Genomic DNA, 72,089 nt, shown 5'->3' with positions numbered 1-72,089 from the left:
ACGCTAAGATATCACGTTTAACGACACCGGAACACGTCTCTAGCTTAGACCTTTATGTGTTTTCGTTATGTTTCAAAGCGTTGTTATGTAAATTCAATTCATTTTAGGTTGATCTTGCTTAGCAGTTTGCCTTTATGGATCACCACGTGATGTATGGTACAACTCCTAAATGCAGTCTAAGAATGATAAGCAAGCTTTTTCAATTCTTTCAACTTATGAAAATCTTAACTACTGAGGGAAAAGAAAGACATCATCTTTTCACACAGATCATAGAGCACACACTGATGCACTTTTTCCTAAATCAACATGCAAGCTGTCAAAATGCACATGCACAATGCAGGTATTTCTTTTCCTCTTTCTTAATGTTGATGTATTACAAAAAGAAAGCTGTTGTATAATTTCGAATCCAATTTCAAGTGAAAGCAAACAAGCTTTTGTCCAAAATCAAAAGAACACCTTAAGATTTACTTGTTTCAACACTAGAAATACTTAAATTCGAACCATATGACGAAAGCAAAAGCTCAATCAGCTATGAACAGCAAACAAACTAACTCTTAGGATCAAAACGACACTTTATCACAGGTCTAGATCTAAGAGGCCACAGCAAGACTAGTTCACTTTCGTTATGGGAAACTGTAAATGAAGTAAGAAATACAAAAAGAACAATCACAGTTTCTTTATACAACCGAGGCGGAATAGTGGCAAAGAAAGGTAGTTTCAGATAGGTACAATGGTTGATAACAGGCTGCAAAAACAATACTGAAAACTGGGCAACAGAAAGCAGAGAACCCCAGTTGCACAATGCAAAACTGGTTCAGCGCAGGCTCTGCACTGTCAGTTTGACATTCAGCGCAGGTAGCCCCTTCGGGACCTGCGTTGAAATGCAGACTGCCTTCACTGCAGTTGCGCTGAAGAGAAAACTTTCGTTTCTCTCAGGTTCCGGGTCACAGATTGCTCAAAAATCAACTGTTTTAGGCCAAATCAAAGGCTATCAATCAAGTACACACTAGAGGATGATTAAAGTAAGATGAAGACTATCACAAAGAGCTATTTAGAGTCCTTGTGGATCAGCTCTTCAAATCATAAACATGCCCAGAAACTGAGCTAGAGTAGCTGCCCTCTACTTTGCATTTGAAAGATTCAAATGCAGTTCGATTCGGTACTCCCTGTGTTTAGGAAATGAATAGCAAGAAACACAAGCTACCAACAAGATACGATCCCCAACGGAGTCGCCATTTTGTTGTTGGGAAAAGTATCCAATACGGAATGACCCTATCCCACTCTAAGGGTGATAGATCCTTAGCAACAATCAAAGTAAAGCTATCTAAGATTACTTCTTTATGAGATGCAAAAAGGGGGAAGAAAAAGATCCACTCACCGATGTCTTTCGCCAATGGTTGATCCAATCTTCTCTCCTTGCTACTTGCTCCCAGCTCCTTGTTCTCTCACGGACCCAGCTACACCAAGATCCTGCAAAAAGACAAGAGAGGGAAACTACAAGAAACATGCATTCATAATTGATTCAAGGATTAGAATAAATCAAATACGCAAGTACAACAATACATCATTGAAACACATGCGAATAGAAGAACCTCAAATGCTTTATTAATGGAAGAAAGTAAGGTTCAGGTGGTGATACAACCATAAGAGGCCCAATCCAGCATCACCTTCCCGACGGAAAGAAATCTCCTCTTCACCTCCTTCAAGCAATCACCCAATAGTTCCAACTGTAAACCAACAGCAATTATTTGCACCAAATTCCAGCCTTCAGATCTCATGGGATGAGATCCTTATATAGAGTTTTGAAGAGAAGATGAGTCAGCTTGATGTGTGACTAGTGTCCTCTTCAACTCCAGTTCTTCTTCAGTTCTTGAGTCCACTTGGAGATCCTTGCTTCCACTTGGAGTTTTAGAACCTCTTACTCATCACTAGGTGAATTCCTTGATCCAAGTGTCATTTTAGAAGCTTCCTGGGCACTGACACATTGAGGAATGAGACCTCCACATGTCAAAACTCGCTCAGCGCAGGTAGCCTTTGTTGAAGTTGACATTCAGCGCAGGTAGACCATGGAGCAGTTGACATTCAGCGCAGATGCTCAGTGGAGCAGTTGACATGATCCAGAATTGACTTTTTTTTGAGTGTTTTTCAGTGGAGAACTGATTTGAATTGCTGTGGTTTGCTGACCTTGTTCCTCTAGGGGTAGGAACAACATGTTTAGGGACTTTGGATCCCTTAGATTATGGACATTTCATGCTTCATGCTGTAAGGCACAAAAATGTCTATAACACAGATGAGGAAAAGATGAACTTATGAGGTTGGGCATTGGACTTATTAGTGATGTGGCTAGATGGACCCATGATACCCCTAAGTTGGCCTTGGCACTATTTGATGTACGTTGCCTATTTTAGAGCCTGGATGATGATTGGTTGTCCTTGAGATTACATGGAATGGCTTGCGCATCACTTTTGGACCCTAACGCTTGAGCATGACAGTGTCATGTAACTCCTTTTTCCCCTAGAAGGGTGATGTAGGGGACAATCATGATGACGTCATGGTTTTGGAAGCACTTATGAAGGCATGCCCAAGCACTTTGATCTTGAGAGATCTTTGTCAGACAATTTCATCACAACAATATAAAACCCCTTCAAAGTTGGTCTTGATCCCCTTCAGCAGCACTCCAAAGGTCGTTGTAGCCTAACCATAGATCAATTATGGCATTGATGATGCAACTTTACCACTCCAAAGATGAGCATTGTGCTATTAGATGATTCTATAGGGTACTTGGCCCCCATATGTACCCTACATGATGAAATTATGAGGTTGGGATTTGGACTTATTAATGATGTGGCTAGATGGACCCAAGATACCCCTAAGTTGGCCTTGGCACTGTTTGATGGACATTGTTTGTTTCAAAGCCTAGATGATGGTTGGTTATCCTTGACATGGAAGGTCTTGCACATCACTTTTGGACCCCAATGCTTGAGCATGATAGTGCCATATCACTCTTTTTTCCCCTAGAAGGGTGGTGTTTTCCCTTAGAAGAGTGACATAGGGCACAATTGTGATGACGTCATGGTTTTGGAGGCACTTTTGAAGGCATACCCATGCACTTTGAACTTTTCTTGGAGTGAGGAGCACTCATGATCTATTTTATAACTTTCTTGTGGCATATTGAGCATTTATGGAGGATGATGTCATTGTGGAGGACATTATATCCCACATATCTAGGCTATTTTTTGCATATATACTTTTGGTTTTTGAGCTATATTGAGGTTAGCATGTGACCTCACACTTATTGAATGCTTAAACAAACTTGTTTTAGGGATTTGATTGTAAATTATGGAAATAAGGTTCGTTAGAACTCATATAAATAGAAGAATCCTTATTTCATTTTTCATCGTCACTCATTCGTCAGTGTTCTCATATTAAAGAGTGTGAATTAGTCTTCTTGTCTCTATTTAGGCCAAAATTTGATCTTTTTATGGTGCAAGTTTCTCTTGGAGATGGTTTTTTCTATAGATAAATTCCTAGGATTGATTGAAGTTTTTCCCTTAGAAAATTTTGTAAGTTTATGACATATTTTCAATATTTTGCATGTTGTATTTATGTAGTACGATTTCTAATTGTTCCGTGATATAAATTGCAAAAATTATCTTGAAATTTTGTCCTCTATGATATGTAAAAGTGTTTTCTTAGAAACCTTTAAGAGAACTATGAGTATGTATCTCTTCAATTTAAATATCCCCTCACAAGGATATCATTAGGGTTTTTAAGTGGACGCCCTAGTCATCGCCCCTTACTTTAACAAGGTCATTTTCATTGATTTTTTTCCCTAAAAGAGTCCATCAAACCCGTTTACAATAAGGCAATAGTCATAGCTATGTTGTTCAACCCTCTTTATTAATAAATTTTTCATTTTTCTTTCCAGTTCCTATATATTTAGTGTTATGGTTAGGGCTTTATGTGAAATAATGTTAAAGAGTAATTTATGTGTGATGTTTTATTACTCTTAAATTAGGGAATGCTTTAATAAATATGCAAAAGTAAAATCTAACATTATTGCATGTTAAACCATATCTTTTAGGGTTGATGTCATCATTCTTTTGTTATCTATGCATATTTTCAACCATAAAAACTCCATTGAAAATCCCTAAATCCTTGGTATCTATCTCAAGGTCTTTGTCCCTTTGTTGATTAGTCATTGAAAGGCCTTTTCTTTTGGTTGTTATATGACATCACTTGCATTATCATTGAAAATATGGAAAACCCTAACTTATAGTAATCCTCTAATTGGTCTAGGAATAAAGTACCTTAACTTTAGTTAGGATTACATATGCCATCTAGGCTCCACTGGTACTATATCCAAATATTTAGACCTTCCTCAATCACCTTAATCCATACTCGTTGAATATCTTTTAGGTGATATTTAAGGAATCCTCCCTTATGGTTAAATGCCATTAAATATATGGAGAAAGGTTGTTGAGGTGACAATGTCAATCGATCTCTTGTTTCCCTGAGGTTTGAATCCACCTAGTGAGACTTTGCACTAGGCCTTGCTATATTTTGCAACAACAATGCCCTTTCATTAAAAATCATACATTTTCATAAAGATGTATCTCTTCACATGTACGTGTGTGTGTGTGTGTGAGACATATATTACATTGGCTTTCCATTTATAAATTCCTTATCCTTAAAGCATATTTATGAAATACCATAACTTCTTTTACTTTGGCTTGTAATATCTTCCAATCAATATTGTTTTTGGAGCTCTCATAGTTGATGATATGAGACAATATGTACCTCTGAGTAATAAGAAAAAAATTCAAATCGTAAAAGGATCTAACCATCCTAATTCAGTGCTTTGTGGAACATTGCGCTTAAATGATACTCAAAATGAATTGTTATATTGGGACATAATGGCACTAGTATAAATATTCTTCGGAAGATAAATCATTTATTTCCATCCTAAATAATGTTGATACACTAGCTAGTTAAGACACCTAATCTTGTGATTGGGATGTCAATAAAGTTCATTTTTAATATAACTTTCCCATATCATGCTTCTAGAATTTCTTGGCTCAATTTCCGTATCATTTTTTTTTCATGACCTAGTGTTACCTTGTTGATAATTGAATTTTTATTACTAAGTACACTTGAAACTCCCATCATTTGTACAACATCTTAGTATGTCTTTACTTCAACTAGTTTGGCATATTCTTGAGACATGATATTCACCAAATCTATATTCGTTCCCTTCTCAACTTGAATTTATTCACTTCAAAGCTTAAATGCTTTCAAATTGTCTTTCATCAACCTTTTCTCACCTTTTAACTTCTTAATTGTGTGATCAAGTTTTGATATGATTGTTGAGGTGACAAATTTCTTCATTTTTATATGTGATAACTTCGTCAAATTATTTTTACATTTTTGCACCATCTTTTAATTTCCTTGAAGAAACACTTTCGAGATATCATTAATGTCTTCTAATAATCTAACTTTATTATAACATCTTATAAAGTTATGTTTTTTTTTCTTGTAAGAAAATATCAAAAATTTCTTCATATTTAATATGAAGAAGAAGGTCCATGATGCTTCCACCTAAGGGTAAACCTAAAACTATGTCATTCTCATCACAAAATAAAGACATAATAATAAATTATGATAAAAAAAACAATATCCAATATTTAATTATAACTGGTTTATATCATATTTTTTCAGCCCACAAATATATATTTTTAATTATACTTAATTTTGTATGTTTTTAATTATATTTGATTCAAAAATTATTAATTAATCAGCACATTTAATAATAACATAATTATTATTCACAATAAAAATTATAAAAATACAAATGTTTTTTTTACCCTAAATAAAAAATAAAAAATAAAAAATAACCTATTTTTTTTTATTAAAAAAAAAACATATATTTTTTTTATAGTTTTAAGAAACGTTATGTTTTCTTCATTATGAAACTCGACTTACTTTGTCATAAAAACTATAGAAAATGATACTTTAATTATGGAGTTTATATATTTTCCCTAATAAGTGAATATATAAAGTTTGACTCTTTTGTTTATTTATTTTTTAATATATATAAATATTTTTTTTAATAACCTTATTATTATAATTAATCAACTAAGATTCATTTTCTTCATTACGAAATTCTATTTACTTTGTCAAAACACTATAGCAAATGATACTTTAATTATACTTAATTATAGCGTTTATATATTTTCCCTAATAAGTGAATATATGAAGTTTGACTCTTTGGTTTTGTTTTTAATAGTTTTAATATATAAAAATATGTTTTTTTTAATAACTTAATTATCATAATTAATTAATTTAGATTCATTTTAATTTTAGATTTATTAAGTGTGGAGAAATCAAATCTTTTGAGGTGTAAATTTTTTTTTAAGTATAAAATTTGAAGAAAAATTTGCACCTACAAAAATTTATAGAGGTGTAAACTTTTTTTAGTATAAAACTTGAGGAAAATTTTACACTTCCATAAATTTATAAATCTGAAATTATAATGGATCTAGTTTGGTTTAATTATTAATAATTAACAATTATAATTATTATTTTATTTTATTTTTACTTTTATTTTTATTTCTATATAATTTGTCAAAATGTTTTAATTAATAATTATAATTAATATTTTTTAATGTAATTTGATTGAGTAAAAATGTTTAGATAACATAACATGACATTACAATGTTTCTTCTATATTTCGCTAGAAAGTGTTTCTTGGCACAAAAATGTAATAAAATTAAATTTATAAAATATTTTGATTGTGAAATAAGAGATGGTTTTTGTATAAAATATTTTGATTGTGAAATAAGAGATGGTTTTTGGGCATGTGGTATTGACGAGTCGCCCAAAGTATTGTAACAAAACCTATTTGCAAGTTAATAATGTCCAAGATAAAGTTGACGCGAATATCCATGATTAAAAATCTTGTTATAATGTAAGTATTAAGTTTTTATGTGCTTATTAATGAAATTTAAATATGGTTACAAAATTATTATTTTAATTTATATGGTAAAATGAATCTTAATTTATAGCTACTATTTATATCTTATATATATCTTATATATTTTAATGTGATAAATAGTTTTATATCTAAAAAACAATTATAATCTTTTTGTTTTTAGATTTAATTAATAAAATGTTATAAAATTAAATTAAAATATAATGTTTATAAAATATTTTGATTGGGAAATGAAAGATAGTTTTTGGGCATGTGGTATTGATCAGCGCTGGTATTAGCACATGGTATTGTAACAAAGGGTATATGCAATTTAATAATATAATATCTTCCGTAAAGTGGGCATGAATAATGCCTTAAAAATATTGTTATATTGTAAATTTATTGTAAGTATTAAGTTTTTATGTGTTTATTAATTAAATTTAAATATGCTTACAAAATTATTATTATAATTTTTTAAGTAAAATGGATCTTAACTTATAGCTACTACTTATATGTTATATATTTTAATGCGATATGTATATTATGTTTTTATCTAAAAGGTTATTCATAATTTTATTAATTAAAAACAAATTACAACAAATTGAATTTTATTATTTTTAATGCTCTTAAATTTAAATCATCTCTATACATAGTTTTTTATATGTTTTTATATAAAAAGTTATTCATAATTTTATTAACAAAAACAAAATTACAACAAATTGAATTTTATTATTTTTATACTTTTAACTTTAAAAACTCCTATATACATACTTTTATATACTTTTAACCTTTTATTATTATTTAATCCAGTTAAATGTACATGTTTACAAGTTAATACAAATTCAAAAATATTGAACCCACATGTAAAAATGTTTAAATACTTACATTACACCTACACATCTCCTCTATATTGTTGTAGAGCACCTACACATCTCCTCTATATTGCGTTGTAAAGCACCTCTCAATACAATAATTTAATATTATTTTTATCCATTTCGTGAAAAAAAATAATTATTTAATACTCTTTAATTTCCTTTGGTTTTAAATCCCATAAGCTTTTGAAATTTAAAAAAATGATATTTAATTTTTCAATATATTTTCAATATGTAATTCAATTCTAATAGAATATTTTTTTAATAACTTTATTATTATAATTAATGATTTAATATTATTTTTATTCATTTTGGGGAAAAAATATTTAAGATTTTTGGTTTTAAATCTCATAAGCTTTTCAAATTTAAAAGATGATATTTAATTTTTCAATATATCTTCAATATGTAATTCAATTCTAATAGAATATTTTTTTAATAATTTTATCATTATAATTAATGATTTAATATTATTTTTATTTATTTTGAGAAAAAAAATATTTAAGCTTTTTTTTACATTTTAAATTTCACGAGTTCTTTTTTTTTTAAAGCTTTTGTGATTCATAATTTGTATATTGAAATTCTTTTGGTAGAAATCACATTATAATTTTCGAGTCTATGCGCTTCGAGCCATCTAGTATGGTTCAGCGTTACGATGAACCACATTGGATGGTTCGAAACACGTAGACTCCAAAATTATAATGTGATTTCTACCGTAAGAGTTTCAATATACAAAATATCTTTTTTGTTTGTTAAGTAATGTGTCCTGAGATGATTGGCATGCCTAACTTGTGGTTTGAGTAGTCACAACCATGGACATCTTAGTCAAAATCACTCGAGAATTGTACTTGGCATGGGCTACACTAGCCATTAGCATCGTTGGATTTTTGCTCGTCAAGTTTCGAACCAGTAACCTTTACCACATGAAGTACCTTCCCAAAACACCTTGTCACCATCTATTATATATGACCCGTCGGGGAAAACTTTAGAAATTTAAAAAACAAATCTTATATTTTTTTATTTTGGTCAAAAAGCTTTGATTTTCAATTAGTTTTGAAATTTTTAAATAGATTTTATGAAGTTTATTAAAGTGTCGAAAAACAAATTATTAAAATTTTAAAAATAATAATAATAATTTTTGAAATATAACTTATTTTTTTCTAATTAGTTGATGGCTATTTTTATGTGGTTTTAAATTGAATTGTCAAATATAAAAAATTATATTAAAAAATGAAAAAAAAAATTACAAAATATAGAACAAAATATAAATAAATACACTTACTAATTAACAACCATTATTTATGTTTTCTTCAACATTTTATTAAGTAAAAATGGATATGAACAACATGCCCACTATTATAGATAGGGAAAAAAATATAAACGTGCAAACTTATTTATATAATTTTGCTTAATATCAATAAAAAAATCACTTAAAAAATATTAATAATAAATTAAAATAGTTATCAATTCAAGTAACAAATAACTATGTAAATAAAGCAATTTCATTTTTAATATTTATATTTTTCATTTTGTTCTTCATTGTTTTTACTTTAATTTTGCTATCAATTACTTTTTGCATATTACACTTCTTTCATAATAAATTTAGACCATTTCTAGATTTATTCGTGTCATCCTTGTATACAGTGATGTTAATCTATCTTCTCTCTATTGTTCCAATTTTATCAAATATATCTGAAGAAAGCATTCAAAAAACCATTCTATTATAACATAAACACACTTAATCCACTTCCAAATTATTATTTCCATAGATAATGTCTATAATTTGAGAGGTAGCAAATGATGTGGTTGGTCACTAAAATGACAGTGATGAAAGGTGATTGACAAAATCAGGGGATTGATGTGTAGGTTGGCTGGTGCTATGGTAGCGTATCCGTATTGTACCGCTGTGGGCAACATAGTAATTAATGCAGTAGTCTAACGACATTGTTCTTTTGCCTTGAAAATCATGGAAATTCCAGCAGTATTTTGATAAAATCCGGCAAGGATTTTTGCAAATCCAAGCTACAACTGCCAAACTTCAAAATTTTGGGTTCCCTAAAGGTTTTTGATGGCGTTGAATCCATTTCCACCATCAAAAACATGATTCAAACCCTACTACTGCAAGATTTTTTGAAATTTTTTTGCCCAGATTTCGGCCACTTTTGGTCGTCCAGGCAAATCCTCCGCCTTGGTAGACAACGCTGTAATTAATAGGAACAATGCTAGGTTTGACCGTTGGTTGTTGTATGGACTCATTTATTTAAAAATTCTTAGTATGCTCATTTGCAGTTTTGGAAGATTTTTTGGTATATTTTTTTTAGTTGAATTTGTAGAAATTGATATGAATGGATTAAAATTACATGTTAATGTTAAAATTGGCAACTAGGGCCAAACTCCATGAGGGTCACCTTCTTTATGGCTGATGATATTTTTCCTAGATTCCTTTCATCGAGAGGTGTAGGATTGATCTAAAGATCATCCGATTCCGACAAGTATTTATGGAGATATGGATTTATTTATAATTACTTAACAAATTGTCAAGGTCAGCGAGCAAATAAGTGTGTGGCACACATGCCCAACGTTTCATATAAATAGAAGAGAGGTTGAGTCATTTGGAACTCATTCATTCACTCATCTTCTCTCTCTCCTACGCATCAAAGGAGCCTCTCTCTCTCACACGTGTGGCTGGAAAAGAAGACGTTCTAGGGCAAGGCAAATGCAGAAGGAGGACGCTAGGGCTACAGGTCATCTTTTTTACCAGCTTTGACCAAGCGTTGACCATCTAGGAGTGCGGATTTGGTGTGGTTGCCACTCCTACACAACTTGCAGATTTTGGCACAAAATCGAGGTGATCTAACCTCTAGTTTCACTGGCGTTGACTACCCTAGTTTGGGGCACCAAGTTGACTTCAGTCAACTACAGTTTGACTACATTTTCAGGGTTGTTCAAGGGTTGTTTCTTCAAGCTGTTCGAGGGTTAGTTGACCAGAAATTGACCAATCATATTGGAGGTCAATTTCCACTCATTTGACCAAGTTTGACTTTGCTAATCTAGGGTTTGTTGCTGCTGATATAAAATTACAAAATTCTGATTTTGTACTATTTCTCTCTGCTGAACTATTGAAGATAAAAGAAGATTTTATCAAAGGGTTTCCTCGCATTGCGGTTTGTCCCTGGCTAGTTACCACAGCTTGTGTCTCTTGTCTTGGCTTGTTTTCTATCGATCATTTAATGTTCTATCTGCACTTTACTTTATGTATATGTGATTGCTAATCTATGGGTAATAAGAAGAAAAATAAGTAAATTGCTCTAAGCATAGAACATACTATAATTTAACATGGTATCAAAGCTAAGGTGAAGACAAAGCCCAAGCAAGAGCAAGAGCAATCACCGAAGAGAAGGTTCGCAAGGCTATCTTAAAGAAATCATGGAGTCCTCAACACATTTCCCTGCTGAAGACAAACTCCGTGAGAAGTCTGACTATCACGGATGGAAGATGTCTCTCGATCTAACATTAGATGAACAGGAAGTGTTGGACCATGTGAGAGGCAAAATTGTTGAGCCTCCATCAAATGCATATGTTGCTGCTAGGAACAAATGGACCAAGGGAGAAGTCAAAGCAAGGAAGATCATCCAGGACTATATCGACAAGCACTTGGTGGCCTTTGTTTCCGAGCTGACCACCTCCAAGGAAATCTACGATAGACTGGTGAGTTTATTTAAAGTTAATGATGCAAATCAAGTTTTGTTCCTTGGAAATACGCTAAAGGAAATTAAGAAGGGCAAAGATGAGAGTATGCAAGCATATTTCTTAAGGATCACCGAGATTAAGAACGATCTCCTATCTATTGGGGAAGTAATTCCTGACAGGGAAATGACACTCACAACTCTTGGAGAACTTCCATCTAAATGGTATATATTCAGGACTACTCTTCTCAACAATAACGTAATTCCTGTATTTGAGGAATTGATGGCTAGATGCATTCAAGAAGAAATAAGGATGGAAGAACAAGAATGCCCGCACTTAAAGGCCATCCCTCTGCTTTTTCTTCTCATGCTAAAAGAAAAAACAATTCCGGGGCTAAATTCAAAGGAAAGGCTGGACCGAAGGGTGGAAGAAAATGATGATGTTACAATTGCAATAAAATGGGCCACTATGCGAGAGAGTGCCCTGATAAAAGGGACTCACACTGGGATGATGATCAAAATCACTCTCGAGGCAACCAAAGGAATGGCAGGTCAAATGGCAGAGGCAAAAGAAATGTCGGAAATCAAGGAAGAGGACAACCCTTCAAGAAGGCAAGAAACTCCAGGTATGAATCTAACGTTGCTAACAATAAGCAAGATGAATATTATCTACCAGCGGCTCTCTCTACTACTGCTCCCCCGAACTCGCTGGGAAATTGGCTTATTGAGAGTGGTGCCTCAAGGCACTTCACTGGCTACAAAGAAGCTCTCTCTAATCTAGTAGAAAAGGAAACCAACTTGGAAATTGTTCTTGGAGATAATTCAAAATATTCTTTGAAAGGCATAGGAAATGTCACTCTTCAATTGAATCAGGGAAATACAATCCATTTACAAGATGTATTATATGTACCTGATCTCAAAAAGAACCTGGTGTCCATTTCGGCAATGGAAGACAAAGGCTACAAGGTGGCCTTTAGCGATGGCAAGGTACGTGTATGGAAAAAGAACTTTAAAGATGCTTTTACTCTTGGGTTTCGAGTTGATCCATTATATCAGGTCGGAGGAAGTCTGTTGGGTGTCATGTCTTGTGACACTTCTCTTCAGTCCGAACTATGGCATCGGAGGTTTGCTCACCTTCATTATAAAGCTCTACCCGATGTGAGAAAAATGGTGACCAAGATGTCCAAGTTCATATTAGAGCAAGAAGGTGTATGTCCAGGATGTGCCAAAGGAAAGCTCAAAAGGGGACCATTCCCCTCAAGCCAAAGCAAGACCTCCGATATATTGCAATTGGTTCACTCAGACATATCCGGTATGATCCCTGTGAACTCCTTGGGAGGATATTTATATTACCTCACTTTTACAGATGATTATTCTCGCAAGACTTGGATATATTTCTTGAAAAAGAAGGATGAAGTGTTCTCCTGGTTTCGGCACTTCAAAGCCTTGATCGAAAATCAAACCGAAAAGAAGATCAAGACCTTAAGGACTAATAATGGGACTGAATATGAATCCAATGAGTTTCATGACTTTTCCAAAGAGGCTGGCATTAAGAGGGAGACTACTACACCATACACTCTTGAGCAGAATGGTGTGGCGGAAAGAAAGAATCGTACAATTGTGGAAGTTGTCCATGCTATGCTCCATGATCAAAGACTTCCAAAGTTTCTATGGACCGAAGCTGCAAATACCGTCGTATATGTACAAAACCGATGCCCTCATCAAGCAAAGTAGACAATCTTCCTACTTTAAGGGGATCTAAAGAAGTTGACACCGGGGAACCGAAGGAAAAGGAAGATGAGACAATGCCCGATGTGGAAGAACCTATGGATCCTATTGATCCTCCTCCGCAAGAGCCTTCCTCTTCTAGGAAGAGGCCTTCATGGCTTAGGGGGACACTTGATGATGCTAAAGGACACATTGCACCCAGAGGAACCTTCCGTGAAAGTAAGAAGCCGAACAGGTATCAGGGATTCCTGACCATCATGAGCACGATCATCCAAAATGAGCCTTCGTCATTCACAGATGCTGTCAAGTATCAAGTATGAAAGGATGCTATGACCGAGGAATATGAGTCCATCATGAAAAATGATGTTTGGGATGTGGTCCCCAGACCCCAGGACAAAGCAATTGTTACTTTACAAGATAAAGCATGTAGTTGATGGAAGTGCGGAAAAGTATAAGGCTCGTTTTGTCACTCGTGGCTTCTCCCAGAAGGAAGGTATAGACTATGACGAGATATTTTCACATGTTGCCCGATATACCACCATCCGCTCGATCATAGCCCTTGCTGCTTCGCAAGGATGGAACCTACATTAAATGGATGTCAAGACTGCGTTCTTACATGGTTCGATCAAGGAAGAGGTCTATGTAGAGCAACTCGAAGGATTTGAGATTTATGATCGAGAATCTCATGTGTGCAGGTTGAAGAAGGCCCTCTATGGGCTAAAGCAAACACCTCGAGCGTGGTATGAGAGGATCGATAGCTACTTGTTGAAGCTGGGATTCACTAGGAGTGAAGCCAACCCTAACCTTTACTTTAAGGTTATAGATGACAAGCCTCTCATACTGGTGTTATATGTTGACGACCTCTTTCTAATAGGTGTAGACCTTCTCATTCACAAATGTAAGAGGGAGCTGGCTTCTGAGTTTGAGATGAAAGACCTAGGACTTATGCACTACTTCCTAGGACTGGAAGTCTGGCAGAAACCAAGGGAGATTTTCCTATCTCATGGAAAATATGTGGTGAAGATATTGGAGAGATTCGGCATGGTGGACTGCAAGCCTGTAACTACCCCGATGGAGCTTAACTTCAAAAAGTTAAGCGGTAGTGCTGCCAAACCTGTTTTACGAAATGCTACCGAGTATCGTCAACTCGTCGGAGCATTGATGTTCTTGATGAACTTTCGTCCGAATATATGCTTTGCAGTCAACACATTGAGTCAACATATGGTTGAGCCTCACCACTCACATTGGATTGGTGCCAAGAATCTGTTGAGATATCTTCATGGCACGATCACTCATGGATTGAGATACACTGTCGGAGATGTGAGACTACTTGGATATATCAATGTTGACTAGGCAACTAGGGCCAAACTCCATGAGGGTCACCTTATTTATGGTTGCTGATATTTTTCCTAAATTCCTCTCAACGAAAGGTGTAGGATTGATCTAAAGATCATCCGATTCCGACAAGTATTTATGGGGATATGAATTTATTTATAATTACTTAACAAATTGTCAAGGTTGACCAGCAGCTAAGTGTGTGGCACACATGCCCAGCGTTTCATATAAATAGAAGAGAGGTTGAGTCATTTGGAACTCATTCATTCACTCATCTTCTCTCTCTCTCTCCTACGCATCAAAGGAGCCTCTCTCTCTCACACACTTGTGGCTGGAAAAGAAGACGTTCTAGGGCAAGGCAAACGAAGAAAGAAGGACGCTACGGCTGCAAGTCATCTCTTTGACCAGCGTTGACCAAGCATTGACCATCTAGGAGTATGGATTTGGTGTGGATGCCTCTCCTAGGCAGGCCGTAGATTTTGGCACGAAAATCGAGGTGATCTAACCCCTGGTTTGACTGGTGTTGACTGCCCTAGTTTGGGGCAACAAGTTAACTTCAGCCAACTACAGTTTCACTGCATTTTCAGGTTTGTTCAAGGGTTGTTTCTTCAAGCTGCTCGAGGGTTAGCTGACCAGAATTTAACCAATCATATTAGAGGTCAATTTCCACTCGTTTGACCAAGTTTGACTTTGCTGATCTAGGCTTTGATGCTGCTGATATAAAATTACAGAATTCTGATTTTGTACTATTTCTCTCTGTTGAACTATTGAAGATAAAAGAAGATTTGATCAAAGGGTTTCCCCGCATTGGGGTTTGTCCCTGGCTAGCTGCCACATCTTGTGTCTCTTGTCTTGGCTTGTTTTCTGTTGATCATTTAATGTTCTATCTGCACTTTACTTTATGTATATGTGATTGCTAATCTGTGGGTAATAAGAAGAAAAATAAGTAAACTGCTCTAAGCATAGAACATACCATAGTTTAATAGTTAAGCTGTAAATTTTTCACAGTACGAGTGTTTCAAGAGTTTTTCGCACAATAAATCCATTTATGCATTCAAAAACACATTTTAAATAAAAAAAGCTCAATCCAACCAAAAAATATTTTTCCAAATTCGATGGTACAGCAAACTTGTTTAATTTATTTGCATGACGATCAATTTTTGTAAGATTTCTAATTTAATTTGCATAGTTTCATTGATGTATAGCAAACTAAATTTGCAGGTGTTAGTCAAATTTGTTTTAATACGTATTTTATTGTCAATTTTACTTGAATAGGTATTTTGTTCGAATCACAAATTTAAGTTGTTTTTCTTGCATAATCCAAGTGGCCCAAAGATTTTTCAGTGTGCATTCAAAAACAAGTTTTTAACAATTAAGAATTCACAATCTCACAAAAATTGTATTGTAGTATTTTGACCAAAAAAACCAAAATGCTATAGAAACATATAACAGTTATGCAATGGATAGACAGGATGGCTTAACGATCCTATATATGTTTATTTTTTCCTTCTCTGTAATACTAAATTTCTCCTTGACACTTGGACAGTAGTATATATATATATATAAAACTTTATGTGAGGTGGCCAAAAATCAATGGTGGTAATTTCTGAAAAGTGAAATATGTTTAATATTTGAGATCAAAAAAATGACACTAATATCAAATAGAAAAACTAATTTATGTCACCAATTAAATATCCAAAATATTTAGAATATAACATAGTTACATATTTGTCTTTTTCATATTTTTTAATAAAAACATATAGTATATTTTTATTAAACCAAATCTCTTCACTAGTTATCCATTATTATTTATTAATAATTATAAGATTTATTATTTCTTAATATTTAGATTTTATCTTAATATTTATATTTATTACATACAAGTATACAATTTGCTGTCTAAATGAATTTAGAAAAACTTTAGTATTATGAAGTAATTTCCCCAAGCTTTTCCAATAAGGGAGGAACGCTTCCATAGCACCAATGACCAATATCTCCCACGTATGGCTCTGGCCATTGGATTAAGGGAAAAAAATTCAACACTCTAAGTGCTAAGAAGCTATCGTGTGTTAGCAGTTGCGGTGTTAGATACAATTATCAGGAAATGGAAACATAGCTTTCACATCGTATTGATGACCCATGAGTGTAAATATTCAGTTTGTCTCGATAGTTTTCAATGCAAGATGGTTCCAAATCTTCCTACTCCATAGCGCGAATGGTTATTGACAAACTAGTATAGGCAGATACACGTGATCTTGAGTCAGATAATCATAGTAAGGGCCTCCCCGGGGTCACTTCTTCAGAAATCTGTTTGCCTATAGTCAGAAGTCCATCCAACATCATGGAACGTAACTTAGCCAAATACTTTGCACGGTTCCAACAAAAGAAACAGAACTTGTTAGCAGCCCTGGTGCATGATATCGATGACTCATGAGAGCATGTATTTGGTTTGTTTTGATACCCTTCAATGCAAGATGGTTCCAAATCTTCCTACTCCTTTATATGATTGGTTATTGGCAAACTGGTCGAGGTAGCCAGATGTGATCTTGAGTGAGATAATCATATTGAGGGGCATCCCAAGGACACTGCTTCCAGAAATCTCTCCGCCAATAGTGGCACTATTTCTATGATCAAAGCTAAAGAAAATCCAAACTTCCAAACTTGTACAATCCAGTATAAGCATTCCCCTAGGTAAATATGCTACTTCTACACTCCCTTAACAGTACTTACCGCACGTGCATAATATCCCAGTGTGGCCACTAAACATCTTCATAGTAGATGTTTAGTGGAAGACATCGAGCAAAAGCTAATTGTAAACATCCTTCCAACTCCCATGTGGGTGAAATTTGAAAACCGTGCTTCTTGTTTTGCTTCTACGGTTGGAGAGTCAATACAATCTGATGGTTTCCCCTGTTTACATTGCTCTCCATTCATCAACACATTCCTCCTTACATTTCTGTGGACTCATCAATCATGTCCATGGTAGGGCACAAACTATGTATCCCTCTACGCTGATCGGGGTTTCAGAGCTAGAGAAACCCTCTGGAGACCAAACCATTATTTCCATATCCTTCTTTACAGACCTATTTCTGAATTGTGTTCTTCTCCATACGGAACTTATCTTAGAACCAATACGGTTGTATAATCAAGTTAGAATCCCTGGTTGCATGTAGGCTATGCACATCCAAGAAGAGACTTGGGCAGAGGGAATGAGAAACTTCCAAAGGACGTTAATGAAATTTTGATAGAATTATAGTCGGCCCTGGTTCAAGGCATTTAATAGTTTGGAAGGCCTATTATGTGTAGGATGACAATAGGATAAGCGCGCAGCTTCTTGAAAATATTGCATCTACCAGAAAAGCACCAAATAATAGGTACCACTCATGGTTGAAAACCATGTTCAATTTTACATGTGTACGTCTGATTACAGGTTTTCCATAGCATATCTAATTTTGTATCTAATTATAAATTTGGTTATAGAAATCAGTATTGCATATTTAATTTTGTAGAGATATCTAATTATGGGATTCCATTATTCTCGCCTCGCAAACTTGACCAAAAATATAAGCAATGCATTAGTGGAATCAGGTTGAAAATCATATGAACAGTGACATTGAAAGAAAATCATACGAACAGTGACATTGAAAGAAAATCATATTTTGTGCAATGGAACATGCCTTAACAGCTATAAAGGGAAATCCTTTTATTTAAAAAAATAAATAAATTGAATATAATGACCTCTCCCAACAATCCAGGCAGCTAACACCAGCGGTTAATGTACTACATATACTCGTCAAACAATCAAAACCATTAAAATAACTAAATTACGCACATAACACTGAGCCAGTGAAAGAAGGTAACAGCCTCATCGTCTGGAACTTTCGCACTTATATCAGAGGACTCACTTGGTTCAATGACTCAGCCAATCGAGACAGGAACAAAGCCCCCAGCAATACTGGAATGGATAGTCCTTAACATACACCTCTCTACTCAGGCCTATTATATAGAAAGTAAATGACCTATTACGATGGGTCATGATTACTCGTATAACAGGTACAACAGTGATTTGGTGTCTTTCACATATAACTCTTGCAGTTGGAGGAACAGGAGCCCTATCAGCAATAATATCAGACGAGAATTTGTTGAGGACAAATGAATCCGAGAAGTTTGTGGGCTTGCACTGGTAAGCCTGAACGTTGCACAATTGTACTCCTTTAGCTCTGTGAAAGACCTCATCTGGAACAGATGCTGCACTGCTACAGGCACTGACTTTCCTGGTCATAAGAGTCCTCCTACACAAGCACAAATCCAATTTGATCCCCAGACCAGTATTAAATGGTATATCAAAGCTTCAATAGCTATGAAAAAAATGTAAAAACAGGGGAAATGAAAGTCAGCAATGATACCTGACAAATAAATTGGAAATCAGGAAATAGGTAGAAACTGCCTCTTACACTTCACAGTGCATGAGGATTACACGTGTGATTTGAACATTTCAGAGATTTGCGGGATGATAGCTTCATGAGGTTTGGCTTCACTTGGAGATGATGCTATATTTTGGTTGCTTCTTACCCTTTTTTAGAGACTTATTTCTCCCATTGTGATGGATTGTTATTGGTTCTCTCTTTAAGGTGGCATATTTTGGTGGATGAATCAGCATGATAGTGAATAGTTGATTGTGATGCTTGCTATGTGAGTTATATTGGCATCATGGTATTTTGTACTCGGTATATTGTTCTTCATCTGTTTAGATGATACTTATCCTTGCATATATGATTTTAGAGCCCAAAGGGGTTGGATGATCATAATGATAACGTGGGTATTATGGCTCTTGATAGAACACCCTAGTAATTATTGATGGAGATGTTCATCAGGGTGATATGGCATGTTTTCAGTGGTTGGAGGGTCACATCTAGCATATGAAGGGTATTGGACGGTTTTGCTTAGCATTTGCTCAAATATTTGATTAGCCCTGGGTGCATTTTGGGATAGGAACCATCCACTAAGAGATTCCTAAGTTTTATGATCAAATATGGCTTCTCACGTGTTGATGTTTTATAGTGTAATTTATTTGGCATAGTTGAGCCTAAGTTGAGCCTATGTTGTGAGCACCCTAGCCTGTTTGGGGTTATCAATACTTGGATGACTTTATTATGACATGGAGATTTGAATTAAATGGAGCACTCCCCTTATTTTCACACATTTGGAGACATACTCGTATTTATTTGTATTTTATTGCTTGATCATGTGGCCATCCCCTCTTATTTTCACACATTTGGAGACATACTCATATTTATTTGTATTTTATTGATTGATTATGTGGCCATCTCCTCTTTCATGTAGTTGGCATGTATGTATTCTAGGCACATGGATTGAGGGTTATTGGTTGATAAAAAAAAGAAAAAAAGAAAATTATTTTAACGTTCACGAGGTTCAAGATAGTCTATGTGACAGATTGTTTTTTCATCTGGTTGATGTATTCGCTTTTTTTTGTGAAGCCTCACAATAAACACTCTCAGCTTCTCGACAAACTCTTCACTAAATAGATTATCCCAAGAGCTAGCTGCTAGAATATCTGCATAACTTTCCCTGTGGTCTTTGAAGGCCTCGCATTCTAAAATGAGGTGTTTTTCTGTTTCCACTTTTCCGGAAGAACAAAAAATACATACTCTTTCCTCCCACACTTCTTTAAGTCTTTTCCAGCGCCCTATTTTACAATGGAGTTGATGAGAATTAGTCCTTAACTGAGCAATAAGAATTTTGACTCTCCAAGAAATATTGGCATCTATGTACGTTTTTTGTTGATGATTATAAGTAAGATTAAACACTTCAATATAGTATTTTTCTCTCTCTAACTCCTTATCCCAAGTACACTTGTCAAACTCTTCTTCCTTGTACTTAGCCATTTGACGAAACTACTACACCTTGGATATCACATCATGGAGTTTTTACTTAACACGTGTGAGAAGGTTTTCCTATTTTTAAGATGCATGCACGTGTGGGATTTTTATTGATCTTTATTGTGGGCCAAGCCTTCTCTGGATATCTCTAGTAATTAATGCTCTTTCAGGGTGCATTTTGGCTTGGAACACCCGCACGCGCTCCTTGTACTTGCATATTATTGGTCTCGTAACTACGTTTGAATGGCAGGTATGAGAGGATACCTTTCGTGATCTGTGCTAGCTTATCAGCAAATATCATTTGACAGGATGATATGTGCTAGCTTATCAGCAAATATCTTTTGACAGAGTGTTGTGTTGTGATTGCTACAAGATCAACACCATAGGATGCAAATGTGGCAATAGCATCTCCAAAACGTAGTTATAATAAAGAATCCCATAAATATCAGGGCAGTTATTGTAATTTTAAATTATAATCTAATGAGGTCACAAATTCGTCTGGAAAATAGTATAAATTCTAACATGATTTTTGCTAAAATCTGGTAGAAATTTTGGGAAATCTGGGTTATAGCTGTCAAGCTTCAGAATTTTGGATGCTTAGCAAGATTTTAATGGTTTTGAATCTATTTCTACAATTAAAAAAAAAATATTCAAACACTACTATGATCAGATTTTTTGAAAACAAATCATCAAATTCCGAAATTTATGGCCTCAGTAAACAATGTCTTTCAAATTTGTCATTTTAACGCACAATTGACCAAGCGTACTATTGAGAATTGGTTATTGCTCATTTATTGCGTACGCGAGTGCACGATGTGAAGGTCGGGGCGGTTGGTTTGCACACCCCCCGGCCTGTTTCGAATCCTGCAGAGCTGCTGCCACAGCATATTTGTACTGATGATGGCATTCATGTGTCTCGATGTGTCGGTTCTGACACGCAATTTGTAATATATGTATAAAAAAGAAAAAAAAAGCCCATAATGCTTCTAAAAGAAACTAACCCCTCCCATTTAAAAAAAACAAAAAAACAAAAACAAAAACAAAAAACTACCTTGGAAGAGTACTATTGAGAATTGGTTATTGCTCATGTATGAAGGTTGTTAGAAAAGCAACCCACCTTGGAGGAGTTTGAGAGAGTTTGAGAGTACACATTAGAGCTTGTTTACATGGTCAGTCACTTTGGAAAAGACACTTGGCATAACCAAAGTCGCTTTGGAAAAATCACTGGGCATAATCAACATTATTTTACGAGTGTGGTCTTGTCTCATTGAGTTGGTTACATGAGAGTACTATTACATTGTTTACCTTAGAGATAAAAATGTATATTTTATTAGTTCTTATTAGAGAAGAAAGTGGATCTCAACCAACTTGTTGCTACTATTAGTAAGGAAGTTGTTGAGAAAGTTTGAATGGAATATTTTATTGTTATTTCTTGGAAAACTAAGGTCCCAAGGATCTAGTAAAACAATTATTTTTTATGTGTAATAGTTGACACTAAGTCACCTGGTTCAAGTCGCGATTCAATAACCTTGAAGTTAAATAAAAATTTAACGATGAACAAATTTGAGAATAAAATTCTGCATTGGGTTTGAAAAACTATAAACTTAAAAATATAGACTATAAAATTTAATATACTCAATCAAAATAAATTATCACAAGATAAAAGGTAAGAAGTCCAAATTGCATATATATAGATTATTGAAAATTATATATATATTAGTTAAAAATATTAAAATTATATCTATTAAAAATAGTTAAAAATATTATAATAATTTTTTAATTAAAAATAATTATATTTCTATTTTTAAAAGAAATATTTAATTGTCTGGAGAGGTAGCTCAATTGGTAGAGCTAATCTGAAATATGTGAAACGGTTGAAACTCGAGTTCAAATCTACTTGTTGTGACCGGTGACATGTTGAACGGTGACATGTTGATGAACGGTGTCATTTGCTGCATGTTCAAGATTTGGCTCTACGTTCAAGACTATGCCCAATATCTATTCTGAAACACCTCCCCCTGGTGGAGAATGCATTGAGGCTTTGGCTAAAAGTTTCATTGAAATTCTACTTGGATCACAACCTAATCAATAATATGAAAATATGATTAAAATATGATTAGTTTCATGTATATATTTTTCAAGTAAAGATACACGAAATATATTATGTATTTTTATGATAAGAAAAATAAAAACTCTAAATGTTATTTGTGCCCTGGGCTACAGGAAAAAAGATAAAGACAAATTATAACCCTAGAGATTTACTGGTAGTTACATGTCAGGCATTCCTCTAGATTACTAAAAAATTTATTGTTAAAACTTAATACGTTGATAAATAAAATTACTTTACGGGTTCAGATCATACCTACAATTTCTATGTAAATTAAAATATTAATAGAAAAAAACCTAAAAATATTTATTGTGTAATAACTTAATACGTTGATAAATAAAATTACTTTAAGGGTTCAGATCATACCTACGTTTCTATGTAAATTGAAATATTAATAGAAAAAAACCTAAAAAAATTTATTGTTAGAACTTAATACGTTGATAAATAAAATTACTTTTAAGGGTTCAGATCATACCTACACTTTCTATGTAAATTGAAATATTAATAGAGAAAAACGATAATCTAGGTGAAATGAAATAACAAAAATTAAAAATAACATTGCGGTGACTGCGGATAAAGCAGGCAACCCTCAAGGCTTTTGTTTGCCCCTCGTTCCCAATTGAACGATACCCATGGATGGCAAAGGCTATATACTACAACACGGCGGCTACAGAATGAGAGAAGGTAATCACTCCTATAGATGGGTAATCAATCGTGTCCGCGTGTGAAACGCTCATCGTCCCGTTTGAGAGCGCTCGGAGAAAGGAGGAATGCAATGTGACGAGATGAAATACAACGCCATAGAAAAAACAATGAAATGGAGGGTTTAATTTTTAACCTTTCAAGAAATGAATCTCCATGAATTTCGATGTAGTAATTCGAAATACTTCAAATTCCGACAAATTTCGAACCTGAAAGTTCAAATTAACCGAATCCAGCGGCTAAGGTTAAGAAAGACTTTATATAAAGAGTAGTTCTTCCCATTTGATGTATGTTTAGATTTGGAGAATTTCGCCTCCAGCTAATTTGAAGATCTAGAACCTAATGCAATGACATCCAGAAGGTAATGCAATTACATCCAGAAGGTAGGTTCGAGGGTTAGCTTAATTAGTCGAGTCTCTATTGTTAGAACACTTTTGCTATAGAGAGGTCATTGGTTCAATTCTCACTTTCTCACTTTTGCTATAGAGAGGTCACTGGTTCAATTCTCTTGACACCCTGGGGTGACACTCTATGGTTGAGCTGAAAGGAAGTGATCTTTTCGGTGGATCTGCAGGGTACAAATATTCAGTGGATATAGTAGTCACCAATCTCTGGGCCTGTGAACCACATAGAAAAAATGAAAAAAAAATGAAAGTACAAAGGTTTCTATCCTAAGAGTTGTATATAGTATATATTGAGCTTCACTTATTAAATGTTATCAATGTATATATTTGCAACAGGATATGATTGAAAGGGATAATATAAGGATGTGATTGAACCTATCTTTTTAAATTTGAGTTGTTGCAACTTACTTCTTTGAAGTGTCTTGTTAGAGGTTGATTTCCCTTTCAATACCTTTGTTGGTTATCTATCTGATGGAAATGTCAATGTTAGGGTCAAATCTCTTAATTTGAGTTGGATGGAATTTACTTTTTAATTTGATAAGCACATCCTCCATCTTTAAAGGTTCTCCTTAAATGGATTCTCCAGGTATATTTCCCATTTTATATTAGCAAATTAAGGAAGATTGTAGATTAATTCATTTCAGTTTTATGTTAGCAAATTAAGGAAGATTGTAGATTAATTCATTTCAGTTCTATCATGTCTTAATCAGATATAAGAGCATCACTCATAGTTCGATCCTTTAAATCCAAGCCCAATGGATAAGCAATATCTTAATCAGATGTAAGAGCATCACTCATAGTTCGATACTTTGAATCCATGCCCAATGGATAAGCAATAAGCTTGACTTACCCATATCATATTTTTATTTTCCTATATCAGCACTTTTGTTTTGCTAAAACCCCTCGTCGTTTCACCTTGAGCTATTATTGCCTAAGCTTTAGCAATCCTACGTTAGGAAAGCCCCCTTTCAGATGGAGAAGACCAACTTAATGAATGGGAGAAGGTTATTGTGGTGACATCTGATAACCTCTCAAGATTCCCGTAGGCTACCAATGCTCTTTTGGACTTCAACTAGAAAATGCTAGTTTGTGAGGTAACGCTGCCCGTGATTTAACATTTAGGCATGAATTGCTCTCTACAGCTTCAAGAATTTTAACTGCATATATTTCCCTACCTTTCCCGATTTTTCCATCATGTGTGAAAAAAAGCAGGAACAATTTTGAGTAAAAGAAAACTACAAGTGTTCATTTTCTCTAAAGCACAATCCAAAGACAAAATGTTGCAAAAATGTGTACCATCTGACAACAGCAATATTTCGGGTAAGAAGAGAACCATCTCCCCGGCACTTCTCACACTTGATAAGACCACGAGATTGGCAAACGGAACAAGGCATCCTTCCCTCTCCTTTACAGTCCCCACAACTGCAAACAATGCAAGCAAAATAACTGAAACTTGGAAAAAAGCAAACATATGAATACAGTAAAGTTTAAACAGATCAAAATATATAATCAGGGTAAGTATAATAGGGATTGAAGAAATTTTTGGTGACCATACAGTCAAAATATTTTTGATAACCACACAAACAGAAAGAAATGCCTGCAAGAGTTGCAAAACACATTCTTACATTGTATCCGATCCATCCGTGTGTGCAATCAGGCCCCTTCCATGACAAACAGAGCACATCATCGTTGTTTGAGTGGTATAGTATCCAGGTTCCTTGTTGTTGTTGCAACTAGGACAAGGCAGCTCACCACGGCCAGCACAGCCTGCCATTTTCCACATTCATGAAGAATAAATTAATTATGTCATTTTCTAATAAATTATGGGAAAGAACTTGATTAAAATTCAAAACCCATTTTCAGGTACTCTCCAAATATGTAAAATGTGCGGTATATTTCTGTAGCTTTGAATGCCCACCCGAACACTTTTCTACAGCATCGGAATGTGGAACCTTCACCCTGGCCTCTTTTCGTGATACAAACAGAAGTGGAAATTCTGATTTCATATCCAGTTCCCAAGGTCCAGGTTCTGGACCAGAATCTTTCCCATCTATTTGTCCACCAGCATAAGGTTCTACTTCTCCTATGACATCTCTCTCTTCAATGAAGGTTTCCAAGGTACCAACATATGCATTGCAATCTTCCACTGTATGTATTTTCCATCTACGAGCAGGCCGACTTCCCCAACAACAACGATGACCAACATGGTCTATAAGTAATTCTCTGATTTCTACCTCATCCAGCACCTGTGGACTGATAAAGCAAAGCACAGTCAGACTGTATAAATGCCATAAAAATATTTCTCTCTATCAAAACTAAAAAAATTACGAAGTACAAACAATAGTAGAATATCTTGCTCTTGATTGAACTCAAGAAAAACAATGCACCTCTCAAACGAGATTCCCCAGTTTGATATTAGTAAGGAAAAACAAATCTAATACAAGATATACACAAGAAACACCCTTAAAAAAGAAGATGAATAAAGAGGACTTAACCTTGAATATATCATACAAAGAAACAGAGTGGACATAACACACCAAATGGGAAAAAAACTATGAATTTCTAAGCAATTACTACCAATACTGATACACTGGACACCAATGAACACATTAAATGGCAATTGTTGATTATATCAAGCTCTGAAAATATGCATCTCAATACCAAACATATCCGCAAATATCAAACTAAACCCTGAGAAAAAACAGCATTTTAGCATATTATAAAATTAATGTCGGAATGCTGCCATAATATTGCATGTAAACCTCTGTAATAATTCACTGGAATGCAACAATTGTTCACGTAGTAATTAATAAAAAAGTTGTGATCTCTTTGCCTTAGAAACCCTAGCATTCAACGCCACTTCAGGCAATGGCAGCCACCTCTCCCCAGAGGAGAAGGCCCTCCCTCAGATCCAGATCTGAATCTGATCGCATTTCAAGCCTTTGTAGCAACTCTAGACAAGACTTCAAAATAAACTCTGTTGGAAATTCAATTGCAAGCATGAATTTCTAATTTTTATAATTACTTGTGACTGTTTATATATGTTTTCTATTTATCATTTACTTCATTCATTGGGTCATCAAGCAATTATACAAGTACAATGCACAAAAATGACAAGAGACATGAGAAATTAGGCCAGAGGCCAGGGAAAAGCCCCAATAAGGGAAAAACCCAGCAATCCTTTCCTTATAGAATCTTTAGTCAACAGGAAAAATCCAAGTCATAGATAAACTGACCAGTAACCCAAGTGCCAAGTCAGCTCTCCACCAAATCTCAACATGAAGTCTGTCACAAGATAGGCCATAAGTCTGTTCATAAGATGCCATCAGTCTATCTCCAATAGGACTGAAATTTGGCCTATAGTGCAACCTCGGTTCACAGGATTTATGTGCCTCTGATAGCTCGCATACCAGAAGAGACTGGTCCCTCAAATAGCTCGCATACCACAGAAGTCAGGTCCCTCAAATAGCTCACATACCACAGAAGTGCAGTGCCACAAAAGACTGGCATTATTACAGAGATGTAGCCTCAGAGAACTCGCATTCTACAGAAGAAATATTGCCTCAGACATTCGAACTCTTCTTCCACAAATGAGCACCAAATTGCTTGCCAAATGGTGGAGTAATGTTGCCAATACATAGTGGTTGCCTCATCCGAAAAGGTGCCTCTAAGAGCAGAGATGACTTGTTCCTTGGAAGGACGTCTTGGCAAATTGGAGGACAAATGACAGTCAAAAATTCAAATACACTTCTTTTACAAGGGTCACGAACAACATGCCCTTTTACATTTTCTTTTTGACCAAAACAAAGCATGAAGAACATGCTAGAAAACATAATATTTTTTCTTCTTTTCATTTTTACATAAAATACATATTGACACAAGTACAATGACAATTATGAAGACCGACCCCAGTTACAATTCCAACAAACTTCAACCCATTTTATCAAGAAGATCGATGAGCTTCCCATCATTCCTCTACCTTTGAAATCCTATCAAATGGCTCTGACACTAACAAGCAAGGGTCTAATCAGGCAATTTACTGGATTGTGGCCTTCTCCAAAGGCTATGTCAATATGAGCACAGAAGAACTGGAAGCCCCATCTCCAAGGAAAATTCTCATTCCAATTTTGCGCATAGGGTTACTTTGCCTTCCTCTTCCAACTCAACGAGGATCGAGATCTGAACTTTCGAAGTGGGACTTATTTTCATGGCACTCAAGGGATGTATCTGAACCGATGTACCCCTTATTTTAATCTCGAAAATGAGGTTCCTATCGCAGTCCTTGTCTTGGTTTGTTTACCTCATCTTTCGCTCCACTACCTGAACAAACCAACCTTCAAAACCATATGGAACTGTTGAAATTCAATTGCAAGATTGAATTTCTAGACATGATAATTACTTGTGACTTGCTGAATTCAGACTTCTGTGATCCATAATTAACAGAGAAAAGCTCTTTAGGATTAATCACATCGGATTTTGGCATTAAAAATCCCATGTGATTAATCTGAAAGAGCTTTTCTCTATTACTTGTGACTTGTTTATATATGTTTTTCCTTTATCATTTTTCTTTATCCATTAGGTCATCAAGCAATTATACAAATACAATGCACAAAAGACAAGAAACCCCAGAAATTAGGCCAGAGGTTTTTCCTTTATCATTTTTCTTTATCCATTAGGTCATCAAGCAATTACACAAATGCACAAAAGACAAGAAATCCCAGAAATTAGGCCAGAGGCCAAGGCAAAATCCACAAGGGGAAAACCCATCAATCCTTATAGATTCTACGTCAACAAGAGAGATCCAAGTCAAACTAACCAGTGCCAAGTTAGCATTCCAAATTCTGCCAAGTTAGCCCTCCAAACTCTACCTTCCTGTAGCTTCCATCATCAGAGACAGTAGCCTTCCTGTAGCTTGCATCAATAGAGATAGTAGCCTTCTTGTAGCTTGCATTACATAGAGATCTGGTGACTGGTCCATCAAATAACTCACATGTCATAGAGATTTGATCCAACAGAAAGCTCGCATGTCATAGAGGTTTGGTCCATTGATTAGCTCGTATATCATAGAGGAAGGTGCCTTGGGAAGCTTCCATTGTCACAAAGAAAATACCTCAGAAAAACTCGCAGTCACAAAGATGATACCTCAGCAAAACCTCGCATTGTCACATAGATGATACCTCGGGAAAACTCCCACTTTTTATAGAGATGATACCTCAGGAAAAATTCACACTGTCACAGAGATGATACCTTAGGAAAACTCGTATTGCTTACAAAGAGGATGCCTCTGAAACTCGCACTGTTTATAGAGAAAAGATATCACAGGTAACTCGCTTTACTTGAAAAGTTTATACCTCAGATTTCCATGCCACAGACCTGAATTACTCTTCCACAGGATGATCACCGAAATGGTGGAGGATAGGTGCCAATATATAGTTATTTCTCTGTCTAAAAAAGGTGCCTCTATGAGCAGATCTGACTTGATGGTTAGGAGGGCCAACTTGACAAATTGGAGGGACTAATAATGTTGAGAAATCTATAGGGTTTGGTGCATTGATTAGCTCGTATATCACAGAGGAAGGTGCCTCTGGAAGCTTCCATTATCACAAAGAAAATACCTCAGAAAAACTCCTAGCCACAAAGATGATACCTCAGCAAAACCTCACATTGTCACATAGATGATACCTCAGCAAAACCTCGCATTATCACATAGATGATACCTCAGGAAAACTCCCACTATTTATAGAGATGATACCTTAGGAAAAATTCACATTGTCATAGAGATGATAGCTTAGGAAAACTCCTATTGTTTACAAAGAAGATGCCTCAGAAACTCGCACTATTTACAGAGAAAATATATCACAGGTAACTCGCTTTGCTTCAAAAGTTTATACCTCAGATTTCCATGCCACAGACCCGAATTACTCTTCCACGAGATGATCACCAAATTGATTGCCAAATGGTGGAGGATAGGTGTCAATATATAGTTGTTTCTCTGTCTGAAAAAGGTGCCTCTATGAGCAAATCCGACTTGATGGTTAGGAGGGCCAACTTGACAAAATGGAGGGACTAATGATGTTGAGAAATCTATAGGGCAATAGTTAGGATGATTTCTCTTTCTATGATAACTGCTTGTGATATCTTTTTACTTTTTCTTACTTATTAACTTCTTCTCTAATTATTATGTTCGTTTATCATCAAACAACTACCAAGAACAATAGTACACAAGTACACAGTGTTGGAAAATCCATAGATTGGCAGTTAAATGATTTCCCTTATTATGACATTAACTTGTGATGTTCTTGTTATTATTGTTAGATCTTTCGATTTATCTTTTCTTACCATCAAGACTAATGCCAAACAATAAATAGAAGAGGACACAAGATGTAGGCACGCTGCCGGGGCAAAAGCCCCCTCGAGGGGAAAACCCAGTCACAAGTTCTTCCTTCAGTAGATTCAAAAGATGAGACAACCAAGACCCTTACAATTCAGACCCATGACATCCTCCATCAAGTCATCCTTGAAACTATAATGCGAAGCTTGTCTTTCACAATTCAACAATGATACCGAAATCATACGAACTTACTCACTGTAGTGACACTGAAACATCCTTTTCTGAGATTCTGTTGTGACACCGAGACCTCTTCTCTATAATCTGAATTCTTGTGATTACACTGAGAACATTGTTGTGATATCACCAAAATATTACCTCTGAAATGCGAGCATCTTTCCTCTGTTCTAGCACCGAATCTCCTTTGAAATTCGAACTTTTATGTGGTGAAAGAAATGTGAAGACCTTATGCCTGTATATATAGTAGTTTGACCATACAAATGCGCCGACATGACATTATGAAAAGATGTGTTACTGTTATAAGGCCGACATGAATATATTAGCTTGAAGATGATTTATTTTAGGTTGACTTGAAGACATTGATGAAGAGGTCGAGTTGATGACTTGCTGAAGAGGATGACTTGATGGAGGATTCTTTGACCAAACAATAAATGACTTTGAAAACAACCTAAAGCCTACAATCGAGGCTTGACCTATAATTGACCCAAGCATGAAACCCATGCTTTAATAAGTCAATTCAAATTAATAATAAAATTATTTTCACTTTCTTTTGACAAGTATATTTCATTTTGACTTCAAGTACAACTATGAAGACCGAACCTAGTTACATTTTCCAACACTCCCTCTTAACTAGGGAGGTATTCATATTTACATATAACCAAAGAGGTACATGGAAGATCTCAAACCACATCATCTATGAAGAAGTTTAGGCACCGTAATGCCATGGACTAGATTCCTAACCAGGGAAATCTATCTGGGTGGGACTAAGATGGACTCAAGATTTCAGCCTCTCTAGGTACCATCAGTCTGTCTTGCTAACCATCAACCCAGAGATCCAAGTGTGTGTCAGAGCTCAATGAACAACGCCACCCTTTCAACTTCGGGACCTAGACATCAACACAAAGTGTCGGCCAGATGTCCTCCCAGGCAATGATTCACTCACAAAGCCTCAACACACCTTGATCCGGCAGATCAAGAACAACAAATCTCTTCCGATCAAACTGATCGGTAACCAGCATGCTATCAAAAACTTCGAGAGATTTACCTGTACAAACACAACCCCAATCAATAATACTTTCATATGTACATAATCAAATACAAACCTCTGAGGTCTTCCAAACAACTTGATGTTGCTTCTCAACTTTTCATAGTAGGACTATCAACCGAATCTTTGACAAAAGATTCCTCAATCATATACTTTATTTTCCTACCTCATATGCAGCAACATATTCTTCAATCAGATTCTTCTTTCCTTATTCTCCAATTTCCTTCTCTCACTCATGGCCTTGACTAAAACTTACAGTTGTTAGTCCTAGTCTAGTGCATGACACATGAAGTAGAGAATCATATCTGTCACTCCCCCTTAAACAAAGAGGACCTAATCATTCCTATACAAGGAATATTCTCAACCATCCTCTTATCCTAGGGAGATTTCATCCAGGCTCCCACTTAACCTAGGGAGATTTCATCCACACTCCCTCTTAACCTAGGGAGTTCTACTTCTTTACGACATCGAAGAATCTTTCATGGCTTCCATCCTTCTTATCAGAAACATTCATATATCATGCTTATCATTCATATCAACTTTACTTCATGATCATCTTCACCAACTTTGTGATGATGTACCTGCGCAACTCAAATAGCAAGTACAACCAAAATTATAGAAGCATAAAGTTAGCCATATCAAAATCTTATAACAACGAAATCATTTAGACTTTACAAACATAATCAGCAAGAGACTATACTTCAATACTACAACTTCTTGCCCAGGTTTAGTTACAAACCTTAACTCACATTCATAGCTCATTAATCAAACTCATTAGGTCTAGGGTTTCAATATTCTTTTGACGACAAGTCCCTTCATATAGAAAACCCTAGAAATAAATCAAATCAATGAATCTAACAACTTTCAGAATTCATATGTTAGACTCCTCACTAAGATTTTCATACATATCCTAGATTTCATATATGAGCTTCAACAACCAAAACCAATCACAACTTAATCAACATCATGACTAGCATCTACTAGGGTTTGATGTAAACCCTAGATTTCCATTTTCAAATTCTCAGCAATCACTATATAGATTCATAAATTCCAATTGGTTATACATACTAGAGAATTTAGCTAGTACTAAAGTTTAGCTACTAAACCCTAGATTTTCCAAACATCATCCTAGACCATCAAACTTTGACTAGGGCTTGTTTCCAAACCCTAGGACTCATGACCATTAACACTTACGTCAACACATATATCTAGGAACTCATCAGCATATCATAAGCACATCATATGTCAAACAATATTAAATGTTAGAAATATACCGACCTAGACCAAGCTAGGGTTTCAATCAATGGACACATACCTAGGATTTCATTCCTAGGACTCTAAATACATAATAAGGGTTTTGTTTATAGACCCAACCAAACCCTAATGATCTAGGGTTTCATAACATAGCAAAGCAAACCCTACTATTCCAAAAATTTCGAAGGTTCGGGATCTCAAACAAACATCATTCAACCCTAATAAGTTAGGTTTTCATGATCATACCGAAATCCCAAACATGACATCATCAAAAACTTCAAATAGCATTTCCCAATAACCCTAAGCAGTTTAGGGTTTTAGACATTCACATTAGCATACCCTTAGCTTAGGGTTTTCCATAGAACATGTCTAGGGTTCTATAAAATCAGTGAAGAATAAGAGGGTAGATTTATCAAGTGACGAATCACCAAAATAAGAATCAATATGATTCAATATAGTTGTACATAACAATGTTAGTAATAGATTGTCAAATGAATAAACATTTATTATAAAGAAATCAATGTTTTATAGTTTAGAAGATACCTTTGTTTCTTGACAAACCTTGTAGGGACTCCTTGAAGTGCCATTATTTTGTACCTGTAACAAATACTTCTAGACAGAATATGAGATACCTAGAATATGATGTTAGCTCTCAATCTATAATGGAGGATGGAATCCTTTATATAAAAATCAAATTTATCTTTCCTTCCAATTAATACTAAGATTTTACTTGACATCCTAGATTGCTTTATAAATCCTAGAAGGTAAGGTTTAAGGTTCTTTTATCTAGGCTAGAATTATATAGACCATCTACGACATAATGAAAGCTTATAAATATTCATACCTTGAGTTTTCATGCCTTGAACTTCTTTAGTTGAGAGATCAATGATTTATAGGACTTGATGCTCTCCTTGGAAATTGTAAACACATTGTTAGATGACTAGAGAAAAAAGATCACAATACTTACTTGCGTTAGAAGTTGTTCTCAATCTGATGAATGTTGTAGAGAAGGCTTGCAAGAAAATAGTTGATGGCAGGTCGACTTGGTCTTGGAGGGTTTCTTGACACTTTAAAATACAAAAATAATTCCTTTCACAAGTTACAATGTGCCCGAAGGGGTCTTCAACATATGACAATGACTCTTTTGACTTCTTGACCTAGGACAAACCCTAGAAGCACACAATGGTTGCTTGAACTCTAAAATAAAAGACCGTGAGCATGAAACCCATGCTCCAAAAATAACAATAATATTTTTTCTTTCATTTTATAATATACAAGAATCAAAACTACATTTCATATTTATGAAGACCAAACCTAGTTACACACTTTTCAACACTCACTCTTAACTAGGGAGGTATTCATAAATGGTACATGGAAATTCTCAATCTGAAGAGATCTCATAAGAAGAGTCGGATTGGTAACCCATATGTTTAGTATCATAACAACCAACATTGTCACATAGCAATGCATTGACTAACAACTCTATCTCTCCACAAGATCAAAGCACAATGTTGACAAGACCATGATTTATAGACACCATAATCATTGTCTTTCAAGGCACATACTCCACCCGGGTGTTCACAGAGTATGCCCTTCTTGGACTATTTTTATCTTGGATAGCTAGTCCTCAACTACTCTTATTTTGGATGCCCTACCTCATCCTCAAAGAGTATCGGATGCCAGATGTTTACCCAATCCTCCATTATGTCTTCCCAAGTGAAGACAAGAATGATGTGTCTATCTCTCCCTCTCAACTAGGGAGGATATATCAACCAAACCAAACTTGTGTACTTAAGCAACAAGCTTCTTATTAGGAAGAGATTTTGTCAATATGTCAGCAACTTGCTCACCGGTGAAGATATATTGTAGCTGCAACACACCATCTTGTACTAGCTTCCAAATGTAGTGATACTTGTTGTTTATATGCCTTGTCTTTCCATGAATATTGGGTCTTCAAACAATCTTATACAACTAGTGTTATCACAATGTATCTGTTAATTTAGGCAACAATGGTATGTTCTATGCTTTAGAGCAATTTTACTTCAATTTCTTTATTAGCCCAGTATCAATATTCAGATTAGCAATCACATCAACATGATAGTAAAATGCAGATAGAACATAAAATAAATAGTAGAAGAAACACCCCGGTTCCAAGCCCCGAAGCGCGTCCTGTACGGAAGCGCCTAGGAAGCTTGGCCGGAAGCGGCGCTTCCGAATTCGAAAGCGCCGCTTCGGCTTTTTTAGCCGCTTCCTGGAAATTTGGAAGCGCTGTACGGAAGCGCCGCTTCCGAAGCGCCGAAGCGCGCTTCGTACGGCGCTTCGGGCGTCGGAAGCGTGGCGCTTCGGAGGAGGAAGCGTACGCTTCCCAGACGCTTCCGTACGCTTCCAGAAAAGCTTCCGGAAAAGCGTTTAGAAAATCATTTTTTTTTCAATTTTTTTTTAAATTTTAGGTGAGTTTTCTTGTTGGGGGTGGGTCCACCTTGGGTTAGGGTGACGAATGAAGGCAAAAAAAATATAAATATAGCAGATGCTCCCTCATGGTAATGTTAAATTCTTAAAGTGAAAGTGACATTCTCCTTTATTTTTCATTTTCATCCTTTTACTTAAATTTTTAACATTACCATGAAATGACTCAGGATGTTTGAGAGTGGTTCCAGCCTCATTGGACTTCATATGGAGAAAATAGAATTTCATATCCTATTCAAAATTCAGCAGACTTAACAGTTTTCAGGTATTCAGGATCAATGGGATTGTGGCATTTCATTAGATTATATCAAGTATGAAGGTATGCGATTAGCATTTAATCAAGAGCACCAAGCCCTATATGTACCCTGGTGTTGGTGGTGTTAATTGTTGAACTCCTTTGTCACGCGGCACGCCCTTAGCAAAAAATTACCTTTCAATCAAGTCAAAATCATCGATCAAACATGTTAAGCTTTTTCTACCATATTTTAAGTCTTGAATTAGGTAGTTTGATCAAAATTGGGCAATGTTGACTAATATCCCTAGACAATCGAGGTAGAGGCAAAGGCTAGACAAGAGGAGAAGAATCTAGATTCTAGATCATTAATGTACAATGGATGTTACACCTATCTTGATTTATGCAAAAATATGCATGTTTTCATGTCTTCTACAATTAATTTGGCATTTGGGATGTTTGTTTTGAGTATAAATGCAAAAAAATATAAAAATATATATATATATATAGCAGACGCTTCGCTTCCTAGATTTTTGGAAAATGACGCTTCGGCGTCCCCGCTTCCAAAAAACGCTTCCGCTTCGTGCAACATTGAAGAGGACACAAGATGTGGCACCAGCCAGGGACAAACCCGAATGTGGGGAAACCCTTGATCAAATCTTCTTTTAGTCTTCAATAGTTCAGCAGAGAGAGATAGCACAATTTACAAATCTGATAATTTATAAAAGCAGCAAAAGAGCCCTAACCAGAAAAGTCAACGCTAGTCAACAAGGCAGATTTGACCCTCAACAAATTGGTCAACTTTGGTCTCCAAACAACAAGATGAATCAGCCCTCAAAACAGCCCAATCAAAATTTGGTCAAACAGCCCACCTACGGTTAGCCCTAGCTGTAGTCAACGCTAGTCTACAGTCAACGTTTAGCCTCGATTTCTATGCCCAGAAATGTGGCTTGCCCAAACAGAGATAGCCCTCACAAAAACACAGTCAAAGGAGGTCAATGCATGCTGGTCAACACTTGTTCAAACTGTCCAGAAATTCGGTCTCTTGAAATTTCGCTCTCCTGAAATCTCGGACGTGTGGAGAGAGAGTGGCCCAGAAATTTGTACCCAATCAATGAGAGAGAGAGAGAAGTGTGAAGATGAGTGTGTCCGAATGAGGCTAAGTAACCTACTATTTATATGCAACGTTGAGGATGAAAAGACGTGACTGTTGGGCTTCTGAGCCTACATAAGTTTGTTGGTCGACCTTGACAATTTGACCATAATCAAAATAAATTCATAACTTCATTTGTACATGTCAGAATCGGATGATCGTTAGATCAATCCTACACCTCTCGAAGAGAGGAATCCAAGAAAAATATCAGTTGTCATAAATAAGATGACTCGTGTGGAGTTTGGCCCTAGTTGCCAATTTTAACAATATCACTGTAGGGTCCATTGGTCCTTCAAACAAGTCAGATAGTAGCTTCCTCAACCAGAAAGCTTCTCTGCTTACTTCACAGGCTGCAATATATTCAGCATCGGCACTACTCAAAGCAACTGAATCTTGCTTTCTGCTCATCCATGAGACCATGGAGGATCCCAAACTAAAACATCCTCCTGTAGTGATCCCTTCCATCCTACTCACTGCCTCCCCAATCGGAATTTGTATATCCAATCAAGTGGATATCATTCCTCCTTTCATATTTCAGGCAGTAGTGGATTGTACCTTGTAGATATCTCAGAATGTGCTTAGCTTCTATCCAATGATCATGGTTCGGCTCAACTTGGAACTGACTGAGAACATTTACTGCAAAACATGTCTGGTTGAGTATTCACAAAGTACATCAGTGAGCTAATCAATTGTCTATACCTAGTCGGATCTACTGGGCTCGATTCGGAACTCCTTAGTCTTCTCAAGTTTATGATCATTGGGGTTGTCATTGGTTTGCAATCCGTCATGTCAAACCTCTTCAACATCTCGATCACATACTTCCCTTGACCTAGATAGATCTCATCAGGCCCCTGCCAGACTTCCAGTCCCAAATAGTAGTTAATCAACCCAAGATATTTCATATCGAATTATGTTGCTAGATGCTTCTTGCATTCTTAGATTCGACCTTCTACACCTGTCAAGAGAAGATCATCCACATATAGAAGAATGATTACGGGTTCATCCTTCACAACCTTGATGTAGAGATTTGGATCAACATAACTCTTTGTGAAGCCCAATCTTTGTAGGTATGCATACATCCTTGCATACCATGCCCTTGGTGCTTACTTAAGGCCATATAATGCCTTCTTCAATCTGCAAACATATGTTTTTTTATCTTTGACTTCAAATCCCAAGAGTTGCTCTATATAGACTTCCTCATCAATTGTGTCATTCAAGAATGAAGCCTTGACATCCATTTGATGTATATTCCATCCCATCGATGCTGCCAAAGGGACCAGTGAGTATGATATAGTTGTATACCTTGTTGTTGGAGAAAATGTCCCTTCATAATCGATGCCTTCTTGTTGAGAGAAGCCCCTAGCCACAAATCTTGCCTTATATTTTTCAATACTTCCATCTGTCATATGTTTAATCTTGTAAAGCCACTTGGAAGTTACCACAGACTTGTCATCAGGCCTAAGTACGATCTCCCATACCCCATTCTTCATTATAGATTGGTATTCTTCGTTCATAGCATCTTTCCATTCTTGATGATTGACAACTTCTTCAAAATTGGATGGCTCTACTTCTATTAAATTTGTCATATATGTTGCATACCCTAAATATTTTTTGGGCTTCTTGCTTTCTCTAAATGTGCCTTTAGCTGCTCCATGACCCTCTACATCTAATAAAGTAGATTTCAACCAGTTAGGTCTCTTTCTAGCCTCGGGGATTACCACAGGTTGTATAGGTTCATTGGGACTTTCATCTTCATGATTTGATTCTTCTTCCTCCCTAGTAACTTCCTCTTCAAATACCAGAAGTTCTTCATCATCAGAGTCCATAGGGAGATCCTTTGATTTCTTGAATGCAATACTTTCATCAAATATCACATCTCAACTAACTTTTATTCGGTGTCCTTCTTTTATGTAGATCCTATAGGCCTTAGAAGAATTATTGTAGCCAACAAATGTTCCCTTCATGCCTGATGGATCCAACTTCTTTCTCTTGTCCTTTGGTATATGAATATAGATAGGACAACCAAAAATTCAGAGATGATCCACGCTTGGTTTCTTCCCAGTGAATGCTTCTTCAAGAGTCATGTTATCTAGTGACCTATGGGGACTTCGATTTTGTATGTATACAGTTGTCTTTGTAGCTTCACCCCACAAAAATTTCGGCAAATCTTGATCATGTAGCATAGCTTTTACACTTTCTTCAATGGACTGATTCTTTCGTTCTATGACTCCATTTTGCAAGGGATTATATGGGACTATCAGCTCCATCTTAATCCCAGACTCCTTATAAGGCTATAATTTCCTTGGATGTGTATTCTCCTCCATTATCAAATCTTAATATCTTGATTCTCCTTTCTGTAAGGTTCTCTACTTCAGCTTTGAATTCTTGAAATTTGATAAATACTTCATCCTTGGATTTCATTAAGTAAACCCAAGTTTTCCTTGAATGGTCATCTATGAATGTGACATAATATAGATGACCTCCAAGTGACTTTGGAGTCATAGGACCACAGACATCAGAATGAATAAGATCCAAGATTTATTTTGACTTTGAAGCACTGCTTCCAAATGGTCTCTTGGTGTTCTTACCCAATGCACATCCCTTGCATACTCCTTCATGATCTTCTTTTAGTTTGGGGATGCCATTCACTATTGAATTTAGGGTTGGTAAGACTTTGTAGTGAAGATGACCAACTATTATATGCAAAAGTTCACATGGGCTAGCATCAATGTGAACCAAAGCTTGAGTGAGGGGAGTTAACAATCTGTAAAGTCTACCTTCACGGATCCCAATCATTCTTGCATCTTCTATGCTTGATTTTTTACCCCATACTACCACCTTTCCATCAATGAAAGCAACTCTATCACCTTTGTCTTCTAGACATGAATTGTAAAGTAAATTCTTATGCAAACCTAGAAAAAATAAGATATTGTTGAGATGAATATTTCCTCCATTCTCCAACTCAAGTCAAATTGATCCAATTCCTCTCACAGGGTAGCCTTTATTGTCACCAAGCTCTATGGAGTAGGAATTTCCTTTTGATAATGTCTTTAATTGCTTGTGTTGACCAGTCATATGTCTTGATGCTCCACTGTCGATCACCCAAATATTCTCATCTTCAAATGTCCAAGTGAGTGTTGAGAATAGTCCTTCATCATTTGTAGATGCCTTGGTCACTTCCTTCTTAGAAGAAAATAGGAGATCCCATACTTTTTTTGATGCCCTTCTTCAGTGGACTTGCCACCTTCATACACTTCTTTAGGAACTGTTAATTTTAGGTATGTTCTATGCTTAGAGCAATTTATTTCAATTTTCACAGTTAGCTCAATATCTTTTCTAGATTAGCAATCACATCAGCGTTGAAGTAAACTGCAGATAGAACATAAACATAAATCGCAGAAGACAAGATGACACAAGATGTGGCGCTAGCCAAGGACAAACCCCAATGTGGAGAAACCCTTGATCAATTCTTCTTATATGTTCTTCAATAGTTCAAAAGAGAGAGAGAGAGAGAGAGAGAGATAGTACATTTACAACAGAAATCAACACTTTGACTTATCTAGATAAGAGCATAGATCATCTCTAAGAAGATGGTACATGAGATCAGTTGAAGACATGCTGCTTCAACTGATTCTCCAAGGTGACTCCTTCACCTATCATTGTGTTGCATCTCTTCATCATGCTGCACCTCACCGCATTGCACCATGCTACACCCATCATTACAATGTTGGACCTCAAGTTGTACACATCATATTGTTGCACCTTATGTTGTACACATCATACTGTTGCACCTAATGCTACACTTGTTGCACCATGCTGCCACAGCTATCCCATATACCATACAGCTGTCCCACTATTGGTGACATAGCCATTCCATGTTTGCCATACTGTTGTCCCACTGTTATGCTCCAACAACCATCATAGCCTAGCTGTCCCAATGTGTTTGCAGCACCATGCTTGCCATCATGTACTTCTTGTTGCTGCTGTCCTATTGTGCCACGGCAGCACAATGTCATTGTTGTCCTAATTAGCATGTCATTGAGCTATCCCATCATAGTTGTGGTCCCAACATGCTATTGTCCATGCTTGCTGTTATCCAATGAATTTGCAGCACCATGAACCTTTGCTTCCATGTCACAACTGCTGGCTGTCCCATCATAGTTGTCGTCCCAACATGCTGTTGTCCATGCTTGCTGCTATCCAATGACTTTGCAGCACCATGTACCTTTGCTGCCATGTCACAATTGTTGTCTTGCCTTAGCATTCTTTTGTTGTCCTAATTTACTATACAGTTGTCCCTTGCAGCTCCATGCTTACCATGCTTACCATCTGTTGTTTCACCATGCTGCACTACTACACTGCATCATAGGTTAGGGCATCACCCTACAGCCCTTATCCTCCATACAAATCAGCAAGACAGCCTTCTAAAGACTGTGGTTCTCCAAGGGAATAACCCTCCACACCTATGTTATTCCTTTTGGCTTGTTTAATTGCGGTTAAGGCCACGTTGTCCCTACAGCTCCTTCACGTTGTCTAAGGCAACCTCTTCGCTATTCCTTTGACCCTTTATACATCGGCTAAGACTCTGTTGTCCACAGTCACATAGCCCTTCACGCTGTCTAGGGCAGCCTACATGCTGTCCCTTTGACCCTTCAAGCTGCGGCTAAGACTCTCTTGTTTGATTGCGGTTAGGGCTGAATTAGACCAGTTTTTAGGGCTGGATTAGATCTACATTGGGGCAGCCTTTAGTCTGCGTCTGCGTCTAAGGTTGTCTTTCATCTGCGTCTAGGGCAGCCTCTTTTCCTCCAACGTCTAGGGCTTCCACTCCTAGATTTCTCTTCCACTAAAACAAGTGGGGAGAAGTCAAGATATATGTGTGTGTGAGAAATGACTCTCAAGTTATCTCCTTTTATGCTAAAACGTTGAACACATGTGGGGTTTATTTGGTTGTTGGCCGACCTTGACGAATTGTCATATAACACAAATAAATTCATAACTCCATGAATACTTATCGGAATAGGATGATCTTTAGATCAATCCTGCACCTCTAGATGAGAGGGATCCAAGAAAAATATCAGTTGCCATAAATAAGATGACCCACATGGAGTTTGGCCCTAGTTGCCAATCTTAACACTCCCTCTCAACTTGGGAGAACTCCATCCGCTGATCCATATGTCCAACTGTACTATCTCTTCCATCAGTGCCCTGCACGTCTCTACTGAGCTCTGTTCTGCTCTGCTCTGCTTTGCTAAACCATGAAGAAAAAGAATTGATCGAGAATGTCTCATACCATTTTCTACTGACCCAAAGTCAATTTCATTGATCCAAGATCAATATCACAAGAAAGTGTCTCAAACCACTCATACTGATCCCAGATCAATGGAGGTCATCCTAGCATAGGGAGTACGGTAGATACAACGATGCGTCCATCGATAGTACTACTATGGTCCCTAACCCCATTTCCCTGCTCATTGGCCAAATGAGAGGTACCTCCCATGAGTCCCAGACTGCATGGGTAGGATGCCTCGATAGGAGAACCATTCATCTTGTCCCTAAGTCACCTCGGGATATCACAGGGGAAGGTTGAGCCATTCACCCTGTACACAACGCACCATTAGGGGAAGGTGAGTCGCCCTATGGTCGTGTGTTGCTCCAGTAGTACCCCAAGCCCCCGGAACTCCCAGAGCTCAATGCATGCAACATGCAGGACCCTCATAAGAAGGTCCCTCAATGACTCCAAGTCGTTCGGGAAAGTCACAAATTTGACCTTTCCTCGGGGCTTTGACATAATGTTTGCGACCTGTACATCAGTCTCAATGCGATAGAGCCTCCTCGCTCATTGACGTACCATATCCCTGATAAGGTAGTATCTGATGTCTATATACTGAAGCAATCATAGAATACAGGATTCCTCAACAATCGAATCTCCCCCTAGTTAACACAGAAGATCATGGTGGTATCCATCATGTGTACAAACAGCTCACTGAAGAGCTCCCGCTACCAGGCAGCTTCACATGAGGTCATACTCGTAGCTATGTATTCAGTCTCAGCAATGCTCAAAGCAACCGTCTTCTGCTTCTTGCTCATCTAGGATATCGAGCATAACACAAAGAGAATCAACACTCTGAAATGCTCTTGAGATCCTCCACACTGCCTCCCTAGTCAGCATTCGAATAATCATGCAGCTTCACATTTCCGACAGTGTATCTCAATTCGTCCCGAAGATATCTCAGAAGATTCTTGGCACCAATCCTGTGAGGCTAAACCATATATGAGCTCATCATGCTAACTGCAAAACATATGTCCAAACGGAAGTTCACCAAGAACATCAACGCGAATGAGTTTATGAAACTCAGAGGCATTTCCCAAATCAGGCCTGGCATCACTACCATATAACTTCTTAAAGTTAAGATCCTTGAGGTAGTCACAGGCTTGCAGTTTACCATTCCACATCCGGAATCCAACTCCCTCTTACTTCTGCAAATGAGAGGGTTTGCACCTATCAGAAATAGGTCGTCCTCAGAGGGTGCCAGTATGAGAGGTCTATCATCAACAACCTTCGAGCAATGGTTTGGATCGGCTTCAATCCTAGTGAATCTCAGCGTCATCAAACAGCTATCAATCCTCTCATACTAAGCCCGGGGTGTTTTGCTTCAAGCCATAGAGGGCTTTCTTCCACCTGCACACATGATATTCCCAATGAATCTCAAACCCCTTGGGTTGTTCCAAGCCTGTGGACCTGCTACATGAGTGGAATGGTCTCCTTGTAAGATTTTCCTTCGGTACATCTCAGACATGTACCTTCATTCTCCTTTTGAATTCAAGCATCCCAGTCACCATCTAACTCACATCGGGTAGGGCCCCACAATAAGTAGACCTTCGGTGCTATAGATGACATGTGTCAACTGACATGGTCCCCAATGGACCATCCTGAAACTTGATACAAATTGCTAACCCTGAACTCAAAGATAAAAGCATCTTGAAAATTCTATTTTCAAACACGTACCTTTCCATCGATGAATGCCACCCTGAAACCTTTGACTTCCATTGTCGAAATGGACACCAAGTTCTTTTTGTGGTCAGGTACATAAAGAGATTCTCGTAAATGAATCGAGTTACCCTCATTCACTTGAGGGGTAACATTCCCTACACCCTTTCTGGGATAGGTGGCATTGACTCCAAGTATAATCCCATGATTGTTTCCATCTCTACCAAATTAGAGAGTGCACCCTTTTATCCGATGAAGTGCCTTGAAGCACTACAATCAATAAGCCAGATTCCCAAAGAGTCTAAAGGAGAGGGCCAATACAAGATAACACTTCTTTATCTTATCAGAAACAACATTTGATTCTTCATACCTGGGGTCCCTTGCTTTCTTGAAGAGTCTATCATTTCCTTGATGACCTGCATTACCTGTCATTCCTCTGATCATTGAAATCGTCCCTGGAATGATTGTTATCATCATCAAGTGATGTGTCCCTAACATTCAGACACTCCTTTGCATAATGGTCGGACTTATTACAACCAAGGCATCTGCCTTTCCTTCCACCCTTAGATCCGGACTTCCCATTGAAGTGATCTTTAGGTAGGCCATCAGAAGCTTCCGCTGCGCCATTCTGATAATATTCACTGCTTCGATTTCACCCTTGGTGAATTTGAAGAGGGATGAGGAACCCATTGATCCTCTTGTCCTTTCCCAACTGTCTTCGGTGACTGCTCTTTCACTCTTGCTTAAGAATTTTCTTCACTTGAGCTCTGAAACCATGTTAATTTTAGGTATGTTCTATGCTTAGAGCAATTTATTTCAATTTTCACAGTTAGCTCAATATCTTTTCCAGATTAGCAATCACATCAGCGTTAAAGTAAACTGCAAATAGAACAACATAAATCACAGAAGACAAGCCAAGACAAGAGGACACAAGATGTGGCACTAGCCAGAGACAAACCCCAATGTGGGGAACCCTTAATTAATTCTTCTTATATGTTCTTCAATAGCTCAGCAGAGAGAGAGAGAGAAAGATATAATACATTTACAACAAAAGTCAACACTTTGACTTATCTAGATAAGAGCATAGATCATCTCTAAGAAGATGATACATGAGATCAGTTCAAGACATGCTGCTTCAACTGATTCTCCAATGTGACTCCTTCACCTATCATTGTGTTGCATCTCTTCATCATGCTGCACCTCACCGCGCTGCACCATGTTGCACCCATCATTACAATGCTAGACCTCAAGCTGTATACATCATACTACTGCACCTTATGTTGTACACATCATACTATTGCACTTAATGTTGCACTTGTTGTACCATGCTGCCACAGTTGTCCCATGTACCATATTGTTGTCCCACTGTTGGTGACATAGCCATTCCATGTTTGCCATACTATTGTCCCACTGTTATGCTCCAACAAGCATCATAGCCTAGCTATCCCAATGTGTTTGCAGCACCATGCTTGCCACCATGTACTTGATGTTGTTGTTGTCCTATTGTGCCACCGCTGCACAATGTCATTGTTGTCCTAATTAGCATGCCATTGGGTTGTCCCATCATAGTTGCTGTCCCAACATGATGTTGTCCATGCTTGCTGCTATCCAATGAATTTGCAGCACCATGTACCTTTGCTGCCATGTCAAAATTGTCCGCTGTCCCATCATAGTTGTTGTCCCAACATGCTGCTATCCATGCTTGCTGCTATCCAATGAGTTTGCAGCACCATGTACCTTTGTTGCCATGTCACAACTGTTGTCTTGCCTTAGCATTCTTTTGCTGTCCTAATTTACTATACAATTGTCCCTTGCAGCTCCATGCTTGCCATGCTTACCATCTGTTGTTTCACCATGCTGCACTACTGCACTACATCACAGGTTAGGGCATCACCCTACAACCCTTATCCTCCATACAAATCAGCAAGACAGCCTTCTAAAGACTGCGGTTCTCCAAGGGAATAACCCTCCACACCTATGCTATTCCTTTTGGCTTGTTTAACTGTGGTTAAGGCCACGTTGTCCCTACAGCTCCTTCACGTTGTCTAGGGCAACCTCTTCGCTGTTCCTTTGACCCTTTATACAGCGGCTAAGACTCTGTTGTCCACACAGCCCTTCACGCTGTCTAGGGCAGCCTACACGCTGTCCCTTTGACCCTTCATGTTGTGGCTAAGACTCTCTTGTTTGACTGCGGTTAGGGCTGAATTAGACCAGCATTTAGGGCTGGATTAGATCTACATTAGGGCAGCCTTTAGTCTGTGTCTAGGGTTGTCTTCCATCTGCGTCTAGGGAAGCCTCTTCGTTGTTCCTTTGACCCTTTATACAGCAGCTAAGACTCTACTGTCCACACAGCCTTTCATGTTGTCTAGGGCAGCCTACACGTTGTCCCTTTGACCCTTCATGTTGCGGCTAAGACTCTTGTTTGATTGCGGTTAGGGCTGAATTAGACCAGCATTTAGGGTTGGATTAGATCAGTGTTTAGGGTTGGATTAGATCTGCGTTAGGGCAGCCTTTAGTTTGCGTCTAGGGCTGCCTTCCATCTACGTTCCATCTGCGTCTAGGGCAGCCTCTTTTCCTCCAATGTCTAGGGCTTCCACTCCTAGATTTCTCTTCCACTAAAACAAGTGGAGAGAAATCAAAATAGAAGTGTATGTAAGAAATGACTCTCAAGTCATCTCCTTTTATACTAAAACGTTGAGCACATGTGAGGTTTATTTGGTTGCTAGCCGACCTTGACGAATTGTCTTACAACACAAATAAATTCATAACTCCATGAATACTTATCGGAATAGGATGATCTTTAGATCAATCCTGCACCTCTCGATGAGAGGGATCCAAGAAAAATATTAGCTGCCATAAATAAGATGACCCACATGGAGTTTGGCCCTAGTTGCCAATTTTAACAGGAACTTCTTTAGTGTAGTAACCTTCATTATGCCCTTAGCCAACCTTAGCTCTAATACCTTGTTGAGAAATCTATACAGCAATAGTTAGGATGATTTCTCTTTCTATGATAATCGCTTGTGATATCTTTTTACTTTTTCTTACTTATTAACTTCTTCTCTTATTATTATGTCCATTTATCATCAAACAGCTACCAAGAACAAGAAGAACAATAGTACATAGGATATAGGCTGCAAGTCAAGGCCAAAACCTCTCCACTTGAGAGGAAAACCCACAAATCTCTTCTCTTCTTATAGATTCTTCAATTGACGAATTCCAAGGCCTCGAAACCAAGACCAATACCCTTCCTAGACCAAGTCTGACGTCTCCTAATGATGTGCTTCCTTTGTCCAAGTCAAACCCAGTCAAATCTCTTCCATCAGCACAACTTCGAACCCCAGCAACAAAATTTTGGCCTCTACTACAGGTCTGAAATTTTCGGCTCTCCCAACAGCAATTGCTTCCACACGTGTGAGCTTATTTCAGCCTTCAAAGACTCCTTCAGACCTTCTCTTGACTTTCTTTCTATTCTAGGACTTGAGGATGACCTAATGATCCCTCCTTCGATCTTCTTTCTGCACTTCTCCCAAGTTCGATCTTGCAACAACAAAACCTTAACCCAGCAGCAGAAACACTAGTTTCCATCCTTTGCACGTGTGAGGAGAGAGAGAGAAAATAGCCAAACACTTTATCTTCGTCCTCCTCCTTCCTTTGCTAGCTTGTTTCTTCTTCTTCGCTCACTTGATGAGAGAATGAATTGTCTCTCTAGGAGGTTGAGTTCCCTCCTATATATAAGCTTCCAAGGTGGACAAAGGTCCTCAAATTAGGCCGACTTCTTTTCTAGTAGGCCGACTTGGTCATGGAGGGTTTCTTGACACTTTAAAATACAAAAATTATTTTTTTTTCAAGTTAAAATGTGCCCAAAGGGGTATTCAACATATGACAATGACTCTTTTGACTTCTTGACCTAGGACAAACCCTAGAAGCACTCAATGGGTGCTTGACCTCTAAAATAAAAGACCTTGAGCATGAAACCCATGTTCCAAAAATAACTATAATAATTTTTCATTCATTTACAATATACAAGAATCAAAAGTACATTTCATATTTATGAAGACTGAACCTAGTTATATATTTTTCAACAAATGACACTTGAAAAAATTCAAATTTTCTTCTTTTCATAGGGTAACAAAGAACATGCCCTTTTTCTTTTTCTTTAGACCAAATAAAGCATGAAGAACATGCTAGAAAATAATAATAATATTTTACTTTTGTTTTTATATAAAGTACATATTGATACAATGACATTTATGAAGATCAAACCTAGTTACAATTCCAACACTCCCTCTTAACTAGGGAGGTATTCATAATGACTTATCCAGATATTCTCATGTTGAGAACTTCTATAAGAAAGGATCCAGATTGATAAGCATCAATGATGATGGCATCATCATAACCAGCAATGTCAAACTACCAAGGCCTTGACAAGTACGCTCTATCTCTCCACTAGATCAGAGCACAATGTTGGGAGGCATTCAATTGGACACTATCGCCTCTCAAGGAACACACCCCACCAAGTATGTCCTCACAATACCATTTCCAAATCCCAAGGAAAAGTTCATCCACTAAACCATTCTTTACCAAGTCCATGTACTTGACTCTTGCAATTGTTAGTCCTAGTAACAATACATGACTCAAGAATGTTTGTCCAGGATTCTTATCCAATCCACCACTCTTCCTACCTGTGTTCATGCACTAGGATTACGCTGGTTAGTCCTGGCCATAGTACATGACACTGAAGAACACAGTGCCCATCCTCACTCCCTCTCAATCTTAGGAGGAGATAACTACAAGCCCAAGCTTGTGTCGAAAGTGCTCATACTTCGCTTACATCAACTACCTGTTCATCCGTGGAGTTCTTATTTGTAGCTTCTTGGCTCCTATCTACACCATGCTCTCGAATCATCAAGCACTTCCATCTTCTATGAAAACTCAAGTTCTTGACAATCTTTGTAGAGAGTCACGATCGAATCCAACACGTCGTCAAATAATCCATTAAACATTTTACGAAGCCAAACTGATTCACAGTTAATTATACCAACTGCCACATCTTTTGTGTTTGCAATGCAATAGAATATTGCTTCATACGCTTCTAGGAAACCATGCCAGATCTCCACCATCAGTATTATTTTTACTCATCATTAGCATTGCCAACACAAACGATGTATCCTCAAGTCTCAAGTCGTAGTGAAAGATCCTTCATGTCAACTTCTACTTCCAATTCCCTCTGAAGTCAATACTTCTTCATGAGTCCTTCCTTTTCGAAGTAAGAGACCTTCTTTAATCATGAAGCTTCTTCAAAACCTGGGGTGACTCTTCTAACTGAGGCAATCGTCTTACTTTGATCATCTCCCTCTTACTGTGAGAACCTTCATGTTGCTATCTCAATGCATACTTCATATTGCTTGCTCTTTCTGCATTTTTTGTGACGTTCTTCCAATTCTTTCATATGTTGTCAAATTTGGGGCAGTTCTTATAATCTACCTACAAACTTTATTAGGAGCCTATGAAAGAACAAATATAATTAGGCAATGTACAAAGACAATAGCAACGGTAGCAAACAAGGAAAGGAGATGTAGAGTACTTATCTTTTGAGAAAAGTCATTTCTCACTTAATCTTAGTCCCTTGTAATTTTCACCATCCTTGTCCTCACATCAGCAAGATCTCATGTCTATCATTTCCAAGAGCTAGGGCTTCTTCTTGTCAGCGAAAAACTATCAGTACTAGAGTTTGTCCCTAGGGTTTTCTAATTTAAATCTTTGCTAGGATTTACAAACCCTAGATGTTTCAATATCCAAAGTCTTCAAGACATGCCATACTTCAAATTTGCAAATTCTACAAATATACAAATGTCTTAGCTGCAAACCCTAGAAATGTTATTCACAAGCCTTCTATACAAGAGGTGGAGTCTCTTGATATTCTGATCACTAATTCCTAGAAATTTAGTCTTTATGTGCAGGGAAAGGGTCCAAGCACCTATCATATTGATTGTGTCTTTGTCTTCAAGAGAGAAGACATGACTCCTTATGCAAAGACCTTTTCATAGCAGTGTCAACAAATTCTTTCATAAGATTGGTAGTTCATACTTCATGTTGATTCTCATCTAAAGTGATTCCTTCATAACATATTAGATCTAGCAATGTGATAGATGAGATCTTTTAGGAGCATACATCCTAGATGCAAGAGAACTTTAACATAAATATATGCCCAGTTCTTGAGAAATAAAAATAAGGCTTATATGTATCTCTTTGGAAACTTTACCTATCTTCCTTGAATATGATACAACTACTTCAAATTGCTTCAAAGAAATGTCCTTGAGATGGTTCATATGTTATACATACTTTCAAACTTCTAGTTATATGAGACTCATCCTTTTCTTCATGGCTCGGTCAAGTGTACAGAGTGTTACAAACCTCGGATTTGTCACTGTAGATCATTGACTAGAGCACAAGACTATGCTCAGGAAACTTATAAGATGTCTTATTTTCAGAAATGAACTTTGAATTATGCTTGAGCTTGTCTTCAGATATGTCTTCACCAAAACTCGTGACATTGTAGGTTGAATAACTTCACTTCGAGTACCACAGAGATAGAACAGAGATACCACAATTTTTGGATGGCATGTTCCATAGGAAGAATTTGGATGTCTTTATGTCATTTTTGCAAATTGACAATGTAAGTGCTCTTCTCAACAGAGATCATTTATCTGAAGCGATTTTCACTGGAAGTTATTTGAATTAATTTACTGCCTTCGGATTTTACTTGTGATGTTAAATTCTACTCACTCTTCCATAGTTTGGATACACAAGATTAGATCACTGATCTTATTATAAAAGCTCGATCTCACCATAATTTCATGGACTTATCATAGGAGTTGAATTATGTTACAAACATGAACCTTATTCATCATCTAGGATCTTAAATAAGGAGCAATATTATAGACAACTTGTCAAGTTAATACGGGCTTCCTTTACGGTTCTTGTAGCAAACCCTCGGACCTGTTGCTTACACAGAGAAAGAATCTTTGGATCTGTAGTTTTCACAGAACTTCATGTCATATAGAGATAATTTCGGCCTTTTATAGAGAGACAAAGGATTCAGACTTATTCCTTTTCCAAAGAAAAATAATTTATTAGCCTTGAACTCTCTTGATTGTTTTTCATACCCTCTGTTGTAACATAAATAGTTTTGATAAGTTAGATAATTATAAAAGAGGGTATAAAATAAAAAAAAAAAAAAAATAGAATAAAAGAACGGAAAAATGAAAATAGTTGTGTTGACCACTACGTGTCAACCACCCATAGCAGTACACCCCCTTTTTCGCAAAAGGGTAGCGCCTGATCGACGTGTTCATATTGTTCGACTATCATCATCACACTGATCATGTTATATTGTAAACTCTTTCTGCATGTGTAAACTGTAAGTAATCTCAGCAGCTCTGTGTCGTGTATGTAATTGCCTAGGTAAACCTAATTTTCTGGTGACGATCTACATTCCGAAAGGTTTTTTGTCTCACCGACCCATGGTCGGCAGAGTTTTCCTTCAGCCTTACCCCAAAGACGGAATGGATTTTGTCACTAGAATGTTAGGGGAGTCCTAGTGTGCTAGATCGAGTCTATGTAAAAGTAATTTGGGAATAATCCTAACTATTTGGTTTGGTTATTTTATTACAAATTGCTTGATCTGCTAAATTATATTTGTGTCCCAGAACTGGGTAGTCTGTGAGGGGTCTTTTACAAATGGGTTTTCCCCCTTGAGATGTAAAAAATGTAAAATCATGATGTAAAGTGTCTTGAGGGTTAAAAAAATAATTTATCCCCTCATAGGTCCTAGGTCCTAGGTAAATTTAAGTTTTCCATAGGAAAAATTCATGGATCCTTTAAAAAATTAAATCTTAACACGTCCAGGGACTAAGGTTAATTGATTATTTTGCTAAATTTTATGCCTTGGGTTCCTAGGGTTAAGTCAAAGTCAAAAGTTTGAGGAAATAAATGCAAAATTTTAATTTTTGAATTTATTAAAATGCATTTAATTGAAAAATTCGAAATTTCCTCAATATTTAAAATTTCGACGGATGAGATTAAAAGAAATTTTGATCCTCATCAACGGTCGAGATCACTTTGACAAAGATCACTCGAACTAGCCGTTGGAGGATTTATCTTTAAATAGGAGGTCATTTTTCAGTCAGTATCATCCGATCTTTTGATCGCGTACTAAGCAAAAAGCTCTCTTGTAATCTTTTTATGAGCAATAAAGAAAGACTTTGGGGTTAATTTCTGCTAGTGTTACTCTTCATGGAAATGTTGTAAGATGTATTATTTTCATGCATATATTTCTTTTTGGCCATTGATATAGCTTTCTGAAGAGCGATTTGAGTACTGGTATCTTACTCAGTCGCTGGGGTTTGAATGATAATTTAAGTTTTGAATATAGTAGCAGCTATCTCTATTAGATCTGAATTTTATTATTGTTTTCTTGCTCTATGTTGACAGCTGAATTGAGTTTTGCAGGAAATCCTTGATTATCAGATCATCAGGCGTTCGGGGAAGTTCTCGGCTGAACCAGCCAACTCCCAATCTATGTTTTCTGAAGAGCCCAGTTTAAATTTGATCCCGGGCTTATCATAAGATATTTTTATGGGTGATGCATGAAGGGTTTCAAGCTTAGTACCTCCTCTAAAATTCAAAAAATTTTAATTTTTCTGTGCTAAATCGTCAGATTTGGCTGTTGGGAGCCGCAAATCATCAGATCTGGGAGCGGAGTCGGACTCACACTCCCTAGATCTGATAGATTTGCCATTTTTGTACATAGATCTGCAATTAATTTTGGTTTTCTGACTTTGGTTTTCAGGGTTTTTGGATCATTGTGTATATCGTTTGGGAGTTTTTTGTTGTATTGCAGACTTGCAGTTGTAGATCTGAAGCTGAAAGTTGTGCAGAGCCCAGATCTAGGCCTTGGAGGGTAAGATCTAGATCTCTGGAGGTCCATCAGCATCATTTTTTCAGGGAATTAATTTAGTTTTCAAATCTAGAATTTCAGTGAGGGTTTCAGGGTAAAATCTAAAGCAAATGGATTTAATATTTTATTCAAATCTGGAAAATTTTCAAGGGGTTCACTGATAAATCCGAAACAGAAATGCAACATTTTAATCAAAGTTTTATGGAAATTTCTGGGTTTTTATGGGTATCATCCGTCTAAGTTTGTTGTTTCGCTGGTTGTGTTTTTATCTCGTTGTAAATTTCCGAAATTTTTTTACAAAACCCTCGCTGGCAGCCATACCCGCAACACTGTCGAAATCTCTTCCATCCTCGCAGTCCTCCTCTGCCTGTGCATAATTTCCTCCCTTCGCTCCTCATTGCCTGCCTTTTTTCCTCTATGTTGCCATCAAACCTATTGTGCTCCTTGTTTGTTGTCATACCTCTCCACGCTACTAGAGCATCGCTCCATCCCTGCTCTCGGCTATCCTTGTTCGCGCTTTCCTTCGTCTGTTGCTCCAATTCACCCTTCATCCCCACCTGCGTGCTGCCATCCCTCCATTTCCACTTCTGTATCCACGTCCCCTCGAGCTCTGTCTCTTACCCTCTGCGTTTCTTCCACGTGCTCCTGAAACCTTCCTCTCCATCTGCCCTCGATATTTGCAAACGCTGCCCACACATCCCTCCAAACCCTCACGCGGTCTAACCCTCGATCCAAATCTGCACCCTCTCTCCCTTCCTTGACCTGCAATCCGCTGCTCCATTCTCACGTTTCTCTCCCCACACTGCTCGCTCCACCTCCTCTGCCGTCACGCTAAGCTCCTTCCGAAAAATTCGAAACCCTTTTTTTATATGCTACGTTAGTTTTTTCTTTTGGGTTGGTTCTTATTCCACTTGTATATATATTTTAAAACTTAGGACTTAGGGTTAGTGTATATACATTTAAATTCGATTTTTTTTTTTTTTAATTCTAACTCTTTTCTTTTTTCATTTTATTTCACCTTCTTTAGTTTTTTAATTTCATTTTGATTTTGGAAAACCTTAAAAAATAAAAAATCTAAAAACCTTAAACATTAAAAAATTAAAAAAAAAAATACTTTAAAAAATCCTAAAAAAAATTTAAAGTTTTCAAAATATAAAAATTCTAAACATTTAAAAAATTTAAAATTTCTAAAAATTTAAATTGTGATTAAGGATTTACAATTAAGGGGTTTTTCACTTAAACGTTTAAAAATTTTCATGTGGCCTATGGCCCATTAAAATTTCAATTTTTGACCCGTTGATTAGTTTTAAATTCCTTGGTGTTTCTGATGTTAAATGCTAAATCTTAAATTCTCACAATTCTTCTATAGTCTACTGCGATAAATCATATTGGCTTTTGGAAAAGATTGATTAATTCTTGGTCATTAACGATAATCATTTTAGATCTAGAATTCTTTGCATGCTGCAGTGTTATTGTCACTTTTTCATCACATATTGAAAATCGATCTGGATAGCTTGTTTTATTGATGGCTGATTCAAATATCTAGGCACTGGTCTAGAATAATTTCTACCGTGTGGTCGTGTCTTGTTTACTTTGGCGTTTAATCTATCAATCTGATTTAATCATTTAAATTCATCAAGTTATCCATCATTAAAATCTCCTAGAGTTTGTTTTTTCACAGGCTATCCTCATCTATTCACCTACGGACTACCCCCCTTGACTTACCTAGGAGAGAGTCTAAACAGAGTGAGTAAGGATCAAGAGTGACAGCCCTTACTCTGAGCGTTGTCGCGGTGCCTAGACACTCTGTGCGACAACAAGTTGAAAAAAATGAAAAGAAAACCCCATCAAAAGAAAAATAAGTGCACAAGTGAGCAAGCTCAAATGCCACTTGAAATAAATTATGTTTGAATCATACAATAAAATCATGGTCAAACATGTTTAAATTTATGTTTTAGGATTAGAAAATAATTCAACCAAACTGTTTAATCTTGGTTGAAATTAGAAGATAGGATAGATTAGAGGAAAATGTGACCTAAGTATTTAATCTTTGTCAACTATATATTCGTAATAGATAGGGTTAGGAGTTTCTTTACGAAATAAAAGGCATGCTTGAGCAAATGTGTGTTTAGGATTATCTTTATGCTTTGATAGATTTATTTAGTTGAAAAATAAACTAATCATATCATTTAAACATGATTAGCGCTATGTAATAAGCTTTAAACTTGAATTTGTTTTCTATAGGGAAATGATTTGATGTCTTGTCATTTTGCAATATCCAAAGCACACTTATCAACGGCCTTGATTTTCCTTGTCGAGATCAACAGCGGGGAAACCAATTCGCACCCCCCCGGTCCTATTTCACGTTAACACCAAGAGGGGGTTTGAAAAGTGGTATTGCTTTTTGCGAGCCCCTTGCAACGTGGCACTCTCTCGTGAGTTCGCACCCCCCTCGTCCTAAACCGCTTACCATCGCCCCCCTTCCCTCTGAAATCTGCTATTGCTCCTCCGCTCCTGCCAATGGTTAACACATCACTTCCCATGCATTCTCTCCACCTATCATATTCCACCACTTGTCCATCTCTTACTCGTTGCTACATTCCCGTTATCATTCACCCGTTACACTCCTATCCATTATTGGGCTCTTGTTACTCATAGTCATTAATGAACCGAAAATCTCGTTTGGTAACGGTTCCATCCCAACAGTAATTCATTAAGGCCTATAAAAACACTTTGATACATATTGCGCAGCACCCCTAGCTATTTTGATCATTGTTTTCAATTGCAGGGACTGTTCAGAGTTTCCGCACTCCTACTGTTCAACACCTATCAAATTTCACCCATACAGAGCCCAAACACCCGTGACATAGATTGATTTGTCATTCCAGGTACCTATTAAAGCCAAATTTTGTCCTCTGACATTGTTTCTCTTTCAAATTCCACAGTCAGGGCACCAAAGGGAAAAGCCCATTCTTCTAGCAGCAAATCCAAAAATGATGACAATCCTAAGACTTTTGCTACCCTAGACCTAGACCATATGCCCTTAGCTGACCAATACTTTAATATTGTTGACACCAAGTGTGAATTCGACTTGTTCGAATTACATCACTGGTTAAAGCAAAATTATCTTGATCAGCAGGATGACATTAACCTGTGGGAATCATTATTGCCTATGTTTATTTATCCACAGAGTCACTATTTCCCCGATCTGGTCATGTGGTGTCAAGCCATGTATAATCCACTGTAGAGATCCATTGTGGCTCAAAATGGAGACATTTTGGTTTCCATTATACCAGAAACCATAAATCAGGTGATGATGATTCCTCAGAATGACTCCGTTAGCCATTTCTATGCAGTTGTTCTAATGGACCTATACCATAAGCTAACCTTTCCTCAGAGAGCTCAGATCTTTGAGATTTTTCTCCCAGAAGACTCTCTGCTTCCTAAGGAAAATCCCACTTACCCAACTTCCATGTTCCCTGAGAAATCCAAGCAGATAATTGCCCTAGTTTCTTGCCTTTTAGGGTATCCATCAGACTAGTAGGTAGATGAGCCTATCTTAGGCTTTCTATCCATTTTCTCCACTGAGCACAAGCCAGCATTCATGTATAACTCTAGCCAATTTTTGGCTGATAATATGCATGAACAGATGATGAAAATTACTACTAAAGGCATATTCAATTATGCATCTATTCTAGTTTACATGTTTTTTTTTCAACAGGGAGATACATTTCCCATAAACCTACACATGCAAGATGATCAGGGCATCAGGGAGATACGTTTCCCATAAACCTACACATGCAAGATGATCAAGGCATCAATCAAGCAGTGACATAGTGGACCTCATTAGTCAGAAGAAACTCAACTGAGTTTAAGTTTGTAGAATTCATTGACAGTTTTGTTCATACAGTTGCAGGGCTTCTTAGCAGTCAGGATGAGCCTAGGATTAGTGCAGAAATCAAAAGGGTTTTACACTTGAGTGAGCAGACAAAGACTTGAGACTGGTATTTATACCAGAATTACACATAAATAAGAGTATATGGATGTGAGTTGGCTCCATACAAGTTGCCAAAGTATGTTCTAATGAGAATTTTCTCTCTGGAATATATAAGACAGATGATAAACATGGATGAAATCCATTTTGTTTCAGGGAAAAGGAAATCACAATTCAGAATCAAAACTCAAGTAGGCCCATTTATATGCAATACTAGGGCAGCAGGTGATGAAGCAGATTCCATTCTCAAACAGCTCAACTTTCAGCCTAATTTCACCTGGTCATATGATCCATTCAATATTATTTCCAATCTGAGGGTGGAGCTTAAAACTACACCTTATAATCATACCCCCAGGCCAAAAATTGAGAAATTTATGAATCAAGACCAGTGGGAGGAGAATACACTTCAAGAAGCAAAAGAGCAGACTTTGTCTACAGCTACCCTTCACACTCCTATACCTCAAGACAAAAAGGGGGAAAGGCAAGGAGAAGTACCCTCATCTCCAGCCCGTACAGAGATAAGTGCTCAAGAGTTTATTATTCAATAGAAGAAGCAGAAGACGCAGCTCCCAGATGTGACCATTCAAAATGAGGAAGAGCAGCAGACTATTGTCATGAGTGGTTTGCAGTTTTCTACAGGTTCAGAAGAGCACCTCCCTGATACTCCATCCTCTTCGGCCTCACAAAATCCTACAGATAAGTCACAGTCAACAGAATTGGCTAAACTAGATGACCCCAATATCTTCAGCAAGTTTTTGCAGATTAAGCATAAGAATGAAACCCTAAAGGCCAGCACCTAGGCTCAATTTTGGACGCAGACTTCTACCTCCCAACATAGGTTGTCGACAACATTTGACAGTGAAAAGGGAAGGATGCAAATGGCATTCTTACAGGCTCAAGTGCCATCTCCAAAGTCTTCTACAGATTATAAGAAAACCATTTTCTCATTTGATACAAAATTAATACATCCTATTGATCAAATGGATTTGCATAGACAGTCTAGAGAAATGATTTTCTCCACCATGACAAACACTGCCATAGAGCTCTCAAAGTTAAGGACATCCCTCTCAAATGTCCAAACTCAGTTGAAATTGGAAAAGGTTTTTTCATTTGCAAAGCACACCAGAATTAAAACACTGGAAGATTTGGTGATTAAGCTGGGGTATGATCCCGGGGATGTCAAAGCAGTGGAGGAGATCATCAAGAGAAGAATCTAGACATTGCAGCACTTAGGAATCAACTTAAACTGCCTTCTACAGAAGATCAATTGGCAAAAGAGATTGAAGAAAGTGAACAACATAAGGAAGATATGCTCAAACTAGCCATTGACCAAAATATACAAATGAAAGAGATGGAGGAGCAGATTGAGAAACTCCTTAAAGAAAAAGAAGAGGTTGCACAGTTAAATACAACTCCAGTGACAGCGATACACATCACAGTGACAGATACAACAAGAGATTCGACATCAACACCTGAAGATTTAAATAAAGTTGTGCAGGATTTGTCTCTTCAGAGACAAGAAAATGACAGACTACAGCAAAAGCTCAAACACGTAGAAGCTTAGAAAAATAAAAATGATTCTCTTTTGGTTGAAGAAATGCAGAAATCTCACCAACTGGCCAAGAAGATTGACCAGTTGGAAAATGAATCATTAATGGCTCACACCTTGGCCCAAGCCAAGGAAAGGATCTGGGTAGATATCAATCATGCCATAACTGAGGTTTAGCCATCTATCCAGATTATATTTGAGCAAGAAGAGTTCATTGATAGATGCAGAACATCCATTAAACGGGTCAGAACAGCATTAGGACAAAAACCAGCAGAGGCCACTTCCATGATCAGAATCTTGAATTCCAAGACCAAGTCAGAGTTGGAACAGATTCAAATTGCAGACAAAACAGAGACTATTCTAGAGATCAAGAATGTGCTACAGAAGAGGAATTTAATGACTCAATTGGAGACCAAATCTCAAGCTCTGGAAAACATTGTCCAGAGATTTCACACTAAATTCAATTTACTAAATCAAAGGGGACTGCCAGGGCTAGTGGCACCAAATGACAGACTTAACAATGAAACATGAAATCAATCATATCTTCATCAACAAGCCCACTTTTGAGAAGTATACTGAGGTAGATGAGGTATATAGAAAGCTAATAAATCTTTCTATACCAACAGATGAAAGATGGGATGAGTTATGTGATACCATTGAGTAAAAAAGTTTTATCTCCAACAAACAGATAGCAGGACAAAATTTTGGGGGCCAAGTCATCAACAACTTCCTCGAACAGTTCTATATTTTTGTACTATTTTAGTAAATTAGTTCAGATATTTCTAAAGTTTTATATTGTTGTATAAATAAACAGTAACTCAATGTATTAAGGGTTGAACCCTTGCATGAGTTTTTCTAAAGCAAAATTGTATTAGATTAAATTCCCTTCACATTAATGAAAGGATTTTGGATTTACTTCAAACATCTTGTCTCTTTGTGACTTTGTCTTAATGTTTTTTACTTCATCTTTGTTATTCTACATGTATTTAAGTTTTGTGAAGATAATTGGGTAAGAGAAAACTGAATATCAATCTATCGTAAAGCCCCATGAAGTTATAATCTATTTTAGGGAATAGTTTATTGGATTGCCTGTCTTTATAAGCTCCTCTACATTTATAGATTTTTAACCATCTTCATAAGGTTAAATACATTTTGTTGGGTTGTAAACATTGTTTACTTGCATGCTTCCATATGATTAACTAAAATTCAGTCTGGATATTTAGGAAATCATAGCTTCTTAATTTTTGCCTTTCCATACACTATAAATCAAATTACCTGTTTAAAGGTCAAGAATCAACCCTTCTATAGTGTGTAGTACTAATAAGGTTTAAACACCTGCCTAAACATGCTCATCACATTGGTCATCCAAAAAACTTTTAAAACAAACAAAATATTTTAGATGCTCTGGCATAATTAGTTAACCTAGAATTATCTCAGAGGACAACATCAGATTGGTGTCGTTGCTGGGGAACGAATATTGAATTATTTTTCATTGGGACAACGATAAAGCTTTTCCTTTAAGATGAATAAAGGAATAGTAGGTTAAAATCTTTCACCTGGCGACTTCACAAACCCAAACTGGCTCCTTCAAGACATACCAGGTCTCATTCTAAATCTGAAATTGTCTCTCCATTATCTGATCCAGAGAGACTAGTTAGAGAAGCCTCTTTAAGAAGGAGACTTGAGGCTTCTTCCTCTTCTTTTGTACCTTTACAACCTGAGGATATTTCAGCCTCTGATCCCTTTAGGTTTGTACCATCTCCATTAGATTTCGTTGACTTGACACCTAAGGTTTTAGAACTATTATCCAAAGGAGTTGATCTGTAGTCAGCTCTTTTAGTCCATTCATTGGAAACATATAAAATTCTTGAAATATTTTCAGATTCACCAAAGTCAGAAGAAGAATTGGATGTACATTTACCTGAGTTAAAACCTACTGATTTTATCTCCCCTACTCATTATACTTTTCCATCTACTTCTACCCAACTTAAGGAAACTTTTTTTGCATATTCGAATCCTTTGTTTGAAAACAAAGAAGTTGAAATAGAGGTCCAGAAGTTAGTTATCAAAACACCTTTTAAAACTTTAAGAGATACTCCACCCTCTTTTCCTCCACCACCTACTTTTACACCTCCATCTTCACCTACAACTTCATCATCATCTACCACATCTTCTACTGAATAATCTTCATCTTCAAATATGGCTGCTTTTCAACCTATTATTCAAGCTAGGTATGTTGCTTTACAGCTTCGTAATATACTCAATAATTTTCCTGATGGGTATTTAAAACACCTACCAAGGTTTAATGGAGAAACTGGCTTTTCTGCTGAAGATCATTTAGCTGCCTTCTTGGAATTTGCAGATAACATGAACATAGAACATGAAGATGTATATATGAGATTGTTTGTTCAATCACTAGAAGGGAATGTTAGGATTTGGTTTAGACAACTAAGAGTTGATTCTATTCGATCTTGGAATGAATTAACTACCATATTTAAGAATTAGTGGGGGGTTAAGAAGGATCATGTTTACTTTCTCACAGAATTTGAAGAATTGAAAAGAAACCATGGTGAGCTAGTGTCAGATTTCATAAAAAGATTCAATAAAATTTATCATAAAATGCCACCTGACTGTAAACCACTAGTAGCAGCAGCCAAAGTTATATTTTCTAAAGCATTTGAAGATGATTTTGCAGTTATGCTTAGGGAAAGGACATCTCATACCCTAGAAGACATGCAAACAAATGCTATAGAAGTTGAAGCCAATAGGTCAGCATCAGCTAAACTTAAAGCTAAGGCAGAAAACGCTAAGAGGAAAATGAAAGCCAAGGAAGAAGGTTCTTCCTCAAAAACTAAAAATGAAGATCAAAAGATAGATGAAATCACTTCATTACTTAGAAAACTTTCAAATAGAATTTCAAAAATAGAAACTCAGTCTAGAACAATTCAACAAACTGCTACTAGACCACAAACTCAATTTAGGAGAGCTCCCCAAACACAAATCTTACCAAATACTGATCAACAAATTCAACCTCCATTGATGATTGATGATCAGCAACCTGAAGACACTAACCTTTGATTACTGAGGATATAAATAATTTTGATCATTCATCTATACAAAATGTTATTGTCTCTGTTCCTTTAAATCAGCCTTCTCAACAAGATCAAGAAGACTCACAAGTTTCAAAGTATCAGGCCTTTTCTAAGTTTTTGATTGCAGAACTGAATAGGAGATATGACTTAAGACCTAGGTCAGGGCCTGGTAGACCTCCCAAAAATCCCATTGTAAATGAACCACAAATCAAATCTACTGAATCTCAAACAACAACAATCCAACCATTGAATCAATCAAATGAAACAATTTCAATTGATAAAACTGCTTTAATTACTTTCAATGTTGAAAATGAATTAGAAAGAGTCAAAATACCCATTCTTTTATCTGAACTTTCAAAGAATCCAGGATATAAAAATCAAGTTTCTAAATGGATCTAGTCATTCAGTGTTGATGTTGAAGGAGATGTAATAAGCTTACAAGATGAAAAACCTTCAGTAGTCTTTGGTCCCAGCTCAGATATGATTGATGAAAATGTACCACCTTTCTATGTAACTCTAAAAGTTCATGATTTCTTATTATATAATTGCATGTTAGATTCTGGAGCCTCCCATAATCTGATGCCAAAGGTAATCATGGACCAACTTCAATTAGAGGTTACCCGAACTTATCATGATCTATATACTTTTGACTCCAAGAAAGTACCCTATCTTGGACTTATAAAGGATCTAGTGGTCAATTTAGCTCAAATCCCTATTAAGAGTGTGGTATTAGACATTGTAGTCACTGATATTGCTCCTAAATTTGGCATGTTATTATCAAGATCCTGTTGTGCTAAATTAGGAGGAAGTCTTCAAATGGGCATGTCCTATTGTACCATTCCTGTATATGGAGGTGAGCATCTTAGATTATACAAAGAAGTAAGATTCATGAATACTGTTTGCAAATCAGATCAAGCAAGAAATCATCCCATTTATGCAGTAGATCAAGACTTTGGATGTTTTGAATTATCATCAAATAACTTACAAAACACTCAGCTTAGCATTGAAAACATTGTAGAGAAACCAAAGACCATTAAGACTGATATTTGGAGATTATACTTTGATGGTTCTTGCTCAAAGGAAGGAGTTGGAGCTCGTAATGTGGTAGTTTCACCAGACAAAGAGAATATAACTCAATCCTATAAGCTTGAATTTGATGTGACAAATAATGTAGCAGAGTATGAAGCCTTCCTTCTAGGATTGGAATTAGCCAAAAGCCTTAAAGTGCAAAATCTAAGTGTATTCAGTGACTCAGAACTCATTGTCAAACAAGTAAGGAATCTTTGTCAAACAAAGCATCCTAGACTTAGATCTTATAGAAATGAGGTATGGGATTCAATGGATAATTTCTTTCAAGCATTTAACATCACTGTTATTCCAAGGGATGAAAATATTCATGCAAATTCTTTAGTTGTGTCAGCTAGTTCTTTTAAAATTCTTGTTCAAATGCTTGTCCAATATCAAATTCAAGTTAAGTATAGGCCATCAATTCCTGACAATCTTAAACATTGGCAAATATTTGATGATGATGAGCAGTTGAAATCCTTTTTGCAAGTAATTGATGAATTTTTCAGCCTTACAAATTGAAGAAAACCAGTTGGATAATAATGAGTCAAATAAGGAAGATCAAACTTCACAATTTGACTCAAGAATTGTTGATCATAGTATTATTCAGTTATCTAACAATTTCATTCCTAAGGGCTTGGTCCCTCTTGAAAATTTGTTTGACCATAATGATGTTCCTAAAAATCCATTATCAAATTCACCTGAAGAAGATATAGAAGAATGCAATATTGGAACTTTAGAAGAAATCAGAAATATTAAAATCTTTGCATCCTTGTCAATGGAAGTGAAAGATAGATATTTACCTCTCCTTAAAGCTTATAAAGATGTTTTTGTTTGGTCTTATAGTGAGTTGAAGACATATGATACAACTCTCATTGAGCATAAAATCCCTTTAAAACTAGAAGCTAAACCTTATAAGAAAAAGTTAAGGAGAATTAATCATGTCCTTCTTCCTACCATTGAAAAAGAACTTAAAAAGCTACTTGATGCCAAGATCATAGTTCCATTGACATATTCTGATTGGGTTGCTAATTTAGTCCCAGTAAGAAAAAAAATGGTGAAATCAGACTGTGTGTAGATTTTAGGAATTTAAAGAAATCATCTTTGAAAGATAATTATCCATTACCCAAGATGGACCAATTGCTTCAAAAAATTTCAGGTGCTAATAGAATTTCTATGTTAGATGGTTTTTCTCGATACAATTAGATCATGGTGAACCCAGAAGATAGAGAAAAGACAGATTTCACAACTCCTTGGGGTACATTTATGTATGCAAGGATGCCCTTCAGATTAACCAACGTTGGAGCTACCTTTCAAAGAGCTATGGATTTAGCATTTGTGGGTAAGACAAATAAATTTGTTGTCATTTATCTTGATGATTTGACTGTTTTTTCTAATTCTGATAAAAAACATTTAAAGCACTTGAGGAAAGTTTTTGACAGGTGTAGGAAGTTTGGGATTTCTCTTAATCCCAAAAAGTATTTGTTTGCACTCAAATAAGGAAAATTGCTTAGCCATAATATTTCTAAGGAAGGAATGGTCATTGATCCTAGAAGAGTTTCAGGTATCCAAGCAATTTCATTACCAAGGAATAAGAAGGAAATTCAGGGTTTTCTTGGAAAAATCAAATTTTTAAGAAGATTTATACCTAATTATGCTGAAATAGTTAAGGATATCACTGATATGTTGAGGAAAGATCATGAAGTTAAATGGACAATTCCAGCAAGATATGCTTTTGACCAAATTAAAAAGGTCATTTCAGAAGCCCCAATACTGGCTAATCCAAACTATCCTGAACCATTTAGCATCTTTTCCTTTACCTCTGAATCTACCTTAGTTGTTGTTCTTTTGCAAAAGAATGAGGATGGAGATAACCAACCTATAGCCTTTTTTAGTGAAGTTATGAGAGATGATGAACTCAAATATGATATTATTGAAAAACATGCCTATTCCTTAGTTCAAGCACTGAAAGCTTTTAGAGTCTATGTCCTTCACTCTTCCATTATTGCCTATGTCCCCAATAGTGTTGTTAAAACAGTGTTAACTCAACCTGATACTGATAGAAGAAGAGGAAGATGGATTACTAAGATATTGGAATTTGATCTCATCATCAAAACTACAAAGTTAGTAAAGGGTCAAGGCTTGGCTAACTCTTAGCTGAGTCAAATTGTAAAGTCTTGGGAATAAATTATGTTCTTGAAATTTCAACAGAGAAGAATCCACAAGAACCTTCTCAGACTACACCAGAGAAGAATCCACAAGAACCTTCATCTTCAGCAGAGAAGAATCCACAAGAACCTTCTCACACTTCAGCACAGACGAATCCACAAGAACCTTCATCTTCAATCCAATCAACTCCAATTCATATTGATGAGAATTTTTTGTTATCTGAATGGTACACTGATATAGTGCATTTTCTTAGAGATTTTGAGTGTCCATTTGAATTTACAAAGAATCAATGTAAAACACTAAAGTTGAAATCCATAAAACACTGTATTATCAATGCAAATCTGTATTGGAAGGACCCTCTCAACATCCTTTTACTTTGCTTGACAGAAAGTGAGACAGAAGGAATTATTGATCAATTTCATGCAGGTATTTGTGGAGGACACTATGCTTGGAGGGCTATAGCATATAAGATTTTAAGAGCAAGATTTTATTGGCCCACATTGTTTTCACAAGTAGGAGCAAAGATTAGAAGCTATACCCAATGCCAAATGTTTGTTGGAAAACAGAGATTAGAAACATTTCCTCTAGTTCCAGTACTAGTACAAGCACCTTTCCTACAATGGGGATTGGATTTCATTGGGGAAATTAATCCACCCTCAAGCAGCGAGCATAGATGGATATTGACTACCACAGATTACCAAATGGGTAGAGGAAATTCCAGTTAGAAAAGCAACTGACATTGTAGTTATTAAATTTATTGAAGAGAATATACTATCTAGGTTTGGATGCCCCCAACAGATAGTTACAGACAATGCAGCAGCATTCAGCAGTGTCAAGATGATTGAATTTTGTCAGAAATACCAAATTTTGTTGCATCTTTCTACCACTTACTATCCACAAGGAAATGGACTGGCAGAGTCATCAAACAAGAGTCTGGTTAAAGTTATTAAGAAAACACTGGAGGACCACAAAAGGAGTTGGGACAACCATCTCATATATGCAGTTTGGGAAAATAGAATCTCTCCAAAGAGATCAACAGGTAAATCTCCATTTCAGCTTGTTTATGGTAAGGAAGCCATATTTCCTACACATCTAGCTTTTCTTGTCATGAGGATTTTACAAAAACTAATGATTTTACTAGGAGAATCAATCAGATTATAGAACTTAATGAAAACAGAGATGAGATTCATTACAAGCTTCGGAAATATCAGAACAAAATGAAAAGTCTTTTTGATAGAAATATTAGAGAAAGAGATTTTAAAGGAGATTTAGTATTAAGATGGGATACAAGAAGGGAAGATAAAGGAAAACATGGCAAGTTTGATAATCTCTGGTTTGGACCTTTTAGCATTGCAGACGTTAAAGGAAATAATATAATTATCTTGCAGAACTTGGAAGGACAATATTCCTCAATTTCCTGTCAATGCGAAATATTTGAAGCATTATATCAATTATTGAAATTCATTCAATCATTCATCATTTGTACATCACCGGATTGTTTTCATTTTTGCATGCAGTGTGTAATTGTTTTCAACAGAGACCCCATTAGCCCAAGGAGAAGGCACATGGATCTGCAAGTTCTCTGCATCCTGCAGGATGAAGCAGTGCCTAGCTGGAGCCGTTGTTGTAACATAAATAGTTTTGATAAGTTAGATATTTATAAAAGAAGGTATAAAAAATAAAAATAAAAATAAAAAATAGAATAAAAGGATGGAAAAATGAAAATAGTTGGAAAAAATGAAAAGAAAACCCCATCAAAAGAAAAATAAGTGCACAAGTGAGCAAGCTCAAATGCCACTTGAAATAAATTATGTTTGAATCATACAATGAAATCATGATCACATGTTTAAATTTATGTTTTAGGATTAGAAAATAATTCAACCAAACCGTTTAATCTTGGTTGAAATTAGAAGATATGATAGATTAGAGGAAAAAAGTGACCTAAGTATTTAATCTTGGTCAACTATATATTTGTAATAGATAGGGTTAGGAGTTTCTTTAGGAAATAAAACGCATTCTTGAGCAAATGCGCCTTTAGGATTATATTTATGCTTTTATATATTTATTTAGTTGAAAAATAAACTAATCATGTCATTTAAACATGATTAGCGCTATGTAATAAGCTTTAAACTTGAATTTATTTTCCTTCGAGAAATGATTTGATGTCTTGTCGTTTTGCGATATCCAAAGTGCACTTATCGACAACCTTGATTTTCCCCGCCTAGATCAGCGGCATGGAAACCAATTCGCATACCCCCGTCCTATTTCACGTTAACGCCAGGGGGGTCCGAAAAGCAGTATTGCTTTTTGCAGCCCCCCTGCAACGTGGCATTCTCTCGTGAGTTCGCACCCCCCTCATCCTAAACCACTTACCATCGCCCCCACCCCTCCAAACTCTGCTATTACTGCTCCACTCCCGCCAACGGTTAACACATCACTTCCCGTGCATTCCCTCCGCCTATCATATTCCGCCACTTGTCCATCTCTTACTCGTTGCTACATTCCCGTTATCATTCACCCGTTACACTCCTATCTATTACCAGGCTCCCGTTACTCATTAATGAACCGAAAATCCCATTTGGTAATGGTTCCATCCCAACAGTAATTCATTAAGGCCTATAAAAACACTTTGATACATATTGTGCGGCTCCCCTAGCTATTTTGATCACTGTTTTCAATTGCAAGCACTATTCAGAGTTTCCGCACTCCTACTATTCAACACCTGTCAAATTTCCGCCATACAAAGCCCAAACACCCTTGACATAGATTGATTTGTCATTCCAGGGACCTGTTAAAGCCAAATTCTGTCCTCTGACATTCTTTCACTTTCAAATTCCACAGTCATGGCACCAAAGGGAAAAGCCCAGTCTTTTAGCAGCAACCAAAACTGATGACAATCCTAACACTTCTACTACCCTAGACCTAGACTGTATTCCCTTAGCTGACCAATACTTTAAGATTGCTGACACCGAGTGTGAATTCGACTTGTTCGAATTACATCACTGGTTAAAGCAAAATTATCTTGATCAGCAGGATGACATTAACCTGTGGGAATAATTATTGCCTATGTTTATTTTTCTTCAGACTCACTATTTCCCCGATCTGGTCATGTGGTGTCAAGCCAGGTATAATCCACTGCAGAGAACCATTGTGGCTCAAAACGGAGACATTCTGGTTTCCATTATACCAAAAACCATAAACCAGACGATGATGATTCCTCAAAATGACTCCCTTAGCCATTTCTCTGCAGTTGTTCTAATGGACCTATACCATAAGCTAACCTTTCTTCAGAGAGCTCAAATCTTTGAGATTTTTCTCCCATAAGACTCTCAACTTCCTAAGAAAAATTCCCCTTACCCAGCTTCCATGTTCCATGAGAAATCCAAGCATATAATTGCCCTAATTTCTTGCCTTTTAGGGTATCCATCAGACCAATGGGTAGATGAGCCTCTCTTAGGCTTTCTATCCATTTTCTCCACTGAGCAAAAGCCAGAATTCATGTATAATTTTAGCCAATTTTTGGTTGATAATATGCATGAACAAATGATGAAAATTACTATTGAATGCATATTCAATTATGCATCTATTCTAGTTTACATGTTTCTTTTCCAGCAAGGAGATAGGTTTACCATAAACCTACACAGGCAAGATGATCAGGGCATCAATCAAGCAGTAACATAGTGGACCTCATTAGTCAAAAGAAACTCAACTAAGTTTAAATTTGCAGAATTCATTGACAGTTTTGTGCATATAGTTGCAGGGCTTCTTAGCAGTTAGGATGAGCCTACGATTAGTGCAAAAATCAAAAGGGTTTTACACTTGAGTGAGCAGACAAAGACTGGAGACTGGTATTTATACCAGAATTACACATACATAAGAGTATATGGATGTGAGTTGGCTCCATACAAGTTGCCAAAGTATGTTCCAATGAGAATTTTCTCTCTGAAATATATAAGACAAATGATAAACATGGATGAAATCCATTTTGTTTCAGGGAAAAGGAAATCACAATTCAAAATTAAAACTCAAGTAGGCCCATTTATATGCAATATTAGGGCAGCAGGTGATGAAGCAGATTCCATTCTCAAACAGCTCAACTTTCAGCCTAGTTTCACCTGGGCATATGATCCATTCAGTATTATTTCCAATCTGAGGGTGGAGCTTAAAACTACACCTTATAATCATACCCTCAGGCCAGAAATTGAGAAATTTATGAATCAAGACCAGTGAGAGGAGAATACACTTCAAGAAGCAAAAGAGCATACTCTGTCTACAGCTACCCTTCACACTCCTATACCTCAAGACAAAAATGGGAAAAGGCAAAGAGAAGAACCCTCATCTCCAACCTATACAGAGATAAGTGCTCAAGAGTTTATTATTCAGCAGAAGAAGCAGAAGACACAACTCCCAGATGTGACCATTCAAAATGAGGAAGAGCGGCATACTATTGTCATGAGTGGTTTGCAGTTTTCTACAGGTTCAGAAGAGCACCTCCCTAATACTCCATCCTCTTCGGCCTCAAAGAATACTACAGATAAGTCACAGTCAATAGAATTGGCTGAACTAGATGACCCCAATATCTTCAGCAAGTTTTTGCAGATTAAGCAGAAGAATGAAACCCTAAAGGCCAACACCTATGCTCAATTTTGGAAGCAAACTTCTACCTCCCAGCATAGGTTGTTGACAGCATTTGACAGTGAAAAGGGAAGGATGCAAATAGCATTCTCACAAGCTCAAGTGCCATCTCCAAAGTCTTCTGCAGATTATAAAAAAAACATTTTCTCATTTGATACAAAATTAATACATCCTATTGATCAAATGGATATGCATAGACCATCTAGAGAAATGACTTTCTCGACCATGACAAATACTGCCATAGAGCTTTCAAAGTTAAGGACATCCCTCTCAAATGTCCAAGCTCAGTTGAAATAGGAAAAGATTTCTTCATTAGAAAAGGACACCAGAATTAAAACATTGGAAGATTTGGTGATTAAGTTGGGATATGATCCCAGGGATGTCAAAGCAGTGCAGGAGATCATCAGGAAGAAGAATGCAGACATTGCAGCACTTAGGAAACTGCGTAAACTGCCTTCTACAGAAGATCCATTCACAAAAGAGATTGAAGAAAGTGAACAACATAAGGAAGATATGCTCAAACTGATCATTGAGAAAATATACAAATGAAGGAGACAGCTCCAGAGACAGCCATCACAGTGGCAGATACAACAGGGGATTCGACATCAACACCTAAAGATTTAAATAAAGTTGTGCAAGACTTGTCTTTTCAGAGACAAGAAAATGACAGACTCCAACAAAGCTCAAACATGTAGAAGCTCATAAAATTAAAAATGATTCGCTTTTGTTTGAAGAAATGCAGAAATCTCAACAACTGGCCAAGAAGATTGGCCAGTTGGAAAATCCGTTATTAATGGCTCACACCTTGGCCCAAGCCAAGGAAAGGATATGGGTAGATATCAATCATGCCATAACTGAGGTTTGGCCATCTATCCAGATTATATTTGAGCAAGAAGAGTTAATTGATAGATGCAAAACAACCATTGAACGGGTCAGAACAACATTAGGACAAAAACCAGCAGAGGCCACTTCCATGATCAGAATCTTGAATTCCAAGACCATGTCAGAGTTGGAACAAATTCAAATTGCAGACAGAATAGAAACTATTCTAGAGATCAATAAGGTGCCACAGAAGAGGAATTTAAAGACTCAATTGGAGACCAAGTCTCAAGCTCTGGAAAATACTGCCCAAAGATTTCACACTAAATTCAATTTACTAAATCAAAGGGGACTGCCATGGCTAGTGGCACCAAATGACAAACTTATCAGCTTGGAAGATTACTGTGAGAAGTTGTACAGCATTGCCATAGATATATCAAAGTTTGTAGGTATTAAGGGGCATGTTACAGGCAAAGCATTTATTGAAGCATTAGATTTTGATTTAACCATCAAACATGAAATCAAGCATATCTTCATCAACAAGCCCACTTTCGAGAAGCATATTGAGGTAGATGAGGTATATAGAAAGCTAATAAATCTTTCTATACCAACAGATGAAAGATAGGATGAGTTATGTGATACCATTGAGTAAAAAAGTTTTATCTCCGACAAACAGACAGCGGGACAGAATTTTGGGGGCCAAATCATCAACAACTTCCTCAAAGATAGTGCCAGCATCTCAACAATTTAAACAGTTCTATATTTTTGTACTATTTTTGTAAATTAGTTCAGATGTTTCTAGAGTTTTATATTGTTGTATAAATAAACAATAACTCAATGTATTAGGGGTTGAACCCTTGCATGAGCTTTTCTAAAGCAGAATTGTATCAAACTGAATTCTCTTCACATTAATGAAAGGATTCTAGATTTACTTCAAACAGCGTGTCTCTTTGTGAGTTTTTCTTAATGTTTTTCACTTCATCATTGTTATTCTACATGTATTTAAGTTTTGTGAAGATAATTGGGTAAAAGAAAATGGAATATCAATCTATCTTAAAGCTCCATGAAGTTATAATCTATTTTAGGGAATAACTTATTGGACTATCTGTCTAAGCTCCTCTACATTTATAAATTGTCAACCATCTTCATAAGCTAAGTAACCTGACACGGGGATTCGGGATTCATAGGATACAGGGATTCGAGTGTCAGATTCAGACACGTTGACCCCCCGGAACAGGACACGTAGGATTCGTCATATATTATTTTATTAAATATATATATATATATATTAAAAATTAGATATTTCTTACACAAATTCTCATTAATTACACAAATTCATTGATTTCAAACATAGATCTTCATCTAGATGTTAGTTTTACTATTTACAAAGTAAGTTAGTAACATTATAGCATGCATAGTACATACAAAATTCAAATACATGTCACTATCACATAAATCACAAATGATAAATCAATGAATCATAAATTCTAAATTCATAAATGATAAATCATAATACATATTCAATTCATGAATGATCCAATAGGAGAAAGACAAGATAGTAAGATAAAGATACTGACAGCTGTAGTTTTCTCATTAAGTCATCAAATCAAAATTTGTTACATAGGTAGTGCAATGCCAATGGCAAATAGAAATAGAAAATATAAAACAACTACAGATATACAAGTCTCAAGGCAGTAGGTAGCCCATGACTCATGAGTTATCAATCTTCATAGTCATCATCAGAATCAGCATCAATGTCCTCATCATCATGGTCACCACTGCTCTCCTCTGCATCCTCCTCATCCCCTATATCCATAGTCGCCTCTACATCTGCTGGTGTGGAGGATGACCCCTCTACAATATCACCATCATCAAATCTAATAGGCTCTAGCACTGGATCATTGAGATCCAAGTTGGCCAATGCCAACTCAACACTGTTGTCCAGACCCATATCATCAGGAAAGACATCCCACATCTTTGTCTTTCCCTTCAACCACTCTTCCCTCTACCTGTAAATAAAACGAAGGTTGGTGTGCACATACACCATTGTCTTTGCCCTGGACTGCTCAAGCCTGCTCTTCTTCACACTATACAAATTCCCATATGTGCTCCAATTCCTCTCGCAACAAGAGGATGAAGTCACCCAAGAGAGGAGCCTCATGGCTAACTGCTGAAGAGGAGGGCTTGTTGCCTCATGATTTGCCCACCAAGAATAGGGCTTCTTAGCCCCCCTGTCTCTAATCACATCATATCCTGCAAATCGACTAGTGCCAGTGGAAAACTCTACAAAGGTATCCTCCACCTCATCAAGCAATGCTCTATCCTGAAAAACCCACCTGAATGCATCTTTCCTCCCCTGTGAGATTTCACCATCCATGTGAGGAGGGAATCTGTGGG

At 36.7% G+C, this 72,089-nt stretch overlaps 1 protein-coding gene and 1 non-coding gene across 2 annotated transcripts; both read right to left on the bottom strand.

The window, feature by feature from the left end:
• Positions 1-9,435: 9,435 nt before the first annotated feature.
• On the bottom strand, positions 9,436-9,544 carry LOC149152593 (U6 spliceosomal RNA). The gene has a single exon (XR_016263862.1). It is a non-coding gene; the product is annotated as a U6 spliceosomal RNA (small nuclear RNA).
• An 8,722-nt stretch (positions 9,545-18,266) lies between these two features.
• On the bottom strand, positions 18,267-52,920 carry LOC149152592 (uncharacterized). Its single transcript, XM_089443535.1, has 6 exons — positions 52,830-52,920; positions 40,232-40,407; positions 25,620-26,007; positions 25,327-25,468; positions 24,998-25,123; positions 18,267-18,880 (listed from the first exon to the last, which is right to left on the bottom strand). The coding sequence occupies exons 1-6, from the start codon at positions 52,918-52,920 to the stop codon at positions 18,499-18,501; spliced, it is 1,305 nt and encodes a 434-aa protein (XP_089299661.1). The 3' UTR covers positions 18,267-18,498.
• Between the last annotated feature and the right edge of the window lie 19,169 nt (positions 52,921-72,089).

Source organism: Pinus tabuliformis, chromosome 9 (assembly GCF_031772625.1).
Source record: "Pinus tabuliformis cultivar Carrire ecotype Pingquan chromosome 9, CPIR1, whole genome shotgun sequence".
Taxonomy (NCBI): domain Eukaryota; kingdom Viridiplantae; phylum Streptophyta; class Pinopsida; order Pinales; family Pinaceae; genus Pinus; species Pinus tabuliformis.
This window is presented reverse-complemented; position numbering and strand designations above follow the sequence as displayed.

Bases quoted from the DNA above. Each gene is read 5' to 3' on its own strand.
- LOC149152592 (XM_089443535.1), bottom strand. From the start codon at position 52,920: ATGAAGGGTGAATTGGAGCAACAGACGAAGGAAAGCGCGAACAAGGAT. The intron at 40,408-52,829 runs GTATGACAACAA...GTGGCACAATAG, and splicing joins TGCTCTAGTAGCGTGGAGAG to GACAGCAGCAACAAGAAGTA. The intron at 25,124-25,326 runs GTAAGAATGTGT...CATTGTTTGCAG, and splicing joins ACGGATGGATCGGATACAAT to TTGTGGGGACTGTAAAGGAG.